Below are 72,089 nucleotides of genomic sequence, written 5' to 3' on the forward strand. Positions count from 1 at the left end.
TCAGTAATCTGAAGACTTAAGCTCTCAATGTATCATTGTTGTTATAAATGGTAGTAACTAAATGGAACAGAGTGGTAGGGGAATATTCACAGCCAGGAACTTACTGTAGTTTATTATACATTCTCCACAGCCTCTCTGCAGTCAATGTGCTGGGAATTTTCAAATGAGGCATTATCTCCCATTTATGTTTGTCTTTTATCAATACAGGATAAGAAACTTGGGGGCCAATCAGATGTCTTCATTTTCACACCTCCTCTCTCAATGTTGTTAGTTTCAGTGGATGCTTTAGTATACAATTGCTGTAAAAGCATGAACAAGGAAGGAGACTGCATAGTTACATGAATACTGCCCTTTATTAAATATCAGAATACTGTACAAAGGAGTAATAAAAATATTATTCACACTTTCTTACAAAGATCTAGATGAAAAAACATCTATGTGCAGAAGGGCAGTTGGCATACAGAACCCTTTTACACCAGATGCTTAATTAACTCTTATTTACATGATGTTCAAACACAAACTCACTAATCCCCAATGCAAATAATTCTTCAAATGGTAAATATCACAATTGATAGACTGGTATAAAATTCAAAAGGCCCAGCCTGCCATATATTTAATTTAGATTCAACCAAAATAGTTTTGGTATTCGTACCTTTTACAGCCACTATAAAAATAATGCAGGAATTTGACCCTGAATTGTTCTAAAATACATCAATTCCCACATTTACTACTTTATTTTTAGGATAGGGATATCACTGGTACTTAATCAGTACCAACCCATCACCCATTAACATTTATGATACATACTGAAAGTGGAAGGGAGTTGTGGGTGAAACAAAAGACCATACTGTTTTTCACCACAGAAGTTAGTTACTTTTTGACAATCCAGAACCCATCAAAATACTATAAAAACAGCCACGTATTTCATTACCAGCATTCAAAAATTGATAAATTCAAGGCGTTAATCATCTTGTACAAGGCATCAGATCAGCAAAGCAATATTTTAAAATGTTTAACAAATCCTGGATATAGTAGGTTAACCCTTTCACTGGCATAATCTTTCACAGAGTTTGAATAATATGACACAAACTAAGCCCTGTAAATAAAAGATTTCATTAATAGTCAAACTAAAAAGCAGAGGATTGTGCTCCTACAGAATCAAGTGTGACAGGGTTAACCTGTTGCAGTTGTTAACTATTTGATAAGTAATGTGTTTCAGTTTCAAAACTTTGAGAGATGTTAATTTGAGGGCATTTATTTTAAAGTCTGCACTCCAATTGTTTTCTTTGTTTCCTCCTTGCTGCAGGAGATCAGTATAGGCTTGTAAACATTTTAAAAAAGTGCAATTTGAATATTTCTTCTCCAACTGAGTAGTAATGCAAGAAAAAAAGATTATGATTAAATTCCCAAATTTAGAAAACACTGTAAACTTTTAATTACTGCCAATAACTGGGCACTCTGATTATGCTGGTATACTATTCCTGATAAAATACCTCAGGATACACTTCCCAATGTAAGCATAATTTTTAAAGTTTAAAAATATGGCAGATTTCTTTAAAAGATCAGGACTTTTCAACAGGTTGAAAGTCTCGTCAAAAGTAGTAACATACTTACATGCGTACCTTAGCAGGGAATGAAAGATGGGAATGGAAATGGATTTACTTCTTCCCCATTCACAGTGTTGTGTTCCCATACTCCACCAAAACTGGCAGCTTTTCCAGGTGCCTACTATTCTTACATGACCATTCAATACTTCTATTAATTACTGTTTGTAATCCTAGGTTTCATGCGTGAAGCTTTAGAGATTCAGCAGGAAGGGGAACCGAGTTCAATCACCTCTTGCCCAACATCGACACTAGCACATCTCCAGGAGATGGTTACCCATTAGTTTTTGCAAACTGATTGATTTTCCAGCTTTGTGGACTAGAGGCAATTATACCTTACCTCTGTCCCAGCTGCAGTTAGCTAATCTGACTGGAATTAAAAAATGGGACATGATCCTGGCCTCTCCCTCCTTCCCAATCTACATGGTTCAGATAGTCACCATTGGGAAAAGTAATACTTCACATCTGCTAAAGCAATCAGCACCATCAGTATTAGGTATTCCTGGATCAGGATAGAGTAACTCAGATGGTCACTGAAGTCAGAGCAATATGTCTTCACTCCAACTGCATCACTGTAGTAGCATTTCTAAAATCAGGAACCTTCACTTGTCTTGGCAGGCTTGTCAAATCATTCCAAAACATGTAGTCTTACATTCTTAGCAACTGGATGGAGATTGAGAATTTTAACGTCAGGTCTTTCCTTCCACCTAGTTCCAAAACCAGATTCTTAAGAACCAAGGTTCAGCAATCTAAATGTATATAGCAGTCAAAGCCTCACCATCTAGGCATGCCTTCAATTCCCTTGCTATGGGACGTGTTCATATGTTATTGCTTAAAACATGATTCACAGCGCTGTCATTTTGTAGTCTTAGCAGACTGCAAGGAATGCCAGCTGTACTAGTGTGCACTTCAAGTGTGCAACAGTTATATGACAGTATAAAAGAAGTCAGGTACATTGCTGCCATCCAGTAAAAACCAGATGAAATTCATACACATCTCTTCGGCCAGTTTAAATTACAATATACTCTGACAGAAAAACAGATCAGATACAACCAGCATTACATTTTGTTTTAAAAGGAATGCAAGTTAGGCAACATAGCAAACTTATAGGAAAATGCATGATCACTGATGTTTTGCAGTATTCCAACAATTAACATCCCACTCTAAGATTCCATACAAACAAACCCTGGGTAGACAGATTTAAGTATCCAGTTTCAATCACTGTTCTCATTAACACACAGAATCTATATTATTTAACACTTTACATTAAAAAACTCCAAAAACAAACACCTTTTTAAATCAAACATTCATAAGCTGTGCTTCAAAACACATCCTTACTATTGCTTATATTCTCCCAAGTAATTTTCTCTCAAACAACACTGAGTGAAACGGGGAAAAAAGAAAAAAAAAAATAAATAAAATTATCTGCAAAAGATAGTAATTAAAAATGCACAGTAAGACCAGCACTGTTTCTTCAAAGAGGCCACGAAGCCAATAGACAAAGTTTCCAAGTACCTCAATAGTGAAGGACACCTAATCAATCCTGCCATTTTGCAGCATGCATGATATTAGAATCTTCAGCAACTGCTTCTATTGTGACACTGAAAACAAATCTTTTGCAATCATCAAACTGCATACCTTCATAAATCTACCTTCATTACAGTATTTACACATTATACTTTTACATCTGCTTGGTCACAGTGGACAGCAAATTTGCATACTGCAGTAACTAAATGTTTACAATACCAAAGTCTCCTCACTTAATAATGGCAAATCAAGGTATCAAAATTATCATTTGTGAAAATAGGATCTACAGACAGTAAACGAAAAAGCAGGCTTTCTATTCCGAGCACTGCAAACATTTAATGTGATACTTGAGCAACCAACTTGAGCTGCTTCATTCACAAATATACTATTCATAATAAAAAGTCCATGATAAGAGATTATCGGGTGCAGGGTATAAGTCCTAATATCTGAACACGAAGTGTCCTTGCTGCTGACAGCTGTTCTAAAAGTGTTTTCTTTCACGTGTGTCATCATGCTGTCTTCAGTACTTGTTGATGCCAAAGATTCTGACTCCATGAAGTTGAGGCAGCTTTGGGATGAGGACGCTCATCAGCGAAACTGTATTTATAACAAAATGTAACTTGTCGTATTTTGTGTAAAAACTGGTAAGAAAATACCTGTTTTTGAAATAAAAAAGACAAAGAGCATCAAAAATTTCCTGAAGACTTGGCAGCATTGTCTTAACATCTACAATCTTTTTATAGCTTTTAGAATTCTAACGCTGGAAAGATTTTAAATGTTGACAACTTTTAAGGTTTATATTTTTAAATAACTTACGAGTGCTATTTTCAAATTTCATACAATTCATCATATCTAAACAGGTTACCAATAATGAAACCATTCTCTTGAACTACTTAATTTCCTTTCTCTCCCTGGATTATGGAGTATACTGCTGTGGATGATAAAAGGCTCACCATTTCAGACACAGGACAACATTATTTGATCTTGAAGTGTGTCACAATCTAATGATCACTGGGCAACCTCACCAAGGAATTCCAGAAATCATAGCTAACTCCCATCAAGGAGAATCCTGGTCAATCTCCTCATCACCCCTCCAGCCTGGAAACACTATCGGAAGTTGTTGGAAATCCAATGGTGCTCTGGACTTCCTACACCATTGGGGGCTTTCTGAAGTTTACAGTTTAGGATTATAGAATGTGGACTTTGTGATTTCAATCACAAAGTTAGTGAAAAAGGACAGACATTTTGCATTTTTTCTTTAAAAAGGACAGTGTATTAACAAAGCTTTTAAACTTCTCTTTCTTCTAATATAAGTGATCATTGTTCCATGGACTGATCCAGTCTTTACTAGTTACTTCTGAGACTCACAAGATAATAGGTGTGATTGTGAGGAATTTGCGCGAGGCTGTAAACTGTACGCCATAGTCCATCTGTTCCCAGTGTGTCAGCAGCCGTGCCTTTCCTTGGTCTGGAGTTTCAAATGGCGTTCCCTTCACAGTGTGCAGAAATATGTACATTCCCTAGAGGCAGAAGGGAAAATAATTACACAAAAACATACATAATAGGCTGCAAACATTCAGCCCATCAAGCCTTCTCCATCTTGATAAGAACGTAGCTGATCTGACTCATCTCAAATCATTCACATTTTTCCTTACCTTTGATAATGTTTCACTCCTTGCTGAAAAATATATTTACTTCTGACTTAAAATATTCATAGGTTCTGCCTCCACCATCTTTTCAGGAAGTCAGTGTATCGAGTACATGTTGCGGCTGTACAGGACAGAGGTTAGGCCACTTTTGGAACACTGCGCCTAATTCTGGTCTGCCTGGAATGGGAAGGATGTTGTGAAACTTGAAAGGGCTCAGAAAAGATTTACAAGGATGTTGCCAGGTTTGGAGGGCTTGAACTATCAGGAAAAGCTGAATAGGCTGGGGCTGTTTTCCTGAAGAGGATGCTGAGGGGTGACCTTATAGAGGTTTAGAAAATCATGAGGAGCATAGATAGGACGAAAAGTCAAAATCCTTGCCGCAGAGTAGGGGAATCTAAAACTAGAGGCACAGGTTTAAGGTGAGAGGGGCAAGATGTGAAAGGGACAACTTTTTCACAAAGAGGGTGGTGCATGTACGGAATGAGGTGCAAGAAAAAGTGGAGGAGGCGGGGCAATTACAACATTTAAAAAGGCATCTGGATGGGTATATAAATAGGAAAGGTTTGGAGGGATATGGGCCAAGTGCTGGCAAATGGGACAAGATTAATTTAGAATACCAGGCTGACATGAGTGAGCTGGACTGGAGGCTCTGTTTCCACGTTGTACACCTCTATGACGAAGAGTTCCAAAGATATGCAAATCTCAGATAAAATGCACCTTATTTCTATCTTAAATAGGCGAACCCCTGTTCCAGATTCTCATAAGAGGAAATATCCTCCCTACATCAGCCCTGTCAAGACTCCTCAGGATCTTACATTTCAATCAAGTCACCGGTTATTCTTCACAACCCCAGCAGATATGAGCCAAGCATTCCTCATAAGGCAACCACCCCACTCAAGGTATCATTCGAGTGAATCTTCTCCGAACTGCCTTGGAGGACTTGGTGGTGGGGTCTGTTTTATATTTCCCTCCCCTATCAGCGTTCTGGAAAGACCACTCCCTCCGCGACTCCCTCGTCAGGTCCACACCCCCCCACCAACCCAACCTCCACTCCTGGCAGCTTCCCCTGCAACTGCAAGAAATGCAAAACTTGCGCCCACACCTCCCCCCTCACTTCCCTCCAAGGTCCCAAGGGGTCCTTCCACATCCGTCAGAAATTCACCTGCACCTCTACACACATCATTTGCTGCACCCGATGTGGCCTCCTCTACATTGGGGAGACAGGTCGTCTACTTGCGGAACTTTTCAGAGAACACCTCTGCGACACCTGCACTAACCAACCCAACCGCCCCGTGGCTGAACACTAACTCCCCCTCCCTCTCCGCCAAGGACATGCAAGTCCTTGGCCTCCTCCATCGCCAGACCATGGCGACATGACGCCTGGAGAAAGAGTGCCTCATCTTCCGCCTACGAACCCTCCAACCACAAGGGATGAATATAGATTTCTCCAACTTGCTCATTTCCCCACCCCCCACCTTATCACAGTCCCAACCGTTGGACTCAGCACCGCCTTCTTGACCTGGAATCTTCTTCCTGACCTCTCCGCCCCCACCCACTTTCCAGCCTATCACCCCCACCTTAACCTCCTTCCACCTATCACATTCCCAACACCCCTCCCCCAAGTCCCTCCTCCCTACCTTTTATCTTACCCTGCTTGGCATACCTTCCTCATTCCTGAAGAAGGGCTTATGCCCGAAACGTCGATTTTCCTGCTCCTCGGATGCCGACTGACCTGCTGTGCTTTTCCAACACCACACTTTTCAACTCTGATCTCCAGGATCTGCAGTCCTCACTTTCTCCCAAGTTTAATACAACTGATCTAACAACAACTCCATGAGACTCCATTTTAGAGGACTCACTGACTAGACTTCACTGGACACATCCTATTATGCCAGGAAAATATCACCATTAAAAATCGGTCTCCTCCTCTAATCAAGAGAGAGTTGTAACGTATCCATACAAACAAGTCTCACATCGAAGTCAATTTAAATATTTTTGGAGGAACAGGTGTAATTTTTTTTCCAATTAGCTTGGCACAGCGACAAGAAGCCTTCTTTTTCCCCAGTCTATTAGCTCCTTCCTACCATCAAAATTTACAGTAGACATCTGTGCATTTCGATCACCATCGATTTTCCTGCTCTTTGGATGCTACCTGACCTGCTGCGCTTTTCCAGCACCACTCGAATCTAGAGATCATGCCTTGCAATGTCTATCTCTATATTCTCTCAGTAACCTGTTTTGCCTCCCACTTAACCCCAATTTTTCACACCAGCATTCACTATCAGGGTAACTGTGCTATACAGTGACGCTCTCCTGTTCATCCCACACTTCCGGCTTTTTTTTCTCCTCACCCCTTAATGAATTCCTCAGTGAATACCTGTCACATTCATCCCTGCACTTTCAGGAGATTATTTCTTTATCTCATAAAATCTCACTGGATAAAATTCCATCTCATCACTTCCATTTACTCAAATTAAATATGTAACTTTCCATACATATAAGCAACTTTGGGGAAATCACCTACAGCATTAAAAATCAATACGATTTCAGTGATCGTATGAACCTTCATATGCTGCTTTCCACCAAAATCTTTGGGCACCATATGGAAAATCCTAACCAAATGCCCCCATGAAGTGTTGCTCATTGCTCCCAGTAATCAAATGACAAACATGCCCATAACAAGACATGAAATTGCAATGACAAAGCAACAGTACAAAGCTGCTTGAACAGATTTCTTCCCAGAAACTCTGATTTGATATTTACAAGATAATTGGAGTCGAGTCGGGGGCTGAAAAAGCACAGCAGGTCAGGCAGCATCCGAGGAGAACTGACATTTTAGGCATAAGCCCTTCATCAAACCCTTCTGCTCTTTGGATGCTGCCTGACCTGCTGTGCTTTTCTAGCACCCCACTCTCGACTCTGATCTCCAGCATCTGCTGTCCTCATGTTCACCTGGCAAATTTCAAAATCAGTAAATAAATTGATTGGGGAAGAAAATTCAGTTTGAGAGATGTATGCAGTATAGACAGATGAGTAATGAAATAGCAAAAAAGTGTAAAATGCATATAGAGCAAAACATTGTGACCAAAACATTAAAAATTAGACCTGTGAGCACTAAACAGACAAACCAGAGCTTCTTTTAAAAATCCAAACTGGCTCTGTGCAGTGTTAGAGCTCAGAGAATGCACATTAGAGCAACATTGCAGTCTGTAAAAACTCTAACATGTGCTGACATTTCAAACAGATTTGGTCTGCAGTCTATTGTCCACTGTTGAGAGACTTCAATCAAAAGATCAAGGCCTTTTTCTTCAAAAGAATCAAATTACCACATTAGGCCTGTGTGTGTGGTAATCACACTGAGGGTTGACTGTTTTCAGGAGCAGAATACTTCCACTTTTGGCATCATGCCAGCATTAAGAACTCCCATATTCAGCATAAAAGACAAATGGAATAAATAAAACACCACTTCTCTTTCATATGCTAAACTGCTTAATCCTAACTTCACAGGAAGGTCCCCTACTGGAGATGTGTGGCACATCCAAAATAAAGCCTGAGTAAGAATTCAAATTTAGGATAGTGGATCTGTCGCCATTAAAACAAAGTTTAGATGGAACAGATTTGAGATAGATGTGATGAGCGTAATCATCACGTCAGCTGAAACTGAAATAAACGCTAATGCTGCTTGTAACGACTGCTACATCTGCTATCATGGAACGTCACACTCATCTATCTTACACATCCACTGTAACTTATCACTCTGGTGTCCACAGTCCAACTCTGCTCAAGTGAATCCCATCAGATTCCTCCCCTCCACTCTGCCCTTTGCAGATATATCTGCAGCTTTTCAGCTCTGATCAAATGAAATATTAGTCACAGAGCTGTCTAGCACAGAAACAGACCCTTCAGTCCAACAAATCTATGCTGACCAGATATCCTAAATTAATCTAGTTTCATTTGTCAACATTTGTCCCATATCCCCTAAGCTGTTCCTATTCATGTAACCACCCAGATGCATTTTAGCTGTTATGATTGTACCAGCCTCCGATTAAGTTTTTTGAAGAAGTTGCAAAGAGGATTGATGAGGACAGAGCGGTAGATGTGATCTATTACTTTAGTAAGGCGTTCGACAAGGTTCCCCATGGGAGACTGATTAGCAAGGTTAGATCTCATGGAATACAGGGAGAACTAGCCATTTGGATGCAGAACTGGCTCAAAGGTAGAAGACAGAGGGAGGTGATGGAGGGTTGCTTTTCAAACTGGAGGCCTGTGACCAGTGAAGTACCACAAAGATCAGCGCTGGGTCCACTGCTTTTCGTCATTTATATAAATGATTTGGATGCGAGCATAAGAGGTACAGTTAGTAAGTTTGCAGATGACACCAAAATTCTGAGGGACAGGATGTACATGTATTTGGAAAGGCAAGGACTCATTCAGGATTGTCAACATGGCTTTGTGCGTGGGAAATCATGTCTCACAAACTCGATTGAGTTTTTTGATGAAGTAACAAAGAATATGGATGAGGGCAGACCGGTAGATGTGATCTATATGGACTTCAGTAAAGGGTTCGACAACGTTCCCCATGGGAGACTGATTAGCAAAGTTAGATCTCATGGAATACAGGGAGAACTAGCCATTTGGATACAGAACTGGCTCAAAGGTAGAAGACAGAGGGTGGTGGTGGAAGGTTGTTTTTCAGACTAGAGGCCTGTGACCAGTGGAGTGCCACAAGGATCGGTGCTGGGCCCTCTACTTTTTGTCATTTACATAAATGATTTGGATGCGAGCATAAGATGTACAGTTAGTAAGTTTGCAGATGACACCAAAATTGGAGGTGTACTGGACAGCGAAGAGGGTTACCTCAGATTACAACAGGATCTTGACCAGATGAGCCAATGGACTGAGAAGTGGCAGATGGAGTTTAATTCAGATAAATGCGAGGTGCTGCATTTTGGAAAAGCAAATCTTAGCAGGACTTATATACTTAATGGTAAGGTCCTAGGGAGTGTTGCTGAACAAAGAGACCTTGGAGTGCAGGTTCATTGCTCCTTGAAAGTGGAATCACAGGTAGATAGCATAGTGAAGGCGGCACTTGGTATGCTTTCTGATTTGGACAGATTATGGAGTACAGGAGTTGCGAAGCCATGTTGCGGCTGTACAGGACATTGGTTAGGCCACTGTTGGAATATTGCGTGCAATTCTGGTCTCCTTCATATCGGAAAGATGTTATGAAACTTGAAAGGGTTCAGAAAAGATGTATAAGGATGTTGCCAGGGTTGGAGGATTTGAGATATAGGGAGAGGCTGAACAGGCTGGGACTGTTTTCCCTGAAGCGTCAGAGGCTGAGGGGTGACCTTGTAGAGGTTTACAAAGTTATGAGGGGCATGGATAGGGTAAATAGGCAAAAAGTCTTTCCCCTGGGGTGGGGGAGTCCAGAACAAGAGGGCATAGGTTTAGGGTGAGAGGGGAGAGATACAAAAGAGACCTAACGGGCAACGTTTTCCACACAGAGGGTGGTACTTGTATGGAATGAGCTGCCAGAGGAAGTGGTGGAAGCTGCAACATTTAAGAGGCATTTGGATGGGTACATGAATAGGAAGGGTTTGGAGGGATATGGGCCGGGTGCTGGCTGGTGGGACTAGATTGGGTTGGGATATCTGGTCGGCATGGACGGGTTGGACCAAAGGGTCTGTTTCCATGCTGTACATCTCGATGACTCTGACCTTCTCGCACAGCTCATTCCATACACATACCACCCTCTGCTTGAAACATGGCCTCTTAGGTCTCTTTTAAATCTTTCCCTTCTCACCATAAATCTATGCCCTCTAGTTTTGGACTCCCTTACCCTGGAGAAAAAAATCTTGTCTACTTACCCTATCCATGATTTTATAAACCTCTCTAAGGTCACCCCTCAGCTTCCAGGGAAAATAGCCCCACCTATTCAGCTTCTCCCTGTAGCTCAAACCCTCCAGCTCTGGCAACATCTTTCTAAATCTTTTCTGAATCCCTTCCATGTTTCACAACATCCTTCTTTTAGGAGGGAGATCAGAACTGCACGCAGTATTCCACAAGTGATCAAGCCAATGTCCTGTACTGCTGTGATATGACCTCTCAACTCCTAAACTCAATGCACTGATCAATAAAGGCAAGCATACCAAATACCTTCACCGTCCTGTACATCTTTCAAGGAACTATGAACTTGCACTCCAAGATCTTTTGTTCGACATCGCTCCCCAGGACCTTACCATTAAGTGTATAAGTCCTGCCCTGATTTGTATTTCCAAAATGCAGCACCCTACATATCACTAAATTAAACCACATTTTGGCAATATTGACATTTTCTTATCTAGATTTCCCTTCTTGGATGTATTTTTGCTCTTGCAATTTCAAGCACCTCTTCATTTTATTCATGATTTGTTCGAGGGACTTCATGTTTAGGAAGCAGGTAATGACATAACTAGCTCGCACAGGAATGGCTACTTTAATAACCTCCAGCAATAAACTATCAGTTTGTCCCTCTGCATTATTTGGTTCTCATTGGGGATTTTCTGCATTTACTGCTAGCACCAAAAGAATGCCAACAGCAACAAGCTGGATATGTCGGTGCCAATTGTGAGAGCTAGCAAGCTATGTGCTGTTCATGGATATCGACATTGAATCAGGACCACACGGGTTGGTGCCCCATTTGAGCTGATCTTGTGGAGAGAGAGCGAGAGAGAGCGAGAGAGCGAGAGCGAGAGCGAGAGCGAGAGCGAGAGCGAGAGCGAGAGAGCGAGAGAGAGAATATAGAGTTTCACTTAAATATGTTTAATTTCAGTAAAAGACTGCAGTTGTTCAAATTTTGCACTGAAGGTTAGAAATGCGAAACAGGCAACTTTGTTCGACAGAGAAAAAGAGTTGCATCTGGGCTGAAGATTCCAGCAGCAACAGCATTCAAAAGGTGCAAAATCCTCATGTTAACATGTACACAGTCCATAAATAAACAAAGATGCAAAGATTTAAAGCTCATTAACAAGGAAATAAAGTACTATACTTAGTAGCAACTTGCACAACATCACACTAAAATAAATCCTGGAGGCATAACAAAATCAGGTGGTTAGGAATATACAAACCAATGTGACCAAGCCAATGTTCTGTACTGCTGTGATGCTCCAGTAAATATTACAGGTTAGATACCCGTTATCTGCATGTCTGAAAACCAAAAAAACCTAAACACTAAAGCGGACCAGAACAGATCTAAAGGTCAAGATTTTTGCCAAAGGGCCCAAATGGATCTATCTGCAAGTGTGTCTGAGAACTGAAAATATCCTTTATCCAAAAATCCATTTGGTTCTGATGTTTTCAGACAATTTATGTAGATTGGAAATACTTTAATTGCACTGGAGCGCTCACATTTAACTCCAGGTTTTGTAAATTGAGTCTAGATAATGCACTCCCAAAATACTACCTCAGAGGGAACAGCTATTCGCATTCTGAAATGTTGTGTTGCATGTTCCATAGATTTTACAATGGTAATGACTGTCGCACTACTTGTTAGTTACCTTTAATCGGCAGACAGCTCAAAAAGACAGCTGGAATGTTTCAATGTTATTAACTCTTCCACTTTATCCTTATTTAAATTGGGGAGGGATGAGAGTTGATGGGGAAAACATACCACTGAGCAATGAAGGCAACAACTTGGTCGACACAAGTAAAATGCAACATAGGAACAGAAGTAGGTCATTCTGCTATTGCTGCTCAACAGATTAAAGCTGATTTGTATCACAGCTCCATTTACTTGGCTTGGCTTCATGTAACAAAAAAATCAATATTAATTTTAGAAGGAATTACATATTTTTTTGGAAAAGGAGTGTTCCAGATTTCCACTATTCTTCATGTGACGAGTGTTTCCTGACATCACCCCTGAATAGCATAGCTCTGTTTTGAGGTTAAGCCCTCATTCCCCTTCCAAGGGACATGGTTTCTCTCTATCCACGGAAACAAATCATTTAAGTATTCTAAAAAAAAACTCAACCAGATTACCCCTTAATCTTCTTTGCCAAGGGAATGCACGTTCAATCTTTGTAATCTGCCTTTATGAATTAACACTTTTAGTTCTGGCTTCATTCAAGAGAACAGCCTCTCTAAGGTCAATAATCATCCTAAAGCCTATTTCATAGAACTAAATGAAATACTCTTGGATGTAGGCATCCCATTTCATCACCTAATGAGAGCTCAGTAACTTGTCTAGGAAGCTGCTCCAACATGGAGTAGGAAAGGGAACAAGAAATAATCTGATCATGTAGCCAATGCAATAAGAGCTATGATACGAGTCCAGGCTGATTTTAAAGTAGTTTACTTACAAGCTTCCAAAACACATTCATGAACAGAGCTTTCTAGAAATTTTATTTTTTTTGCAACTGTCTTAAAAGAGGCAAAGTTTAGTAAAACCAATATGAAAATGAAAAAAACTAAACCAGGGAAAAAAGCATGACACAATGTTGGCTGTAGAAATAATTAAAAGCAGGAAATTAAGCTTCTACTCATCCCCAACTAAAAGAGAAAATAAATGAAGAGCTAATACTCTCAACGATTCCTACTCTTGCATACAGTGCACACGTTTCCTTTGCAGCACATCTAAGTGACAGCGTCTGAAATAGTCTGAAAAGCGTCACTGCATCTTCAATGAGTTGCGTCAACATTTCAATCAGCCTTACCATATTGTGAATAACATTAGTGAGTGTCCATACCACTGGCACACTGAAGAATGGGATGCTCAACAGAATGATGTGAAGCAAACCTATTCCCAGAATATAAGACAGCCAGATCCCACGGCTGTTCATAACCCGGGTATTCGGGTTCACTTCACTGTGAGCAGTGCCCACATTCATGGCTTGTTTCTTGTCAACCTAACCTGGGGGAAGAAAAGAAATGCAGAATTAAGTTCTGAATTTTTTTTAATTCAAGGGACACATACTTATTATTCATGGTGACTCCAGCAATAATTAAAAAACAAAGTTAAGCTAGCAAGTTTTGAGTAGATTTGTAGCTGAGGTTGGAGGTTCTGCATGTAGGTTTGCTCGCTGAGCTGGAAGGTTCATTTTCAGACGTTTTGTCACCTTTTTAGGTAACATCTTCAGTTAGCCCCTGAACAAAGCACTGCTGATTATTCCTGCTTTCTATTTATATGTTTGGGTTTCTTTGGGTTGGTGATGTCATTTCCTGTTCTTGTTCTCAGGGAGTGGTAGATCAGGTCCAAGTCAATGTGTTTTTTGATAGTGGAACTCTCAACTGTATCAACAAACACATTGACTTGGACCCGATCTACGCAGCCCCCCCCCGCCGAGAACAAGAACCGGGAATGACATCACCAACCCAAACATATAAATAGAAATTAAGAATCATCAGCAATGCTTCATCCGGAGGCACACTGAAGATATTACCTAGTATGGTGACGAAATGTCTGAAAATGAACCTTCCAGCTCAGCGAGCAAATCTACATCCAGAAAGTTAAGCTCCCACACAACCCCAAACAAATGGAGAAAACTATTCAAGTGGAAAACATAACATTTTATATTCTTGCAAGCAATATACGTGGCTGCTGTCTTAGCCATTCTAGCCTTTACTATTATTTATTGGCTAACTCAGTCGTATGAATGCAAATTAAGTCAGCTTGTGGCAGCTTCAATTTTCTTTTTATTTAACATGGAGAATTTTTATTTCATCTCCAGTATCAATAAATAAAACAGGTTATTGTGCATCGGTTTGAAAACAAGATCACTGCAGTTTGTCACATCTAAGGATTGTCACACTCTGTTATTGATTGTATGTTCCCTTTAATAATTCCACAACTGGCTTTGAGAGACTGATTCATTCATGACAATAATCTTTAAGACTTATTGAGGACATTTACAATTCAATTGTAAAACTCGCAGCAGTCACCAACAAGTTTGGAATAAACATTACGGCTAGAAAAGAAAGCAAGCAAATAAACATAGTCACAATATTGCGGCACGGTAACTCAGTGATTAGCACTACTGCCTCACAGCACCATGGACCCGGGTTCAATTCCAGCCCCGGGTGACTGTCTGTGTGGAGTTTGCACATTCTCCCCGTATCTGCGTGGGTTTCCTCCGGGTGCTCCGGTTTCCTCCCACAGTCCAAAGAAGTGCAGGTTAAGTGCATTGGCCATGCTAAATTGCCCATAGTGTTAAGTGCATTAGTCGGGGTAATGTCGGGGAATGGGTCTGCGTGGGTTAGTCTCCGGAGGGTCGGTGTGGACTTGTTGGGCCAAAGGGCCTGTTTCCACACTGTAGGGAATCTAACCTAATCTAATGTTGTATTTGTGTTGAAGTCTAGATTTCTTGAAATAGTGTTTTGAGAATCCAAGTCACAATTTCATCCTTCTTTTCTTTCTGAAAACCAGCCTGCAAGTAGCCTGACCTAAAAAAAAATCAGTCTTTTCACCTTTCTGAAACACTGATGGCATTAACAATGGCTATAAGAATTCGAAACAGTCTTTGACTGAGACACTTTATTGGGGAAAAGGAGGGAAACAAGGAAAGAAGTACGAATATATATTTATGTTATTTTCCAAAAGTCTTACAAACGAAAGTGCGATCACAACAGAAAAAAAATTTCAAATTACCCTGAACTATAACCATGGATGTTTAATCATAATCACAAGCTTCACTGTTTACCTTTCATGTTCGATTGCCTTTAGATATCCAATGGCATTACCCAATTAATTACTTATCTTCTTTTATAGATTAAACATTCCAGAGATAGAGAAAACCTTGGCCACATATTCAGAGGTACTCGGTGTCAAAGTCTGCAAATACCTTTGACAGTTGACATCATGGAAGTGAATCCAAATGGGAAATAACAACAAATTTACATGCTCACCAAGAAAGGATGATTAAAACCTGCAATACCTGAAAGGATGACTCGTGGAGATGTGTGCTGTGCAGACAAAGACAATGATTAAATCATTTTTGTCCATTAATTCAAAGTGAGCCATTTAAAAATTGACGAGCGTTCTCTCGCAACTGACAATATTTTATCCTACTTTACTTCAACATAAAATTCACAGAATATAAACATTGGCCATTTTCTCCTAAAAGTCCTGAAGCATAAAACCCTTTAATACAATGCTTCTGCATATTTAATAGCCTTCCAACAACTTTTGGAGCTACACCCAGCTTTGAAATGTGCTGCAATATCTGATGATGTCTGAGATTTTGGGAGCACGTCATCAATAGGAGGGGCTTGATCGCTTCCAAAATATAAATAAAGTAGCTACAACTATTGATGCACATCAACACATTTTTCTGAGAGGAGGTGGTGGTGGTGTTTTCAGGCAAATGCTTTTGTTTTCCCCACCCGATTTGACATCAACAACACATCACCTTTCCCTGGCACATCTGACTCAAATCATAGCAATGAAATCGCAATAGTACTTAGGTTTAAGAAGAACCCTGCCCCAGAACAGTATTCAAACCTTGATCTGAATGGCCAGTGTTCCGCACAACATTAAGAAATATCTTTATCTCCAATGGTCTTATCAACTGGGTGAGGACGTTATGCAAACACATACCAAAACTAAATTCACATGGTCCAACCGGGAAGCAAAAATATTCTGTCCAATTTTCTTCCTTCACTCTCAAGGCAGTACCTTATGAAACAGCACCCCTCCGCCTCCCCCCCCCCAACCCCGGCCAATTGACCTTTCCTGACAGTTGGAAGAACCAGAGTCTGATCAGGTACTTAACATACGCATAGGTATTGACATTGGAGTGACGAGACGCAAGTCCTTGCTGATTTTTTCACCACTCCCCACTAGCTCAGAGGCAAAAAAAGTAATCACAATTTTGGAACTCTAAATCCTTACTACAACAAACTAGTCCACAGCTGACATGTGAGGTTTCTGGCAATCTTCATATTTATAGAAGAGACATTTTTCAGTTGACCAACAGTGATTGATTAAAGAGAGATAGGTACAATTGGCAATTCAGCAGTATTAGGTTATTCTACTTGAAAATAATACTGACTTTGTGAATCACATTGATTTGTGTACAATTACAGCATTTAAAAGACATTTAGAGACATGAATAGGAAATGCTAGGAGATGTTTATGGGCCAGGAGCAGGCAGGTGGGACTAGTTTAGTTTGAGATTATGTTTGATATGGACTGAAGGGTCTGTTTTCATGCTGTATGACTCTATGACTCATTCATGTAAACAACAAATAATTCGCTTTTCCCAGGTTTTCAACCTCTAACGTTTTACCACGTTGAGGCCTTTAGTGCTTTCAGCTGAGCAGTAGTGGCTGCTCAACAATATGCCATATGCAACTCCAATAGCTCAGCTGAGATTGCGAACAAATTTACACAGTAATCTGAATAGAAGTAGCTTAACAGAGTCATAAAACATAGATTTAGGCCCTTTGGCCCATTGTGTCGTTGTCATGATCTACTCTGTTTTTGCCTCTAATAATTTTGTATACATCAATCAGATCCCCGCAGCCCCCTTTGCTCCAAGGGGAACAAACTCAGTCTATCAGGACTTTCCACCCCAGGCAACATCCTGGTGAATCTCCACTGCACCCTCTCCAGTGCAATCACATCCTTCTAATGGTGTGATAATGAGAACTACATATGTAGCCTAACCAATGCTTTATAAAGTTTAACAAGACTTCCTTGCTCCTATACTCTATTCCTATATTCCTTGATAGCATCCCATATGCATTCTTCACCACCCTGTATTTTTTAAAATTAGATTAGATTCCCTCAAATGTGGAAACAGACCCTTTGGTCCAACTAGTCCATGCCGACCCTCCGAAGAGTAACCCACCCAGATCCAACTCCCTCTGACTAATTGACCTAACACTATGGAGCAACTAAGCATGGCCAATTCACCTGACCTGTACATCTTTGGACTGTGGGAGGAAACCTCAGCACCCGGAGGAAATCCACACAGACACAGGGAGAATGTGCAAACTCCACACAGACAGTTGCCCGAGCCTGGAAACTATCCTGGGAACCTGGTGCTGTGAGGTAGCAGTGCTAACCATTGAGCCACCATGCCACCCTATACCTGAGCCGACACCTAAACTAAGGTCCTTTTGCTCCTAAATACTCCAAACAGGCCTACCAGTCATTACAAATATCCTTCCCTTATTAGGCTCCCAAAATGTATCACCTCACACTTATCAGGATTAAATTCCATCTGCCTTTGTTCTGCCCAATTTATCAGCTGACCAATAATCAGAATGTAGCCTGACACTATTCCCCTCACTAACACCACCAATTCGCGTAATCTGCAAATTTAAACCATACTTTCTGTATTCATACACAAGTCATTAACATGCAAGTCATTAATATTTCTTGGTAGTAGAATGTTAATACAAACTACATTCTTACTTAATGCAACTACATCAAAAAGTTGCACATTGATGCATTTTAAAATGTAAAGTTTGGTGATTATTTTCAGCTTTTAAAACGTGGAAGTGCTTTAGTAGACAATTCATGTTTGCTATATCTCACCAAACAGAACTGCTCTCCTAAAAACAAAAATCTAAAAGGGCTGTTAGAATACTTTCCAACAGAACTCTGCATACCGAGTGCTTGATAAAATTTGCCATTTGTATTGGGCAAAACAAAATTCTGGATATAGGTTTGCTGGCTGAGCTGGGAGATTCATTTCCAGACATTTCATCACCCTATTAGGTAACATCTTCAGTGGACCTCAGGTGACGCAATGTACATGATTCCTGCTTTCTATTTATATGTTTGGGTTTCTTTGGGTTGGTGATGACATTTCCTGCTGTGATGACATTTGCTGTTCTTTTTCTCAGGGGGTGATAGACGGGTCTAACTCGATGTATTTATTGATAGAGTTCCAGTAAATTACAAAATACCTTGCAAGAATTGTAACAAACACTACATTGGACAGACAGAAAATTAGCCACCAGGACACATGAACACCAACTAGCCACAAAATGACATGACCCTCTCTCACTAGTATCCTTACATACAGATAAGGAAGGACACCACTTCGACTGGGACAACACACCTATCCTAGGACAAGCCAAGCAGAGACATCCTAGAAGCACGGCATTCCAACCGGAACTCTATCAACAAACACATCGAGTTAGACGCCACGTACCACCCCCTGAGGAGAAAAAGAACAGGAAATTACATCATTGCAAGAAGTGACACCACCAACGCAAAGAGAACCCAAACATAAACATAGAAAGCAGGACTCATGTACACTGCTTCACCTTAGGCCCACTGAAGATGTTACCTAGCAGGTTGATGAAATGTCTGGAAATGAACCTCCCAGCTCAGTGAGCAAACCTACATCCAGAACCTCAACCTGAGCTACAAATGTTCTCAAAACTTGCTAAAAATTAAATTCCACAAAACAGGCAAATTATATTAATTTGCTGAATATAAAACACTACAATTAAGACCTCTACATGATAACAGCCTCTGTACAATCGAGATGTAGCTTCATTCAAAATATCTAAATCAGAGCTAATAAATCCATTTTATTGAACAAATGAGAATTACATCCCATAATTTTAATCCTGACAAAACTAACAGAAAAATAAATTGCAACTCTGTGGTGAAAAGCAATGACAATGTCTTTACTTGAAAATATGTAGTTCCTTAATATTTGGAGAGAACAGGCTAACCTGCCTTCTTTATCTCTGGACTAAACCTTGCTTTAATGGATAACGAATAAACTTATTACGTTTACCTGAAGGTATCTCTTTTCCCTGACAATATTTTACTTACAAAATTAAACTTCCATTGAGTAGATAATTATGTCATACAATAATGTCTGAATGTAGTAATCGACAGTTTGTTGTCACAATCACTACTACAGAAAGTGACTGATTTGCATTAACTTTCAGAATACCCAATGTAAGGCAAAAGTGTCTAAACTACGGTTGTGGCCATGTTTCTATACCTGGTCTCAAATGTCTGTTGACTCACTGACCTAAACTAATAAAACCAGAAGCAGTGATGAAACAAAACATGAAATAACTTGCACGCCTTTGTCTAGTTTGGAATCAAATAACTCAATATTCCTTTAATTCAGTTAAGTCGTTGGTGGGTAGAACCTTCACGTGAATTACATGGTCCCCAATTCAAGTCTCAGTCCAGGGCTAGTGCACAAACTTCAAGGCACTGCTGTTTAGCACTACAACTTGCACTGCCCGACCTGCTGTCTTTTGGAGGAGACATTAAAATGAGAACATGCTTCGAGATCTGGTCATTGGCGTTGGTGGGAGTTTGCATTTCCCACATTTCAACCGTACCTGTACTTCAAACATACCTCGTGGCTGTGAAGCACTTTGAGATTTCCATCAGTTAAAGAAAGTGCTCTATACTTGCAAGACATTCTGTCTTACTCATTTCAAATGATCTAATTATTCTATTTTATAAGCATTAACCTCCCTGAGGTATTATTGGCATTCCTTAATTAAAATTACAGGAAAATTCTAGTTCTTTTCAATGCATAAAATAACTTTAAATTATCAGAGAAGGGTGCAATTGAATAGCTTCCAGCAGTAAGCTTTGTGAAATACGGATTGCCCAGTTTACCATCTGCTTTTGGTGAGATAACAGTGAGTACACGAGACTGGAGAAACCATTTCATCTGAATTTCAATCCCACTGCAGGTGTCGGGTCTCCCTCTCAGTGTCTTGTCGCAGTAACGCTCTTAGAGGAAAGCTAAACCCGCTCCCTTGCGATCATTCTAACTTAATATTTTAATGGTTGACCCACATACCAAAGTATATTTAATTGCACGTGATATTTAAATGATGCATCAAAACCAGACAAACAAAATCTAATTTTTAAAACTGTAAATACTTCATCAACAAGTTCACAATATTATGTAAATCATTTGTCCTGAATTGTATCAATCTTCATAGAATGGCTCTTTTGATAAGTTACATTTGTACTTTATTCAGCTTTACAACACACTCTGGTAAAGGAGAGTTAGGCCACCTATCCAATGGACTGTCTGTCTGTCTCTGGTGTGACGTTTGCTAGGAGACACACAAAGATGGCCCAGCTCATATATCCCTTTGTCTTGAATTGCTTTCAGGCAAAGCATCTGTCCACTTCTTACCTTTCTGAAAACAGAGATCAGTGGCGAGATGAATTACAGCATAGAAAGTTTCAATCATGTCCAGGAGAGGAATACTGGAAAATCTTAAAGATTCAAAAAGATAGAGCATTTAAGCCTGTCACTTTTTAAATGCTAGCATTCCTGAAGAACTGGCCACATTCCCAAAACATACACCTCACTCAAATTTTTTTTAAAAATGGGATTTAGTTTCAGGATGGGCAGAGATAATTTAGAAAGTGAATATGACAACACCATTTCTGACCCCGAAACCTTGGAAAACTTTTTTAAAAGCACATCAGTATGAAGCCCTGTCCCCTTCAATATATGACTACAACCACAAAATCAAGGCCTCCATTCAAACTAACTTAAAAATTCCAAAGGAATCAATTTATCTTAAGTTTTCCAATAAAACATGTATTTCTTCCAGTTATCGTCATAGTCAGAACAACCTGGGTCTAATTTATCTCCTTAAAAAGGTATAATGATTTCTTAACTCTCTTGTGCTGCAGTGGTAGTGTCCCTTCCCCTGGACCAGAGGCCTAGGTTCGTGTCCCACCTACCTCAGAGGTGTGTAATGGCAACTCTGAACAGGTTGATTAGAAAAATAGGCGTAATGATTTCTTTTGGCTGGAAAGGAAATTAGATCTTGCCTTTACTCTCTATTCTCTTACTTAAAAACCATTCAAGTTACAGAAGCCTATTAATATTCATTGCATCCATCCTTTTTGAGGCTGAGAACATGTTGACCAATCCTATTTTTAAACAAACTTATTAATGCAAAAATTTATTTCATAGTCGATCTTCATACGGAGTCCAACATCAACTCAGTCAATTACTCTCTTTTTCAATCTATAAACATCTTTGAACACGACCAATTGTTCTAATGTCTAACAACTTTCCCTTTTTAGTGATGAATGTTATAGACAAGGTCAAGAACATGATGGTTGTTGAGAATGGAAGTACCTAGAATATTGAGCATTGAAATCAGCTTCATGCACTTGTCTGTTTTTCTAACACAAACATTTTGCAAATCACAACATAGTTACATAATCCACTCCTACTACATCATTTCCATTTGGCCTCAGACTCTGTTTAATGGTGATTCAGGTAATTATAACTGGACTTTCCAACACATCAAACATGATTCCTGCAGCTAGCAGGGAGGGCAAACATCTATTCCATGTAACTGAGCCAAATTCAAATAAGTCACAGCAGTCCAGTTTCTGCCAGACATTTAAGAAAAAGAATATAAATAAAAAGCATAAGGTTTCTAACAAAACTGCAACACTGGCATAAACTTTTTGGGGATGTCCTGATGTCATTAAAGGAATGTAAGATTTTCTTTGTTAATATTCTGGGTGTAGTACATGCAGTGACATATTCTGTAAGCTCATGAGTTTCAAATCAACTGTAAAGCAATAGATTCATTGGACACACATTCTACGCTAAATTACATCCAGCACAAGCACTGACATTTAGACCAAGCTAACTAAGACCACAAGGCTATAACAGTTACAAAGCATTTATTAGCTATGAATATGTTTCCTAAGATTTTATTTCTGAAGGAATTGCATTCGTGCTGTTAATGCTGAATGTCAACCAAATTGCCAAAAAGTGAAACAAATCACCATTTTGATGTTTTGAATAGGCCAATATGGAATAGCATTGGTTTTACAGCCACCATTTTAAGAACAGCCTGCCTCTCTCCAGTTTCACAGGCAGTAAAACAGCAATGTCAGACTCAATTCTTTTTTAAAAAAGGGTCAAACATAGCTTTAAGTGCTCCCTCCAACTGTATTTCACACAGTTTATTTGAACATGAAAATTTCACACCTCTTCTTTTATGCAATTTCTACTAAGAATTATGTGGTGTATGAAAAACGACAAGATATTGTCTACAGTCCATTTTTGAGTGAAATAATAACAGAGAAGCTAAATAACTCATATACAAATTATTTACAATATCTGCAGATTTCAACAGTAAAATGAAGCTCTGGTATTTTACTCTGTAAGAAAGCCTGGTTTGCTCCAGAAAGCAATGGATTAAAGCCAGACCTAGACAATGGGAATGAGCAGCCAGACATTTTTTTTTAAAAAAAACATACAGGAATCATTCTTCTGAAATTCTGTGAAATCAGCTCTATTATCGAGGTTCACAACTGACTCTCGTTTCTGTATTACCTTGGATACTCGAATTGTTGCTGCATTGTAATCAGCTTTTGGTTCCCAAATTCCTGAAGACAATGTGCCCATACAAATAGAATCAGATGGAAAAGCAAAGACATTGAGCTCTGTGCTGCATCAACCAGAGATTGGAATTGCTGAGAATGTACAAGCTTTCTGAACTGCACAGGTTGCTTTAGAAGTGCATTGATCCTGCACCGAAACACCAGACATTGAATTCTAATACACAAAATTATGATGCTAAATTGCATCCTGATGCAGTGACAACTGAAGTAGTTTATAATCTGAGATTAACCACTGTTCGCTCATCTATTCCACTCACTATTTTCCTTGAAAGCATTAAGTACAGGCTTACCACCATAATCTGTCACAGTACCCAAATCAGGTTAGAAAAGACAGGGAAAGCCAGCTACGCTTTCAAAAGTTGGATTGCAAAGGCAGATGGAAAGCAATTTCTGTTTACCCAATTTAAGTAGCTCTTTAAAGTGGGTCAATAAAGTAGCCACAGAAGATATATTGTGGTTGACAGCATTAACTTGCATTAGTTACTGATTCTGTCAAGAAAAATTGAGGTTAGTTAGCTGGTCTGTGCTTGTGAATCATTTTATGAATTAGCCCTAATAAAAGCCTGAGAGACCATATCACCTGGACAGATGTGGCAACAAGGGACAGGTGACAATAAACAAAACACCTGAGAGAATAGCCCTTCACATGTTAATGATTTCTTTCATCAATATCTTTGCTTTCTGTCTGCCAAACAGCCGGAGATTAGAAAAAACAAGAACACATCAAACTGTCACCACTGGTGCACCGAAGATGATACAAGCCTAACAGAGCTGAAGAATCCTTTTCCCAAATCTCACGCTTCAGTACCTCTTGCAACAAAGGCAGTAACTATTGTTATGCTGGCATCAGCATCTAAAGAAAGGATTAGACAAGATTCAGATACAACAGAAGTCAATTGGGGGCAACCTATTCATTGGCTAGTCAATTCCAGCAGAGATGTTGGTTATGGTGATTGGAGGCCAATCAGCTCAGTTCCAGGTCATCACTGTAAGCATTACTCAGGGGAGTGTCCTCAGACAAAGAACCAGTTACTTCATCAGTGATCCATCCTCCAATGACAAGGTCAGAATGGGAATACACACCAATGATTGCATACAATATACAGCTCATCAGATACTGAAAGAATCCAGTCACAGTCAAACGTGGACAGCATTTCAACTGAGAAAGTATATAGGATATAAGCAGGTAGAGAAAGAGTTAGGTTTTGAGAAACGAGTTTCAGCTGAGCACGACTCAGATAAGAACTTAGTGAACAATGGGGTGCTGAAGGCAAAGGGTAATGGGTTAACAAAGTGGAAAAGTATTCATTATGTAGAGCCAGTTAATAATATTGGAAGCATTCAGTATGTAAGATCAGGTTAACAAGGTGAAAAGTATTCATTATGAAGTTAAGGTTAAGAACATTTATTGTGTAACAGCAGAGGCCTAATCTTTACTGTTGATGCTCGCTGTTGCGACGGTCATCCAATCAATATGAATGCTGCCTTATCTGGATGCTCCTCCCTGTAAAATGAATTATGTATTCATTTAGAAATTGCTGTTAGAGAGAAGACTGAGAACCCTTTCCCTGTGCATATGGGTGATCATTCTCTCTCCCTCCAGGACCCAGAATGAAGTTGGAGGTGGCAAACCTACTGTGTGTCTGAGCATTTTGCTTCGACTGAGGGGAGAATGGGACTGGTAAGGGGCAAAAACCATTCATAAAGAGGCAAGCAATGACCATCGCCAACAACAAAACATCGAATCACCTCCCCGTGACACTTAATGCCCTTAGAATCATCAAATACAACACCATCAATAATCTGGGGGCCATCACTGAATAGAAGCATAACTGGGCAATCCATATAAGAGTAGGCTCGAAGCTAAATATTCTGCACTGACCAAACATGTATCTAGGAAACTTTGCTCGGTCATTCAATAAGGTCATGACTGATCTGATATGACCTCATTCCCACTTCACAGACGGCCCACATAACCCTCAACTCCCATGTTAAGCAAAAATATAATTCAGCCTCAATTAAATTTAATGACCTCGACTCCACTGCTCTCTCTGGGCGGCATGATAGCTCAGTGGTTAGCACTGCTGCTTCACAGCGCCAGAGACCCGGATTCAATTCCAGCCTCGGGCATCTGTCTGTGTGGAGTTTGCACATTCTCGCCATGTCTGCATGCGTTTCCTCTGGGTGCTCTGGTTTCCTCCCATAATCCAAAGATGTGCAGGTTAGGTGGATTGGCCCAAGTTAAATTGCCCACAGTGATAGGTGCATGAGTAGGGGAATGGGTCTGGGTGGGTTACTCTTTGGAGGGTCGGTGTGGACTTGTTGGGTCGAAAGGCCTGTTTCCACACTTTAGGGAATCTAATCTAATTCCAAAAACCTGTGTTCTTGCAAGAGAAGAAATTCCTCCACATCCAAAAGGATTTAGTCTGCTCTGGCTTCCTTATTGTGGGTCTGATGTATTTTTAGTGCATTAGTTAAAGCTACTGCACCTTTTGTAAATTTTCAGAAATTTTTACATTTTGCCAGGCTCTACATAGATTTCCTCAGATTATATGTCCTCAGAAATCTATATTTGCAGCTTGGAAGAAGTGCGGATGACTGGATTGTTAATAATATACATCAATTATTAAAACATTAATACAGCCTTCTAACTCTCAAACACTTTCCAACATCCACAAGTCAGGAATGCAAAGGAATAATACCCACTTGTTTGGACGAATGCAACTTCAGCAAGTAGTTCATCACTACCTTTGTCATTGGCCATCCACCACCTATACACTGTGGTCTGTATTATCTGCTATATCTGCACTACAAGTTTAACTTAATTTCTTAAACTAAAATTTTGAACTTCCTGTGCCTCAGAAGAGAATATTTGCCACGCTCCGACCTGCTGAATAACTCTTATGCAAAGTCTTACAGCCATGGGGAATGCTTTAAGGAAGGGATCCAGGCAGGAAATGAGGTTAGAGGTAACCACCCTGATCCAAAAAAATGCTGTGCAAGAAATTTGCTAGGATGAAAGAAAGACTGCATTTGAATCTGAATAATGGAAGGCAAGGCATGTCAAAACAACCAGTGCCTAGTTAGGGAGTTCTTTTATGCAGACAAATATCAATAGAATTCATAGGGACAAAACAAAGGCTTTTTTGAAAAGTCCTTATTTTAGCAGTTTCCATAAACATTAGTAAAAATTTTACTTTAAACATGCTCGATCCAATGCATTCTTTAAGATCAGCATGCTATGCTCCACCATACAAAAAAATGTCTCAGAATAAATATGAGCATGCTTCAGCTGTTCAAACACCCGCTGCCTGGGAAATCAGCGATTGATGCAAACAGGTCAAACTCAGAGTACAGAATTTTTCTTCGAGGTCAGGAAGGTTGTACAGCTAAACTTGAAATCTATTTTGTGTAAACAGCAAAACTTGCACATTAAACAAAATTAGGGTATAGATTCAACCATATATGGTACAAATTTGGGTATAAGTTCATCTGCAAGGCTTTTCATTAAACTTGATGAAGAATGGACACACGTATACGAATAAAATGATCACAGCAATAATTTCAGAATTCAATTGTGTCCCACTCAGTGGCTATTAAGATGCTTTATTGACTGTGAATTTACACAATTTACTTTCATTAGCAAACGGGGAGATGGGGAATAGTGTTAATTCCCCAGCTTAATGTTCTGGGAGCATGGGTTCAAATCTTACCATAGCAGATGGTGAAATTTAAAATCACTAATAAGTCAACCCAGGAGCAGCCATGAAACAACCCTCAATTGGTGTTACAAATCCATCTGGTTCACTGATGTCTTTTAAGAAAGGAAACCTGCTGTCCATACCTGGTCTGGCCTATTTGTGACTCCAGACCTATGTCGCTTCATTGAATAGAATTCCTACACTGTAGAAGCAGCCATTCAGCCCATCGAGTCCACACCAACCATCCGAACAACATCCCCTTCCAAACCCACCCTATACTTGTCACCCTGCATTTACCATGGCCAATCCACTAAACCTGCATGTCCCTGTACGCAATGGGCGATTTAGCACTAGAAAAAAAAACAAAGCGAATGATTTTGCAAAAACTGAAACATACTGCTGTAAAGAAACCATTAAAATTTAACTTAGCTGGGATAGCTTGGAAACTATACATAAATGCTTCCTGACAGATAGCACTCCTTACAACCAGTTGAAGAGAATACTTCATCAGGTTGATGGATTTCCTAAAAAATCTAAACTTTCACCCTTTTGCTTTTAAACCCCTCCTCAAAACACTGACCCCAAGTAGGGATGAGCAATAAATGCTGGCCCAGCCAACACTGTTCACATCCTATGAACAGACATACAAACCCCACAATGTCTGTATTTTCCTGCACCCACCCCAGAACAACTTAGAAATATCAAATAATAGGTCAAGAGCTGGTGTAAATGGGAAGAGCATAGAAATAAGCTGTCTAAGAGTAGGTCCTCTCCTCATTTATCTATGGCTGATGGCTTTCTGCTTTCACTTCAGTTGCTTGTGTAAAAGTTTCTTGTCACCAACACCAAAGATTAATATGACCATTATAAACAACTGCTGTCTGAAAAACTGGATTAGATCAGATTAGATACCCCTACAGTGTGGACACAGGTCCTTCTGCCCAACCAGTCCACACCAACCCTCCGAACAGCAACTCACCCAGACCCATTTCCCTCTGACTTATGCACCTAACACTAAGGGCAATTTAGCATTGTCAATTCACCTGACCTGCAAATCTTTTGGACTAGATTAGATTAGACTAGATTACTTACAGTGTGGAAACAGGCCCTTCGGCCCAACAAGTCCACACCAACCCGCCGAAGCGCAACCCACCCATACCCCTACATTTACCCCTTACCTAACACTACGGGCAATTTAGCATGGCCAATTCACATGACCCGCACATCTTTGGACTGTGGGAGGAAACCAGAGCACCCGGAGGAAACCCACACAGACACGGGGAGAACGTGCAAACTCCACACAGTCAGTCAGTCAGTCAGTCAGTCGCCTGAGTCGGGAATTGAACCCGGGTCTCAGGCGCTGTGAGGCAGCAGTGCTAACCACTGTGCCACCGTGCCGCCCACACTGTGGGAGGAAACCGGAGCAGACACAGGGAGAATGTGCAAACTCCACACAGACAGTCATCTGAGGCTGGAAATAAACCTGGGACCCTGGTGCTTTGAGGCAGCAGTGCTAACCACTGAGCCACCCAGCCACCTCTGGAGTCAGAGGTTATGACCTGAAATTATTAAAGTCAACGTTGAGTCCAGAAGGCTGTGAAGTGCTGTCTCTCGAGCTTTATTGGAATAATGTAGGACATCAGGGACAGCAATATCAGAGCAGTGAAGCAGAATTGAAATGATCAGGCAAGCAGAAGTTCAGGGTCACATTTTAGTGTGGAATAGACATGTTCCACAAAGTAGCGACCAAATTAGTGCTTGATCTCCCAAACACAGGAAAGATTGCATCATGAGCAATTTGAGTAATACAGTGTAACATCTTAAAGGTGGCATGAGTAATTTGTTGATTAATTTTCGAAAGGACTTGTGGTCCTGATTGGTGGGAAGTGGGTCAGATGCAGTGCACACTTTGTCTTTACTGCCTCCCCCTGTGATCGCATGAAAAGTGAAGGGGTGAATGAGGAGTGGACCAGGGTGTTGCCAAATAAAGGTTAAAAGGGAAAGGGAGGGATGGTGTGTTTGGCACGTAGTTTTAGAATGTTTCAACATACACTGCTAGGAACATTTTCCATTATCTACCCACACTGAACATGGACGTGACTGAACATGCCAGAATCCTGAATGTACTAGGTGCTATTTTTATACTTTACAAAATAAATAAAAATGAAGAATGTACTGTTATAATCACGACAAGTGACTTGTTGTGGCAGCTTTTAAGCGATTAAAGCATTTGACATTTCCACATGCATTAGCTTTTTATGTAAATTATTGTACTCGAACCATATGTCATTCAAAAGTGTGAATATTTGTGTCGTGTCATCCCAAGTTATTTGCGCTAGTGATGGCTTATGCGTCTAGTAATTCAAAAGACTGAAATAATTGTTAGTGATAAATCAGAATAAACCAAAAGGAAGCAGTATTAATTGAAACAAAAGTAAAGTAATTCCACAGAAATGGACACTGCAAACCCGAGAGAGAGATAGCAGATGGGAGATTCTAGAAAATTCCAGGTGACTCTAGAACGAGTCACCTGGAAATACATGCATAGTGGATGAGAACAATTTTAGTTTTCTGTAGGATAACAGCGTTGGAACCTATGAAGGGGTACGGCTGGGAAACAGTTACGTGGTAATCGTCTCGGATATCAATTCCAAAAACCAGCAATTCTCCTTGAACAACTCCTTCCTTCAGCAACTTCGGAAAATACCATTCCTAGACTGACTAACTGACTTGCTGACATGTCTAGCATTGGTGGTCTCAATTCCAAATATAGGTTAGATTAGATTACTAGATTAGATTACTTACTTATCCAACAGACTTCCAAAGAGACTGCAAACTATACGTAAACCCTGGAACTCTCAGCGTCACTTAACCTTAACTGGTCCTTGTGTCGTCACAACATACACACAATATGATTTGGAGATTGTTTCTTTCAACTGCTGCCAGTTTGCTCATGGGGAAAATGTAAAGTTTACTTTGGCCTTGCAAAGAATTGTGGAACCTCAAGGATCAGGTAACCAATCGACAATGTCTTTATCAACTCTGGTGAAGTTAAAAATTAAAAATACGTGGGCAAATCCTGTTTTTTTTTAAATAAAATCCAAATCAATAGGGTAGAAAAGGAAACTTGAACATCTGCTGAGACTGAGGCTCAGTTTTGCATTATCACCCAACAACCTTTAATGGAATGGATTACAGACAGACAGTCGCCATTGTCTCTGGCAGCACCTCTGACAGAGATAAAAAGAAATTGGTTGGCAGATTTTCCTGTTTACTCAGTTAGGTCTGCTCATCATGAAGAAAGGTGAAACTGGGAAGATTTGACGATAGGTGCCAAGTACAATATTATGACTTTGCAACCACCAAGTATTGGTTGGAAAATACCAAGGACATCTGGGGCAGTTATGGCAAAAGCTGGCGCTCTGGTGAATAAAACAGAAGCTTTATTCTTTCTTCAAAAATGTAAGCTTATAGTGAACATACCATTAACCAGCTCTGGACAACCTGACAAGCTAATGGGGAGAGAGGTTCTTACAGTAAAAACAATTTTCTGAATTGTAAGTGATTGCTAAATTGCAGCAGCACCTTTTCCTGCACACTGTATTCTTGCAAAACTACCTCCTCTGAACTTGACCAGGGCATTCTCTACTGTAAAGATGCATTTTCTAGTCAGAAAAGGTCATGTGGATTTTTCTGTAGGATTCCTCAGAGACACTTTAGCCAAATGATGAGTTTCCATAAATGTCAGTCATCCAAATAATTAAACAGAACAACCCGATGCCATCAATTGTTCAAGTCACCTGAATTCCTGCATTCATCTATCACAGGGGAAATAAAAGCTGCAAAACAGGAGCCAGTACCAGAATTTAGTGCAACTTGAATCTAAAACTCCCTGATAATTAGATAAGTAACTAAAGTAGAAAATATATGACAAATACATGTTTTAGTCAAATAAACTGACTGGTTTTAATTTTGAGTGGCTAAACAGCCACGTTAAAAAGCATGTTTATCTGTATTGCCCAAAAACCTGTACTGACCTAGTACCTTTAACAAGATAAACAGAAAATAGGAGTAGGCTATTCATACCTTCAATCTGTTCTGCCATTCATTACCATGGCTGATTATCTAACTCAGTACTCTATTCCTGTGTCTCTCCATGTCATGAGATCCCTCAGCCCAAAGGTCCATATCTAACTCCTTCTTCAAAACCTTCAATGTTTTTGCCTCAACTACTTCTGTGACAGAATTTCACAGACTCACTAGTCTGTGTGTGAAGAAATTTCTCCCAAAGTCCTACAGCCTACCCCATATCTTTAATGACAGAGTCATGGAGATGTACAGCATGGAAACAGACTCTTCGGTCCAACTCGTCCAACCAGAAATCCCAAATTAATCTAGTCCCATTTGCTAGTACCTGGCCCATATCACTCTAAACCCTTCCAATTCATATAAGACCAGAAGACCATAAGAAATAAGAATGGAAGTATACAGCCATCCAGATGCCTTTTAAATGCTGTAATTGTACCAGCCTCCACCACTTCCTCTGGCATCTCATTCCATACATACACCACCTTCAAAAGTTGCCCCTTAGGCCCCTTTTAAATTTTTCCCCTCTCATCCTAAACCAATGCCCTCTAGTTCTGGACTCCCCAACTCAAGGGAAAAGACCTTGTGTATTTACCCAAACCATGCCCCTATGATTTTATAAGCCTCTATAAGGTTACTCAACCTCTGACGCTCCAGGGAAAACAGCCCCAACCTATTCAGCCTCTCCCTATTGCTCAAATCCTCCTACCCTGGCAACATTAGTTAAATTTTTTCTGAACCCTTTCAGGTTTTACAACACCCTTCTAGTAGGAGGGAGATCAGTATTACACAAAATATTCCAAAAGTGGGCTAATCAATGTTTGACATAGCCGCAACATGACCTCCCAACACCTATTCTCAACACTCTGTCCAATAAAGGAAAGCATATCAAATGCCCTCTTCATTATCCTATCTACCTGCAATTCCACTTTCAAGGAACTCTGAACCTGCACTCCAAGGTCTCTCTGTTCAGCAACACTCCCCAGGACTTTAGCATTAATTGCACAAGTCCTGCTCTGATTTGCCTTTCCAAACTGCAGCACCTCACGTTTACCTAAATTAAACTCCACCTGCCATTGTCAGCCCATAGGCCCATCTGATCAAGATCCCGTTGTACTTTGAGGTCTTCTTGGCAGTCCAACACCTCCAATTTTGATGCCATTTGTAAACTAACTAATCATACCTCCCGTGTTCACATCCAAAATCATTTATATAAATGACAAAAAGCAACAGACCCAGCACCGATCCTTGTGACACACCATTGATCACAGGCCTCCAGTCTGAAAAGCAACCCTCCACCACTACTCTCTGTCTTCTATCTTCAAATCAGTTCTTTATCCAAATGGCTAGTTCTTCCTGTATTCCATGGGATCTAACCTTGTTAACCAGTGTTCCATGTCGAACCTTGTCGAATGCCTTACTGAAGTCCATATGGATCACATCCACTGCTCTGACCTAATCAATTCTTTTCATCACTTCTTCAAAAACACTCAATCAAGTTAGTGAGACATGATTTCCCACGCACAAAGCCATGTTGACTATCCCGAATCAGTCCTTGCCTTTGTAAATGCATATACATCCTGTCCCTCAGGATTCCCTCCAACAACTTGCCCACCACCGATGTCAGGCTCACCAGTCTATAGTTCCCTGGCTTTTCCTTACCACCTTTCTTAAATAGTGGCACCACGTTAGCCAACCTCCAGTCTTCCGGCACCTCACTTGCGAGTATCAATTATATAAGTATCTTAGCAAGGGGCCTAGCAATCACTTCCCTAGCTTCCTACAGAGTTCTAGGGCACACCTGATTAGGTTCTGGAGATTTATCCACCTTTATGCATACTAAGACATTAGACCTCCTCTGTAATGTGGGCATTTTTCAAGATGTTTCCCCACATCCCATATCTTCTAAGTCCCTCTCCACAGCAAACACTGATACAAAATACACCCACACACAGGCTGCCTTGCTGATCTTTGAGGGGTTTTATTCACTCCCTAGATACCCTTTTGTTCTTAATGCATTTGTAAAGACCCCTTGATTCTCCTTAACCGTAGCTGCCAAAGCTATCTCACGTCTCCCTTTTGCCCTTCTGATTTCCTTCTTAAGTATACTTCTACTGCCTTTATACTCTAAGGATTCACTCCATCTCTCCTGTCTAGAGCTTACATATGCTTCTTTCTTTTTCTTAACCAAAACCTCAATTTCTCTAGTCATCCAGCATTCCCTATACCTACCAGCCTTTCCTTTCACCCTAACAGGAATATACTGTCCATGGGCTCTTGTTAGCTCATTTTGGAAGGCTTCTCATTTTCCAGCCATGCCTTTACCTGCAATCAACTTTTGAAAGTTCTTGCCTAATACCATCAAAATTGGCCTTCCTTCAATTTAGAACTTCAACTTTTACATCCAGTCTATACTTTTCTATCAGTATTTTAAAACCAATAGAGTTATGGTCATGACCCAAAGTGCTCCCCCAATACACATCAGTAACCTGCCTTGCCTGATTTCCTAAGAGTAGGTCAAGTTTTGCACCTTCTCTATAGTAGGTACATCCACATACTGAAAACAGAACATTTTCTTGTACACAATTAAATTTCTCAACATCTAAACCCTTAACACTATGGTAATGCAGTCTATGTATGGAAAGTTAAAATCTCCTACTATAACACTATTATTCTTACAAATAACTGAAATCTCCTTACAAATTTGTTTCTCAATTTCCCACTCACTATTGCAGATGAGCAGGGGAAATATATAATAAAATCCCAATAAGGTGATCGCCCCTTTCTTATTTCTCAGTTCCACCCAAATATCTCCCCTGGATGTATTCCCAGGAATATCTTTCTTAAGCACAGCCAGAATGCTATCCCTTATCAAAACTACTCCACCTCCTCTCTTGCCAGTTTCTGTCCTTCCAAAAGCACTTGTATCCTGGGACATTAATCTGCCGGTCCTGCTCATCCCTGAGGCACATCTCTGTAATTGCTAGGATATCCCAGTCCCATGTTCCTAACCATGCCCCAAGTTCATCAGCCTTCCCTGTTAGGCCGTGTGCATTGAAATAAACACAGTTTGATTTATCAGTCCTACCTCGTTCTCTGCTTTGTTCCTGTCTGCCCTGATTGTTTGACTAGATCCTTTTCCCAACTGTACCAGTCTCAGATTGATCTCTTTCCTCACTCTCCTGGGTCCCATCCCCCCACTGTACTACTTTAAATCCTCCTGATCAGCTCTAGCAAATCTCACTGCCAGTATATTCGTCCCCTTCCAATGTAAGCGCAATCCGTCATTCTTGTACAGGTCACATCTGCCCCTGAAGAGAGTCCAATGATCCAAAAATGTGAATTCTTCTCCCATACAGCTCCTCAGTCATGTATTCATCAGCTCTATTCTCCTATTTCTCACCCTCACTAACTCAGTATCTGGAATACTCCCAGTGCTACTACTCGAAGACCTCCCTTTTAAATTCCTGCCTAACTTTCTACATTCTCCCTTCAGAATCTCATCCTTTTCCCTTCCTATGGCATTGGAACCAATGTTCACAATCTCCTTCTCCCCTTTGAGAACATTCTGCACCCTCTCGGAGATATCCTTGATCCTGGCACCAGGGAGGCCATTCTGATTTTTCGCTGCTGACTGCAGAAACATCTGTCTGTGCCTCTGACTAGACAGTCCCCTATCATAATCGATCGCTTGGAACATAACATATCCCTCATTACATTAGAGTCTGTCTCAGTACCAGAACCTTGTTGTTTTGCTACATTCTCCTGAATGTCCATCACCTCCTACATTTTCCAAAACAGCATACTTGTTTGAGATGGGAAAAGCCACAGAAGACTCCTGCACTACCTGCCTACCTCTCCTACCTTTCCCGGAGTTAACCCATCTAGCTGACTGTAACTGTGACTTTTCTCCCTTCCTGTAACTGCCACCCATCACACCCCTAGCTCCTGTAAATTCCTCACTGCCTCTAACTGCTGCTCCAACTTCCTGCAGACATGTGTTACTGCTGGTTTTGGATTCCCCTATCATGGGGAAACCCTTCCTGCATTGCATTTGCCAGGTTCCTGTGAAATGCACCTGAAGTTTTCTAAACTCCAGTCAATATAGTCTTAACCAATCCAGTCTTTTTTAATATATCAGTCCTGCCTTCCTGGGATCGAGTGTGGAAAACCTTTATTGGACCCTCCCTCACCACCACCATTGGCAGTTCATCCTTCCTCAGATAAGGGGACCAAAACTGCACACAACACTTCAGGAGCGGTCTCACCAAGGCCTTGTACAATTGCAGCAAGACATCCTTTCACTTGTACTCAAATTGTCTTACCATGAAAGCTGACATACCATTTGCCGCCTTCACTACTGCTGCCCCTGCTCACTTAAATCATCCTAAGACTTTTCAGGGGGAGCATTTATAGTTGGTTGGAGTTGGTGGTGATAACAACATGCTACCCTCACCGTACATATTTTCAGATGATGTCATTAAGCACACTGTACAAACGTGAAATAGCAAAAGCCAAGACTGGATCACAGGCAAGGATATAGAGGGGAAGACACTATACAACTTTAGCTACAGTTGGACAGATATGAAAGAAACTGGAAACTCATCCGGCTGGTCAACATAGTGTGAGAAACAGCATGGTGTATTCAACCTTATCGACAGCTGTAATTTAGACAGATCCAGAGGACAAAAAGGGACAGTTTACCCCCAGAGATACATAGTTTGCCATTCATGAATTTGAAAAACCCATTTCACTACTGTGGCAAAAATGGAAAAACTGACTGAAGGGATTCTAACATGCAGTTTCAGGGAAGATTGGTATTTGCGAGGTAACATTGGTTCAAATCTGGTGAAAATTGGAGATGGAGCAATAGCTTTCAAAGTCAAAGAAATCAAAAGGGCTTTTGAAAAGATGTTGGGTTGGAAAAGGACAGCATTGAGAATGAACAATAAGAAGCCTGCAGATGGAAGGAACGCAGTGTATCGGTGATTTTTGTGTTCAACTGATACGTATTGTAATTAAAGACACCCTGCAATTTTGTAATACATTGAAGAAAGGTCAACGAAAGGTTGGAGTTTTGACGACAAAATGTTTCAACTTAATTATTGCACAGAATCACTGACCATGTCAAAGCCTTCTATTGACATAGCTTCTGTATAGTAGCACATTGTTCCAAATTTCACAGTACATTTTTAGTCAATAAATCACAAGTGTTCATTGAACAGTGACTAGCAATAAGAACTCCAGAAGATTAGGATGCAGTGCAATAAGGTTCATTCACAAACACCATGACAAAACATCAAGTGTTAAAACATGAATGAAGCCTTTTTGTGTCTTCAACATTAAATCATAAAATAGCGCACTACAGTGGCGATCTAGTAGGACAGCACAGTAGCTAAGTGGTTAGCTGAATTACTTCAATTGATCCAGGTTCGATTCCAGCCTCAGGCGACTGTCTGTGTGAAGCTTGCACATTTTCCCAGTGTCTGCGTGAGATTCCCCCGGGTGCTCTGGTTTCCTCCCACAGTACAAAGATGTGCAGGTTAGGTGGATTGGCCAAGCTAAATTACCCATAGCGTCCGTGCATGTGCAGACTCGGGATGGGTCTTTGTGGGGTGCTCTCTGGCGAATTGGTGTGAACCTGCTTCTGCACTGCAGGGATTCCATGATTCTAGTCTTTCTCCCAAAGTAGTGAATTCCTGTGTTACCCCATTTATCTGGGAATTTGTGCAATGATACCATAAAAATAGGAAGAAAAGAACGTTGCTTGACTAGAATTCACACATAGGTACTAATAACTCTGGCAGACTGAAAAGTATTCGAGAGCATAAGCCATTCCTGATGAAGGAGTTATGCCTGAAACGTCGATTCTCCTGCTCCTCTGTTGCTGCCTGACTTGCTGTGCTTTTCCAGCACCACACTCTCGACTCTGATTTCCAGCATCTGCAATCCTCACTTTCTCCAAACTGAGAAGTATCAAGTATCAAGAAGTATCAAGTATCAAGTATGAGGTTCCAAGAGAAAAATAAGAGAAGATTTTTGACACAGACAGTTCTTTGTTGCAACAAATCTTAACCCCATCACTTGAGTGCACCTCTACGAGTTTTCCTGCTTCACACAGGTTCCTGTAAAACTTTGTTAACTTGCAGTAAGGTGGAAACGGTGAAAACCAGAACATCTAAACTATTCTCAGGCTAGCAGAATTTATTTTATAAAAGCAACAAATCTGACACCCTACCCATGGGGCAGATAAGATATTCAGTTCCCAGTCCAATGAATGACGCGAGTAAGATTAGGGCCAGTCAAGGACAGGAGTGGGAAATTGTGCTTGGAGTCTTCTTCCTGAAGAAGGGCTTATGCCCGAAACGTCGATTCTCCTGCTGCTGCCTGACCTGCTGCGCTTTTCCAGCAACACATTTTTCAGGTCTGGTAGTGTGTGGTGTTGGAAAGGATTATAAGAGATAGGATTTATAATCATTGAGAAAGGAATAATTTGATTAGAGATAGTCAACATAGTTTTGTGAAGGGTAGGTCATGCCTCACCAGCCTTACTAAGTTCTTTGAGAAGGTGACCAAACAGGTGGCTGAGGATAAAGCAGTTGATGTGGTGTATATGGACTTCAGTAAAGCATTTGATAAGGTTCCCCACAGTAGGCCATTGCAGAAAATACAGAGGTATGGGATTGAGCATGATTTACCAGTTTGGATCAGAAATTGGCTAGCTGAAAGAAGACAGAGATTGGTGAAAGGTGGGAAATGTTCATCCTGGAGTTCAGATACAAGCTGTGAACCACAAGGATCTGTTTTGGGGCCACTGCTGTTTGATGAGGGTGTAGCAGGATGGGTTAGTACATTTGTGGAGTTGTGGACAGTGCAGAACAATGTTGCAGGATACAGAGGGACATAGATAAGCTGCAGAGCTGGGCTGAGAGGTGTCAAATGGAGTTTAATGTGGAAAAGTGTGAGGTGATTCAGTTTGGAAGGAGTAAGAGGAATAAAGAGTACTGGGCTCATGGTAAGATTCTTGGTAGTGTGATGAGCAGAGAGATCGTGGTGTCCAGATGCATAGATCTCTGAAAGTTGCCACACAGGTTAATACAGTTGTTAAGAAAGCATACGTGGGTTAGCTTTTATTGGTAGAGGGATTGAGCTTTGGAGCCACGAGATCATGTTGCAATTGTAAAATACTCTGGTACGGCTGCATTTCAAGTATGGCGTGCAGTTCTGGTTGCCGCATTACAGGAAGGATGTGAAAGCATTGGAAAGGGTGCAGAGGAGACTTACCAGGACATTGCCTGGTACAGAGGGAAGGTCTTATGAGGAAAGGCTGAGGGACTTCAGGCTGTTTTCATTAGAGAGAAGAAGGTTGAGAGGTGACTTAATAGAGACATACAAGATGATCAGAGTACTAGATAGAGTGGACATCGATAGCCTTTTTCCTTGGATGGCGATGGCTAGCACAAGGGGATATAGCTTTAAATTGAGGAGTCAGTCACAGGACAGACGTCAGAGGTAGGTTCTTTACTCAGAGTAGTAAGGGCATGGATCACCCTGCCTGCAATAGTAGAGTCACCAAATTTAAGGGCGTTCATTTGGTTATTGAATAAATATATGGATGATAATCAAATAGTGTAGTTTAGATGGGGTTCAGATTGGGTTCACATCAAAGAGCAAAGTGCCTGCACTGCACTGTAATGTTCTATTGCAAGGTTAAACCTGAGGCAGAAAAGGACAGTATGTATGCTAATCACAGGAGAATATTCAGTCACTTTTACCAACTATTTCCAGTCACCATGTGGAGATCTCAACCAAAGGAGATCGCAACACTGATGGGTCACTGAACTGCGCCAAATGTTGCTTAATGTTAAGGGTGCTTAATACTAATAACCAGCTTGCTCAAATTCACTGCGCCACTTTGAGTATGTTCAAGTACGTGAAATGCAATCCTCCAAATAAAATTATAAAAAGCTATGAGCACAGTTTTACAAGCCATGATACTTAAACATTCAAAAGGGAATGTAATAACTTTTTACCTTTGAATATTTATTATTTTCTTTACATAATACTAAGCCTGAAAAACAAATTAATACAGGCATATCTGCTGTTCCTGTTTTTAAGGTGATCAATGAATTGACTTGCATTTATTGTTATGTGTACCTAGGCACAGTGAAAAGCTTGGTCAATGCCCAGTCTTCAATAATTTCTCAGTATTTCAAACAGTAAAATAACGATTTTCCCTGCTCCAAGCTTCTGCCCTTTCAGCCAGAAAATCTAAATTCCCCTTATTGGGGTAAGGTTACTCAGCCAACTGACCATTACTCACATTATGTTCAGCTCTCTGACACAAGATCTCATTACAGGCAACACAATAACACGCATTAAGATGCTAGCTTTCAAAGACCACTCACAAAAAAAAATACATGCACAAGGGAACAGAGTTAAATCTTTTACTGTATTTTATTTATCATACACATTTTCTTTTGTCCAGCTCTAGCGATGATATACTACTGGGCTTTTCATTTGTCTGCAGCACTGGTTTCAAAACAAAGATACATGGACTTTGGCTCGGAGGTGGGTAGCGTCCCTGCCCCCAGGCAAGGAGCTCCAAGTTCAAGTCACACCCCAGGACGTGATTGCCAAGGAAGGCGTGTTCATAATGTGGTCAAACAGGTTGTGCATCAACCTGCAAATCCCTCCAACACATGACAACAGGAAAGATTTCACTTGTCAGATCTATGAAGGAGCCTCTGGCATCACTCTCCATAGCTCCAGACAATATGTACTGAAAGGTACAGGTTGCTCCATCAGCTGCACTACCTGAGTGAATGACTGTTGTCAAATGTTTATGTTTAAAGCTATCAGCACATTACTTCTGAAACAGTATCCCAAGATTCTGTTACACCAGACTTTTTCTGCAGCCTGCTTTAAGAAGTTCATTGGTACTCAGTCAACATCTGTTTGGGTTTACTTGTATGTGTCAAAGGATCTTGGAGGAATCTCAATGTTCATAAGGACCCAAGACATTAGAGCTTGGAAACCATTAATTTAGCAAGAACACTTAACTGATCAGATTTCAGGAAAAACTTGGGCGTTCTGTGTGCAGTTCTGATCGCCCAATTGCAGGAGGGATGTGGAAGCCTTGGTGGGGGGGTAGGGGGGTTGTAGGGGAGGTTAGACGGGAAGTCGTCTGGTCTGGAGGAAAGGTCTTTGAGGAAAGGTTGAGGGATATGGGTCTGTTCTCATTGAAGAGAAGGCGGCTGGGAGGGGATTTAATAGAGACATACAAGATGATCAGGAGATTGGAAAGGGTGCACGGTGAGTCTTTTTCCTAGCATGATGATGTTGGCTTGGGGAGGGCATGGGATGTAGCTGCAAATTGTAGGGTAATAGACTTAAGACAAATGTCAGAGACAGGTTCTTTACTCAGGGAGTGCTAAGGGCGTGGAATGCCCTGTCTGCCAATGTAGTTAACTCAGCCACATTAGGGGCATTCGTTGGATATACACATGGATGATGATGAGATAATGAAGGGGGATGGGCTTAGATTAGTTCACAGGTCGGTGCAAGACCAACAGGCTTGCTCTGCGCTGTATTGTTAGATATTCTATGTTCGGAAAGTCCCAGGACAGATTTGCCTCACTCCCACCAATATCTATCCAAAGCTGGGTGATGTCAGCTGCGGCCGCTAAGTAAGGGAGGAAAAAACCACTGCAGTTCCCAGACTGGATTGAAATCAAACAATCTTCGGTTGGAACTCCAAGTATAATTGGCATGAGCAAGCTTGAATCCTGTGCTCTGAGCTACGATAATCAGTTCTAATTTTTAAGGCTCACAGATGAAGGACAATCTTTTAGCAGTATGCTGAAGCACAAGGATCTCCAGAGGAAGTAGAGTGTTCAGAAAACAGCAAATAAGACAATGGGCTGTGCTCTGACAGACCCCTTATTGACCAACCCAACACTGTTGCACCTTCATAGAATCAGAGATAGAACGCCCAAAGTGAAAAAGCAAAGATTAGTTGTGAAAAAGAGGAATATGATGGTCTGTAACTCTACTAACCAAAAAGAGGATGTAGAAAAGAAACAGTAGAACACAGAGCTTAATGCACGTGAGGAAGGTATTATCACGGAACTCTCAAAGCGAACCTATTGAATTGTAACTGTATGCCACTTCTGAAAACCCAGACTTCTTTGGCATCACAAATGCTGGTGCTGTCTCTCCCTTTTCTCCCCCTCATTTTGGAGCTCAGATAAAAGAGGCCGAAGGTGCACTGATGACTTGCCTAAGCTCACAAAACTGCGTCTTTGGTCGATGACAATAAAAGCGCACACAACAGCTGCCCGAGATTCTGCTGCACGGAACTCCTTTAACAACGGCAATAAAGATGACACAGAACTGCACAACAGGCTGAAATAGCATCCCCTCGAAGCTTTCAGCACAGTACTGAGAAATTAATGAATGACAGAAATTGCCCTGAAGGACAAACCCTTCAATAAAAGCAAATCTCCTGGCAATGAGGAACAATCATCTCTTACAGCTGCTTGGAAAAAAAATCAATTCCTGGGTACGGACAGAATTCAGACAACTCGTGTCACTAACATGAAGGGCATAATCAAATCACTAATAAGTTTCATTCTGGTATCTAAAGCCCTCAAATCAAGTTCAGTAAATAGAACAGGGCTCCATGAAACAGAATGGGATGCAAGTATCTGGTTTGGATCCAACACAGTAATGGATCACAGATTTGGAACCCCAACACTGCCAATACCCTCACTGTCAATTGTTTCTCTCACCACCCCCAGCTAGCCTTTATGCCAGCACGTTATCTGATTTGGAACAAATAAGAGCATATTGCTTAGAGTGGATGAGACATTCTGACCGGACGAACAGACAAAAATGCTGAGTGTGTAATCTAATTATCAGTGAGAAAGTGCCCAGACAAGCATAATCCAGACTCAGAGGAGTGTGTGTGACTACACTGGCATATTTCTAAAGAAAATTCACAGGATCTAAAAACCGTGGGAACTCTTACTTCCTTCAATCTCCCCTTGTTCATAAACTGCAGACACTTTGTAAGCCCTAGCCTGAATCAGAATCGGTTCTTGATTAATTTTGCTCTCTCTCCTACCCTTTTCACCTTGGGAATGCCTTGTATTACCCTCCTCTACGACATGTAACAGCTCAGATCCTATTTCAAAAAATGTCCAGGATATAGTATACAAAAACTAAACATACAGCTGAGAAAAGTATATCCAACCAGAATGCGCAAACTTACTGCACTGTTTCCAGATTTAATGCTGGAATGTGGGCAAACAGAACTTTTAATTTACAAATTTGAATTTAACTAGTGTTAGCTCAAATTTTGGAACATGCTTCATTGCAAACATGCTACAAAACATGTCCTAATTTATTTCCAATTCAGCATTTGCAGCCAATAACGCTAAGTTTAAATTACAGAGGGAGCTTGATTATCTGAAGGACACGGGAGGGAGTATTTGCTCGGTTAACCGAATGCCAGATAATCGAAGTTCCTCTGTGCACAATACTGGTGTTTGTATGCATTTCCAGCACCATGTTAGACCAGTTGAAACAGCAACAAAAAAAAAGTCTTTTTTTTTCTGGATGGACTGCATAGAGAAATGCGTAGAATAGATGGAGTCAACAAAGACTCCTCCAGTTCTCCCACCACTGTTTTTTTCCCGCTACTTTCCTGACGGCACACATTCTACCAGACTACAGCTTCACATATTCTGTTACGCTCTGAGGTCGTACACAATTTACCGTTCAGGTGAGTGCCTGACTGAGCACCTTGGTGGTTTAGCCCAAAGTAAGCATCCACAAGTCCAATCCCATTCTCATGGAAAAGTTACTGGACAGGGAAATCTCTCTTGTCGACCATTTCTTTTTCCTCAGCATCCACTTCTTCCTTTGAAAATATATTTGGAATGTTGTAAATGGAGGTTTAGCTCAGTTGGCTGGACAGCTGGTTTGCAACACAGAGTGACACCGACAGCATGGGTTCAATTCTCACACTGGCTCAGGTCACCATAAAAGGTCCTGATTTCCCAGCCTCAGCCCTTGCCTGAGGTGCGGTGACCCTCAGGTCAAACCACCACCAGTCATCTCTTCCTAATGAGAGCACAGCCCGATGGTTCTGCAGGACAATGACGACTTTACCTTTTTCTCAATAAAGACTTCTTAGCTCCACGTGCTCTAGCAGAGGCAGAGATTCAACCTTAGCATTCCAAATGCTCAAAATCCCAATCGATCGCCAGGAACTTATTACCCTGACTCATTTACTTTCATTGTGAAAAAAGACACGGTTAAATGCCAGCACTAGCCAGCTTCAAGATGGAAGACACAAAGTTGAAGAGGGCACATTTTAATTCTTAAGAATAAATGCCAGACACTTCACAACAGGGATCTAGGGAAGAAAACAAAGGCAGAGAAAAATGAATGATTGCAGAATCAGCAAAACTGCAACACAAAGGTTGAAAGAGTGAGAGATGTTGATCATCATATATTGCTTTAAACAGCGTGCATATAAGGTACCAGAAGATATCTGACAAACAGCAGCAGGATTCAATATTTGAGCAAGACTTCACTGGACATGACTGAATTAAAAATAGATGAGATTACAGCGTGCTACTTGAGGTCAGGGGAGATAATTCCACCAACAATGTCAATAGATAACAGACTGAGTAAAATATATTTCTACAGCTCCCTCGAGTTAACCGGCAACCTTTAAAGTCATTCTTCGCTACTGAGTCAAAAGTCTATTCAACTATATAAGCATCACTGCCAAGCTTAAACCTGCCCTGATAACACCCAAAAACCACAATTTCTGGTTGATTAAAATCAGGGTTTGTGCTGTGACTCGGAGGCTCTGGTCCTGAGATGATTTGCTGAGGTTGTCAGTCCTGGTCTCTAAGCAGTAGGGTCTTGATGTAAACTTAAGTTTAGAAGGAAAGGCTCTGGATTTGGTAATATTATTCATAATCAAATTTTCTGTCACCACAACCTGGTAGCACATTAAGAAAGGTATTAGAATGTAATGAGATTGGGGGAGTTCAGGGAGGAGATGATTCAGCATCTTGAAGAGAGGAAAGGAGGAGATCTGTATTCTCAGTTCTCCAGCTACAGTATTTGAGACAAATACTATTTATCACAATTTCCCATCAGCACAGAGGCAGAATTAAAACGATGAATCAATAGCCCACGACTGATTCAATTTTAAGCTCAAAATCTCTAATAAAACACCATGCCACAATTCCCCACACTGAGCCAAACAAGGACTATCACCCAAGATAAAAAAAACTCAGAAACCAAAGTGCAAGACGTGGACGTCAATTTTTGAAATGTCATCAACAGTTCAGAGTCCATATTCCTGCTCAAAACTGTTCTCCATTTAATTAGTAACGCAACCAGAGGTGATAAGAGGAGAGGTATAGAGTGACAAGGCAGAATGGACTGTTTAGAAATGCGATGTAAAGGATTCATGTGTAACATTCAAGAGGGATTTTATAAATAACAGAATGCCCTGGGCTTTCAACCTCACGCCCGGACATAAAAGCTTAACCACTTACTTATACTTTGCAAACACAAGCATAAACACCATTTCATTTCCATTCACTCAACTGAGAACACAATGCTTTTTATTTCAGGACAAAACCAAAATTCATCGTTTATCTACAATCCAGGGTTCTGACTGAGAAATTCCAGTACCAAACAAGCAGTGACTGACCTGAACGAGGGACGGTCAGATATGTAATTTGCAACACAAATGCAAAAGCAACTATTAAAAGAACACAAAAGTGTTTTTTTTAAAAACCAAGATGTAAATTAATAATTGCACCCATCAGCTAGTCTGCAAAGTTAAAAATCACAGGTTATAGTCCAACAGGTTAAAGGTCTGCAACATTTTGACATTTTTTAAAAAGGAAATCATTTATAAGACCCCACCCCCACCTTGGCTCCCCTTAAAGACAGACTCTCTCTCCTTCTTTAATCCAGGACCATTCTCTTGTAAAGCCCCTGTTGAGGTTACAGGGACCTATTGTCACCAAGTGCAGCCTCAGCCTCAGCCTCAGCACCCCATCCCCACCCCATCCCCTCATGTACCCCAACATGCCCTTCCACTTAATCCCTCCTGAAGCCTGACCCCTACACACCCCCTCCCCATTCCTTCCCCCGCGGGGCTCAGTTCCCCGGGTCCCTTACCTGGGGACTGCGGTGTGAAATGGTGTTGGGAGGGACGCCCGGAGCCCGGGGCCTCAGGAGCTCGAGCTGCTGCCGCCGCTGCTGCCGTTCTCCAGCTGCGGGCTCGCGGTGAACATCCCCCGACCCTCCGCCCCGCCCCCCACACCAACCCCTCTGTGACATCACCCTCAGCGCCACTCAGCCAGCTCACACCGCCATCCGGCGGCGGGAGGTCGCCAGCTCAAGATGATGCCAGCTCAGGATGATGCCAGCTCACACCGCCATCCGGTGGCGGGAGGTCGCCAGCTCAAGATGATGCCAGCTCACACCGCCATCCGGTGGCGGGAGGTCGCCAGCTCAGGATGATGCCAGCTCACACCGCCATCCTGTGGAGGGAGGTCACCACTCTATTCCTGATGAAAGCCTTTTGCGCGAAACGCCGATTTTCCTGCTCCTCGGATGCTGCCTGACCTGCTGTGTTTTTCCAGCACCACTTTAATCTAAACTCTGGTTTCCAGCATCTGCAGTCCTCACTTTTGCCTAGCTCAGGATGATGCCAACTTACACCGCCATCCGGTGGCGGGAGGCCGCCAGCTCAGGATGATGCTAGCTCACACCGCCATCCGGTGACGGAAGTCGCCAGCTCAGGACACTGCCAGCTCACACCGTCACCTGGTGGCGGGAGGTCGCCAGGTCAGGACACAGCCAGCGCACACCGCCACCTGGTGGTGAGATGAAACTGACGTTTGAGCCATTTTGCATTGACTTGTGGACAGTTGGGTGCATCAAGGATTGAAAGGAACCTATTGGTTCCAATAATAGGGAGTTTAAAGGCATTTATAATGTAGGAGACACGAACATTGATGATGTAAGAGTTTTCAATGGAGAAACAGATGGCAATATTTGGACAAAAGTATCACTGCCTTGTGTAATGCAGCCATAACTTTTACAAACACCTCCACCCCAGATTCATTTGATGGGAGTGATGATTCTTGACTGTTTAACGTATGAATTAGGGGGATGGATAAGTCATTCAGCCCCTCGAACCTGCTCCACCATTCAATAAGGCAATGGCCTATTTGAATGTGCCCTAGCTATCACATTCTCACCTCCTGCCCACCCTGGTACCTCTTGAGTCTCCATCGTGGGCATGCTGTTGGATTGAGCTGATTGGGTGTATCTGTGAGTAATCCCTCAACGTTAAGTTGCAGGCTGTGAATTGTGAGTCCAGTGATGTGGGAGCCACAGAGTCGAGGTTTGCTGCAACGAAGCTCAGCACAAGCTGAACGTACAGCATCTAATCTGGGGACCCTGTAGCCTTCAGGATTCAATGACGATATTGATAATTTTACAGCCTGAACAACTCTTCCATGATCTTGACCCACCCCACACCCCAGATCCTGTCATGACATGCTTTCAGCACAGTTGACTCATTTTCACCTACTCTTGGACTCCATTATCAGGTGATATTCCTCCCTGGCTTACTCTTACTATCCCTTTGTCTGTCTAACTTTGTTTTGCTCTCTCTGGGCTCCACCTCCATCTATCCACTCACTCCTATCCCCCACCCCAGCCCCTGTCATTAGACTAAATACCAACTTTTCATAGTTCCTATCAGTTCTGACGGGTCGCTGGACCCAAAACTGCTTTCTCTTCACAATCCTGCCAGACCTGTTGATTTCTCCAACAATTTCTGTTGCTTTACATTTCCAGCATTGACAGTTCTTTGTTTTACTTCAGCATTCTGTGATCTGGGGTTAATCGAGTGCAGACGTGTTGAATTTGGTTCACGAGAGAAATGATAATTCTTCCCAGTATAGGACAAGTACCGACAGATGGTGTGGAAGAGTTATATTTAACTCAAAATATTAGTGTTGTTTCTTTCTCCAGCCATGCTAAGTACTTCCAAAATTTGTGTTTCTATTTCAGATTTCTAGCTTCTGGAGTAATTACTTTATTTATGAATACTCTGATAGGTGATTTTGAACAGCAGAGTAACCACCTCATTTTCTAAACGTTTACCTCACTTCTGACATTTCCAACTTGGATTCTTGAGGAAGCATGTAAAGACCATGTTTTATTTCTCTGCATTTTAATTGTGGACTGAAATGAGAAAAGAACCATTTTAACACCAAGGATTGCTGGAGGATTGCTGAGTGTTTCGAAAGCAAGTGACCTGATACTCATTGTAAACACTGTTTGTTTAGCTGCCAATTCCAGCAGCAGTCAGACTGTAGTTTGCAGATGAGCTGTAACTAGAAGGTTGTGCACAATTGTAGCTTTGACTGTCAATTAGTAACTGATTAACTGGTCACTAGTCCACAGACCAATGATGACAAATGTCTTCTGCCTGCCAGCAATGATGTGATTGCTCCCCAGGTAGCTGAACAGCTAGGAGTGTGAACGAGATCCAGAGAAGCCTTCAGATCGCCACCAGCTCAGAAGCTTTCTGTTCTCTGCAGTAAAAGCTGCTTGAAACCTAAAGCAAACAGAGTTCTCTTTCTGTCAGCAGTTGTTGCAAACTGTGACTTTGAATTAACACATCAGAGATCTTTCACAAGTGTGGACCAGCCCCTGGATCCCTCCTGTGAACCAGTGGAAGCATCTAGAGAAGGAAGACTGAGAAGCTAGGCCTCAAAAACCGTTTTAAAAGAAATTACCATCACTACAGAATTACTTAGAAGTTATTTATTAACTTCAGGCACACAGAAAACTCACATGTTATAGTTCAGAAATCAAATGCCCAAACGTACAATAATGATAAGAAAAATGACAGAAATCATATTGTTTACATCACAACTCACATTACCACTAGGCTACCCTCACCTCCTAATTTACTGAAAGATGTACAGAAGAAGTCTTTATTTTGATGCTGACAGGTAGTCCTTACATCAACCTGACAAGGATATTAACTGTATCAACTGCTTTAGGTTAAAAGGGAGAGGATTTTGACAAGCTCGTCTTCCAAAGATAACTTGTAGATAATTTATACCGACCACTTGAGGACAAAACAGAATCGTGTCTCCTAATCTGAGGGTGACTGAGACGGGTGGTAACGCAGTTTACCATTCATGCTGGATTGTTTCTTTAAAATACAGAACCTATCACCTCCAAATTGAACCAATCTTATAATGTACCAAACAATATGCAAATATTGAGGATTGTACTTGTGTTCTTATTGTAAGAATTCGGTTTGTTCCACACAATGCTTCATTTGAAGGTTCACGTGTTGTATTGTGAACAGACATGTTTGGTTCTTTCTGTGTTTCAGGAGGATTGTAAATTGTTAAAGTTGCCAATCTCCAATGTTTTGAAATAGTGAACTTCACTTTAGTTTTTAAGATGACAGAATACATGATTCAGTTGGGTTGGCTAAACTGACAATTGAACATGCTTGTGTTGTTTAGTTCAGTTGGCTGGACGGTTGGTTTGTGATGTAGTGTGATACCGACAGTGTGGGTTTGATCCCTGACACTGCCGAAGGTCACTATGATTAGATTAGATTACAGTGTGGAAACAGGCCCTTCGGCCCAACAAGTCCACACCGACCCGTCGAAGCGTAACCCACCCATACCCCTATATTTACCCACTATGGGCAATTTAGCATGGCCAATTCACCTGAACCTGCACATCTTTGGACTGTGGGAGGAAACCGGAGCACCCGGAGGAAACTCACGCAGACACGGGGAGAACGTGCAAACTCCACACAGTCAGTCGCCTGAGGCGGGAATTGAACCCGGGTCTCTGGCGTTGTGAGGCAGCAGTGCTAACCACTGTGCCACCGTGCCGCCCACGAAGATCCCACCTGAGGAGAGATGACCTCAGGTTAAACTCATCACCGGTTGCCTGTCTGTGGTGACACTTTTAACTCACTCTGTTTAATTTGGCTATGGCCTGAATAAAATGGGCAGTTGTGAGACTATGAGGAAGCTTGTGAATTGTGCTTTAAAACATCATGCCTGTCACTTTAAGTGGAATTGCCATCGAGTCGGTCGAACACCCTTTTCCATCTCCTCTTCCTTTGAAGCATTCAAACTTCTGACAGTGGGACTAAAGGAGTGCAAGGATGTTTCCCCTGGTTTAGGGGGCTACAGCCATAGGGGCTACAGTCTCAGAATAACGGGTAGGTCCATTCCCTCTCAGATGAGGAGGGAAATTTTCACTCGGGGAATGGTGAGAATTTGTTACTCTTTACCACAGAGGTATATGGAGGTTCAATCATTGAGTAAACATGACACAGGAACTGACAGACTTGTAGCTATAAAGGTATCAAAGGATTTGTGGGACAATGGTGTCAAGGTTAATGATTAGCCTTGATCTAGATGAATGGCAGAGTGAGCTGACTCAACCCAATGGCCTTCCATGCTCCTGCCTCCTACAGTCAGTAGGCTATTCCTGATGAAGGGCTTTTACCTGAAACGTCGATTCTGCTGCTCTTCAGGTGTTACCTGACCTGCTGTGCTTTTCCAGCACCACTCTGATCTAAACTCCTCCAGTCAGTCATCCAGTCTTCTTGCAATCTCACTGGATCTAAGTCTTTCCCCCAGCAGCCTCTGTCTGGTCTTCTTCGCTTCTCTCTCCCCCCTCCTTCCTGGCCATCCCACCTCAATCATTCAGCCCAGCGTGTCCTGCCCGACATTCTCCGCAACAGGCCACCACCTCACTCCTTCCGCATTTAAACACAGCGATAGAAAATCTGGCAAAGAGAATTCTATCTGCACAGGCGTTACTTTCATTACTTATTTTTATTTAATTAAGGCATTTCACATGGAAAAAACAGCAAGGCGGCCGTTATGTATATAACAGGGAAATGGTATAAACAGCTAAACCAGGATCTAAGCAGAAAGAGAATTAATCCCCAAGACAGTACTTTCTCACCATAGTGCAGAAGTGGGAATCTTTGTCACTTGACCTTATGTAAGAGCATAAACGCATGGTAGACACTACCAGTTACTGCGTCTTGCCCGGTGAGTGTGTGTAATGCTGTTTTCAATGCAGAGCACAATGAAGGAATTGGAGCAGCTGTATGAGTGCTGCCCCAACATCTTCCCACTCACAAGTGATGCTGCAAGTCCACTCGCGCCATTCCCCCTCCTCCATTCACCACAATAATCGCCTGAAATGCGAATCCCTCTGGTGCTTGAGCCATGCCAGACCATCTTCTGAGGCCTAGTAACACAGGTAAAAACAAACGTCAAATCAGTTCGCCCTTTCACACTCGGATGCTGCCTTTATCGCGGACACCAACCACCTTCCAGGTGGGGAAGCTATGACTTTGAAGTCAGTTGACTGTGTCCCCTCAGCCAGAGAGTTTAGTCCCACTCCAGGCGCTCAGCACAGAAGTGAAGGCCAACAATCCCAGTGCAGAACTGAGGGCTGCACGGTTGGAGATGCCACCAGTCTGTCAGGTGCGATGTGAAACTGCTCAGGTGGATGTCAAAGACTCCCGTGGCACTGGATCCCTACGAGAGGCAGGGGATCCAGTGACCCTTCAGTCATCACAAATCAAAGTAGATCATCCAGTCATTATTAGACTGCTCAACACCAATTGGCTGCTGTGTTTCCTATGTTAAAGCAGTGACTTAACCTCAACTAATAGTTCAGCGCTTGGAAAGGGTGCGATATAAGTGTAAGTTTTCTTTCCTTGTGAATCTTACCAACTACTTCAGGGTATGTTCTGACAGTACCCACACTACTCAGAAAATAGGATATGGAAAAGAATAGCAGAGCAATAGGCCCTTCAGCCCATCATATCTGCACTGCTCATGGTGACATGTTAAACTAATCCCATCTTCCCGCAAGTGGTCCATATCCCTCTGTCAATAGATGGTAAGATGCAACCAAAAAGCAGATCAGACAGCAATCCGAGGAGCTAAAAGGCCTGAAACATTGACTTTCCTGCTCCTCGGATGCTGTCTGACCTGCTGTGTCCTTCCAGCTTCACACCTACTGACAGCATCTGCAGTCCTTACTGCCTCCCTCCCGGAGGACTCAACATTGAGTTCTCCAATTTCAAATAATTCCCATCCCCCGACTCCCTTCCCAGCCCCTCCCCCTCCCTTCCACTCCTTCCTGCCAACAACCGGATTCATTCCTCCCGTTGACCAATCAGGTCGTACCCTCAGCCTGTTTTCACCTATCCCCACCTCACTAACCTGCCCCCACGTTATCTGCAACTCCCCCTACACCCACCCCTAGTCCTGAAGAAAGGTAACACCCGCAATGTCGACCTGCCCACCTCCTGATGCTGCCTGTCTTGCTGTGTTCTTCCAGCCTCTTGCTTGTCAACTTTGGATTCCAGCATCTGCAATTGTTCTTGTCTCTAACCCAGGTTTGTCCCTCTATTCCCTGCCTGGTTGAGTGTGTGACTAAAAGCCTCTTAAACGTTGCTATCGTATCTGCCTTTAGCACTTGCTGTGGCAGCACGTTCCAGGCACTGACCACTCTCCGTGTTGAAAATGTGCCTCTCACATCTCTTTTAAACTTTCCCCCTCTCATCTCAAACCCTTTTCCCACTAGGATTTGATATTTCCAACTTGGGAAAATAAAGACTCTAACTAGCCACATGCCAAAGATTTAACAGTCCGGCTTCATCACAGAATCCCTACAGAGTGGAAGTAGGCCATTCAGCCCATTGAGATCACACCGACCCCTCCGAACAGCATTCCACCCCAGAACTACCTCATCCCTGTAAGCCCACATTTCCCATGGTTAGCCCTCCCAGACTGCACACCCCTGGACACCAACGGCAACGTGGCACGGCCAATCCACCTCAGCCGCACATCTTTGGATTGTGGGAGGAAACCGGAGCACCCGGAGGAAACCCACGCAGACACTGGGAGGGGGGGAGTGTGCAAGCTCCACACAGACAGTTTGAGTTGGATAGTCAGCCAAGATCACGTTGGACGGTGGAGCAGCTTGAAGGGCTGAATGGCCTCCTCCGTTACTGTGTTAGACCATTCTTCCGCAGTCTGAGAAACCATGGAGCAAGATGCCAGCTATCACTCACCATTTGAAAGGCATGGTCTACAGGGGCTTTGAAGGATTAAAATAAATTGCTTTGATGGACTGAAGGCATTGACCTGGAGCGAGTCTAAAAATGCGTTGCTGGAAAAGCGCAGCAGGTCAGGCAGCATCAAAGGAGAAGGAGAATTGACGTTTCGGGCATAAGCCCCCTGATGAAGGGCTTATGCCCGAAACGTCGATTCTCCTGCTCCTTGGATGCTGCCTGACCTGCTGTGCTTTTCCAGCAACACATTTTTAGGCTCTGATCCCTAGCATCTGCAGTCCTCACTTTCTCCTGGAGGGAGTCTACCCTGGATCAATTATTTCTGACAATGATTTCTTTGTGGTATATTCTGACTGTTATGTGGTAGTTAATTCGGCTGCTTTTTCAGGTCCATCGTTGACCAGGATGTTTTTTTTTGATCATGGAATGTGGGCATTTATGGCCCAGAGACCCGACAAGAGTCAGCTACATTACTGTGGGGTTGTGAGGGCCAGAGCAGCAAAGGTCTCCTTCTCTAAAGAAAGGAACCGTTTGTGGACCAGATGAGATTTTTATGGCAAATCAATAATGGTGACTTGGTTAGTGAGGAGGAAGGGAGGACTGCAGATGCTGCAGAGTCAGAGTCAGAAAGGGTGGCGCTGGAAAAGCACAGCAGGTCAGGCAGCATCCGAGGAGCAGGAGAATCGACGTTTTGGGCAATAGCTCTTCGTCAGGAATGGCCTTATGCCCGAAGTGTTGATTCCTGCTCCTTGGATGCTGCCTGACCTGCTGTGCTTTTCCAGCGCCACACTCTCAACTCTGACTCAGTTAGGTTTTAAAACCCAAGCTTTTAAAATTAAATTCAAAGTTCACCATCTACCATGGTGGGCTTCGAACCCACGACCCCAAAACATTAGCTTTGGGGTTCTGGATTACCAGCCCAGTGACATTGCCACTATGTCACCATGGAGGAGAAAGTGAGGTCTGCAGATGCTGGAGATCAGAGCTGAAAATGTGTCGCTGGAAAAGTGCAGCAGGTCAGGCAGCATCCAAGGAACAGGAAACTCGAAACAGGAAGCCCTTCCTGATGAAGGGCTTATGCCCGAAACGTTGAGTTTCCTGTTCCTTGGGTGCTGCCTGACCTGCTGCGCTTTTCCAGCAACACATTTTCACCACTATGTCACCATCTCCACCATACTGTACTGTATACTCTTCCTCCACATCCACCCTGTGAGCTGTCCAGTCTTCAGGGTTGTGCCCCAGACTGGATACAGGAACATAATGTTGGCCAATTGCCATGTGGGATCCTGACACTCTCTGTACTCACCACGTGGAATCAGTCATGACATTTTGACCTCGGAATGAATAAATCGGCACCTTTGGGTTAAAATGTCCCCCAGAGCCACTGAAGATGGCATCCCAGTTGTAAAACAGCATTTCACCCTGTAAAAAAAGGACAAAATCAGAATGTGGCTTCTCAACAGTTATAGGATAAAAAGCTGATGAGTGAGCTGACCCCTAATGAGAGAAGGCAGAGTGACAGCAGGATAAACAGATCCCCTTTGAGGAAAAAGAATTCAAAACCTGAAAAGAAATGAACTCTACAGTGGAATACAGTAACCCAGTGTTCATAGACTCCCTATGGTGTTGAAGTAGGCCATTCGGCCCATCAAGTCCACACTGCCTTCAATACGCTGACCGTTCATGATTCCTCAGGAACTGAAGCAGTGCATTTACAAGTGCAGCAAGACCTAGACAAATATCCTGACTGGCACTGACAATTGCCGGTTAACGTTCGTGCCACACGAATACCAGACAGTGACCCACTGTCCATTGGCACCCAATAGCCAAACCATCACTGAACCTTCCACATCCTGGGGATTGACCAGAAAACAAACTGGGCTAGTCATATCAATACAGTGGCTACAACAGCAGGTCAGAGGCTGGGAGTATTGCAGTGAGTAGATCCCGGAATTTCCTCCCTGAGGGCATTGTGGGTCTACCTACAGCCGATGGACTGCAGTGGTTCAAGAAGGCAGCTCACCACCACCACCGCGTTGTCAACGACAACAGGGGATGGGCAGTCCAAATACTGACCAGCCAGAGATACCCTCATCCCATGAGGGAATAAAACAGAAAGCACTGATGCAGACTGGTCATTTACTCTTTCTACATACAGCTGACGCAACCTGTGCCCCGCATTTTCTGTTCAAGGGGATGAATTTCATGATTTGTTTTGGTTGCCTTGTGGAGGATTCTCTCTCTCGGTGCATCTCATCAAACTTGCTTCATTAACCCCATCTCCTGGTCATACGGCACTGCCGCACCCAATCCTAGCTCCATCCTATCGCTCAACCATATCCCAGTCAGGATACTCTGGGATTGGCTAACATCCCTGGCACTGGTGCCGTGGTTAAAAGCCCTTATTGTGCACCTGGACAAGCGCTGTCAGTCTGGCAAGCACCCCTCACCCTCCACACCTACCCCCCCACACCCACCCCCACTCCCACCACCTCTTCCCCTCACGCCCAACACCTCCCCCCACCTGCACCCAAGCAGCACAGTCTCTGTCCTCTGGAGGAATGGACAGCAAGAAGGTCAATGACATGTCGGTGCCAACATCTACTCCCTGTCACCGCACACTCACTCTATCTCTGCTACTGTATCCATCTCCCAACAAGGCTCACGCTCACGGACTGCTACGTCTTTATTCATTCAATGTCCCCCGTCCCAACCCCCCAGCCCGACAACACTAATCCTGCCGTCCCTCTGCATTGCCCACTCACTCGCCCTGGCACTTGCCCACCTGCAGCAACAGCTCTCCCACCCTCTGCCAGCTCCTTTAGCACCAGCTTTTCCCACATTCCAGGAGGTAAGGAGCCCTCGATAGGTCAGGAAGCAACCTGAAAGGATTCCTGATATCCAGCTCTTGCCCCCTTTCGGTGGTCGGAGTCAGGATACTGTCCACTCTGAGCAGCTGACATGCCCTTGCCCCTGGACCGGAACCACCAACTGCCCTTGTCATATTGTGTCAGAGGCCCATTCCCGAAGGCTAATCTCCTTGCCCTGACTGACAACTGTGACAAGCTTTCTGCTTTAGTGCCTGTACTACAGCAGTGGGGTTAGCCTGGTGTCTCTGCTGAGGAGAGAAATATCACCAGGCAGGGCCAGGACGCTGTGAGTATCCAGGGCAGCTCAGAGCCAGTGAGTGTGAGTGGAGAGCCCAGAGATGCAACCTGGTGCAGTCCATGAGCAAGGAGTGTGTCCCTGGGCACACAGTGTCCTTGCTGCATCCTGACCATGAGAGTTACTGGGACACAGCACTGAAGGACAGAAACGTACTGCCAGACGGTGGGAGTACGCCATGAGAATTTTTAAAGGCTGGCACACCTCAAGCAGGGTGGTACGGTAGCTCAGTGGTTAGCACTGCTGCCTCACAGTGCCAGGGACCCTGGTTCGATTCCACCCTCAGGTGACTACTTGTGTGGAGTTGCACATTCTTCCTGCATCTGCCTGGGTTTCCTCCGGGTGTTCCGGTTTCCTCCCACAGTCCAAAGATGTGAGGTTTGGGTGGATTGGCAATTCTAAATTGCCCATAGCGTCCAGAGATGTGCTGGCTAGGTGGGTTGCCATGGGAAATGCAGGGTTACAGGGATAGAGTTGGGAGGGTGGAGCTAGGTGGGACGCTCTTTGTACGGTCGGTAATGACTCGATGGACCTAATGGCCTGGTTCTGCACTCGAGGGATACTACGATTCTATGAATGCCATGGTGACCAACATGAGGGACATTTGGGGAAATCAGCAAGCTTGTGGTCCCTGTTCTGACATCCACGGTGCGGTCTCATGACATGTTCGGTGAGATCGGAAGCTGAGTATTACTGAGGTGAGTTGGGTCATTAAAAAGCAATAATCTTGAGTTGGCAAGTCTACCCCTGATGTTGGGATAAACCTTCTCTGCTACAAACCTCACCGGAGACGAGCAGGAGGCTGGAAGAACACAGCAAGCCAGGCAGCATCAGGACTAGGTGTGGGGGTCCTGAAGGAGGGTTAATACCCAAAACGTTAAATTCTCCACCTCCTGCTGCTGTCTTGTGTTCTTCCAGCCTCCTGCTTGCCTACCTTGGATTCCAGCATCTGCAGTATTTATTTTTGTCTCCTCAAATCTCGCCGTGGCTCACATAGTTCAGGCCTCAAATGGATTCTACCCTCTGTCCCCCAGCACAGCTCCCCTGTGGGATTGCCCAGTCAAGTATAATGAGTTATCTCCCGCGGGATGGGTACTTGCCTTGAGGTTGACAATTGGCACGGACATCCTCTCAGATCTCCTCACGATGGAGATCAGGTCCTGGTTACTTGAGGTGAGGAAGGCCCGGAAAGTTCCTTGCAGCCCGGCTTCCCGAGCCTGTTGGAAACACTGCAGGTCAGCGCCCCGAATCCCAGTCATCCCGCCCGTGAGGGGAGCGTTCAGAGCCACCAGGTGAAGCTGCAGGAAGAAGAGGCGAAACAGCAAGTAACTCCGGCGCTGGGTAAGTGCAAATGTGCATTTCTGAAGCGCCTTTAACATAGTGAAGCACACCAAGTGGTGTTGCCCCAAGAACAGCGTGTGACCCCAGCTACATTCCACAACATTGAGGCTAACAAGTGTGGTGCTGGAAAAGCACAGCCAGTCAGGAAGCAACAGAGAAGCATGAGAGTCGATGTTTCCGGCATAAACTCTTCATCAGGAATGTTCTGGTGCCTTTCCTTCTCCTCGGATGCTGCCTGACCTGCTGCGCTTTTCCAGCGCCACACTCTCGACTCTGAGCTCCAGCATCTACAGTCCTCACTTTCTCCTTCCACAATGTTGGGGCGGCTAGCCAATGGGGTGTTTGGGCTTAAGGAGTGGAATTAAAGGAGGAGATACGGGCAGACAGGTGAAAACATTTAGGAGGGTATCCCAAAGCTGAATGCCCGGTCAGGAACGCCGGAGCAATTCAAATGGGAAGTGCTGAGCCGGACAAAATTACACGAATGTAGAGATTTCTATGGGCCGTGAGGCTGGAGATGATCAGAGAGAAAACATGCTAAGGAAGGGTCCTTTCCAAGCTCTGTCACTACCCTTCCACTATTGCATGTTTTTCATTAATGCTAGAACAGGTTTTAATAGAGCAAAGAAGTCAGTCCATTGACCAACTGTCCCTGTGCGAGCTGTGTAAAAGAGAATTATCCATTAGCTCCACTGCTCTCTACTTACACTACAGGCCTGCACTTTTTTTTGTTTTTAAGTAGAGATTCTGAAATCTAAGATTACATTTGCTTACATCGCACTTTCTGACAGTATATTCCAGACAATAAGCCACCAGCCTCTCCATCTCTCGATTCATTCCATGCTACAGTTGCATTCTTGTGCACTTTGCACAAGTGAAAATTCGGTTGCAGGTACACCTGGATAGTGGGCACACAGTAAGTGGGTCAGGTATGGGTACACTTGGATAGTGGGTATTCAATAAGTGGGTCAGGTACAGGTACACCTGGATAGTGGGTACACAATAAATGGATCAGGTATGTGGACACCTGGATAGTGGGTACACAGTAAGTGGGTCAGGTACAGATACACCTGGACAGTGGGTACACAGTAAGTGCGTCAGGTACAGGTACACCTGGATAGTGGGTATTAAGTAAGTCGGTCAGGTACAGGTACACCTGAATAGTGGGTACACAGTAAGTGGGTTAGGTACAGGTACACCTGGAGAGTGGGTACACAGTAAGTGGGTCAGGTATAGGTATACCTGGAGAGTGGGTACACAGTAAGTGGGTCAGGAACAGGTACACTTGAATAGTGGGTACACAGTAAGTGGGTCAGGTACAGGTACACTTGGATAGTGGGTACACAGTAAGTGGGTCAGGTACAGATACACCTGGACAGTGGGTACACAGTAAGGGGGTCAGGTACAGGTACACTTGGATAGTGGGTATTCAGTAAGTGGGTCAGGTACAGGTACACCTGGATAGTGGGTACACAGTAAGTGGCTCAGGTATAGGTACACCAGGATAGTGGGTATACAGTAAGTGGGTCAGGTACAGGTACACCTGGATAGTGGGTACACAGTAAGTGGCTCAGGTATAGGTACACCAGGATAGTGGGTATACAGTAAGTGGGTCAGGTACAGGTACACCTGGATAGTGGGTACACAGTAAGTGGATCAGGTACAGGTACACTTGGATAGTGGGTATTCAGTAAGTGGGTCAGGTACAGGTACACCTAAATAGTGGGTACACAGTAAGTGCGTCAGGTACAGGTACACCTGGATAGTGGGTATTAAATAAGTCGGTCAGGTACAGGTACACCTGAATAGTGGGTACACAGTAAGTGGGTTAGGTACAGGTACACCTGGAGAGTGGGTACACAGTAAGTGGGTCAGGTATAGGTATACCTGGAGAGTGGGTACACAGTAAGTGGGTCAGGAACAGGTACACTTGGATAGTGGGTATTCAGTAAGTGGGTCAGGTACAGGTACACCTGGATAGTGGGTACACAGTAAGTGGCTCAGGTATAGGTACACCAGGATAGTGGGTATACAGTAAGTGGGTCAGGTACAGGTACACCTGGATAGTGGGTACACAGTAAGTGGCTCAGGTATAGGTACACCAGGATAGTGGGTATACAGTAAGTGGGTCAGGTACAGGTACACCTGGATAGTGGGTACACAGTAAGTGGATCAGGTACAGGTACACTTGGATAGTGGGTATTCAGTAAGTGGGTCAGGTACAGGTACACCTAAATAGTGGGTACACAGTAAGTGCGTCAGGTACAGGTACACCTGGATAGTGGGTATTAAATAAGTCGGTCAGGTACAGGTACACCTGAATAGTGGGTACACAGTAAGTGGGTTAGGTACAGGTACACCTGGAGAGTGGGTACACAGTAAGTGGGTCAGGTATAGGTATACCTGGAGAGTGGGTACACAGTAAGTGGGTCAGGAACAGGTACACTTGGATAGTGGGTACACAGTAAGTGGGTCAGGTACAGGTACACTTGGATAGTGGGTACACAGTAAGTAGGTCATGAACAGGTACACTTGGATAGTGGGTATACAGTAAGTGGGTCAGGTACAGGTACACTTGGATAGTGGGTACACAGTAAGTGGGTCAGGTATAGGTACACCTGGATAGTGGGTACACAGTAAGTGGGTCAGGTATGTGTACACCTGGATAGTGGGCACACAGTAAGTGGGTCAGGTACGGGTACACCTGGATAGTGGGTATTCAATAAGTGGGTCAGGTACAGGTACACCTGGACAGTGGGTACACAATAAATGGATCAGGTATGTGTACACCTGGATAGTGGGTACACAGTAAGTGGGTCAGGTACAGATACACCTGGACAGTGGGTACACAGTAAGGGGGTCAGGTACAGGTACACTTGGATAGTGGGTATACAGTAAGTCGGTTAGGTATAGGTATACCTGGACAGTGGTTATTCAGTAAGTGAGTCAGGTACAGGTACACCTGGATAGTGGGTACACAGTAAGTGGATCAGGTACAGGTCCACTTGGATAGTGGGTACACAGTAAGTGGGTCAGGTACAGGTACCCCTGGATAGTGGGTACACAGTAAGTGGATCAGGTACAGGTACACTTGGATAGTGGGTACACAGTAAGTGGGTCAGGTACAGATACACCTGGATAGTGGGTACACAGTAAGTAGGTCAGGAACAGGTACACTTGGATAGTGGGTATACAGTAAGTGGGTCAGGTACAGGTACACCTGGATAGTGGGTACACAGTAAGTGCGTCAGGTACAGGTACACCTGGATAGTGGGTATTAAATAAGTCGGTCAGGTACAGGTACACTGAATAGTGGGTACACAGTAAGTGGGTTAGGTACAGGTACACCTGGAGAGTGGGTACACAGTAAGTGGGTCAGGTATAGGTATACCTGGAGAGTGGGTACACAGTAAGTGGGTCAGGAATAGGTACACTTGGATAGTGGGTACACAGTAAGTGGGTCAGGTACAGGTACACTTGGATAGTGGGTACACAGTAAGTGGGTCAGGTACAGATACACCTGGATAGTGGGTACACAGTAAGTAGGTCAGGAACAGGTACACTTGGATAGTGGGTATACAGTAAGTGGGTCAGGTACAGGTACACCTGGATAGTGGGTACACAGTAAGTGGGTTAGGTATAGGTACACCTGGATAGTGGGTACACAGTAAGTGGGTTAGGTACAGGTACACCTGGAGAGTGGGTACACAGTAAGTGGGTCAGGTATAGGTATACCTGGAGAGTGGGTACACAGTAAGTGGGTCAGGAATAGGTACACTTGGATAGTGGGTACACAGTAAGTGGGTCAGGTACAGGTACACTTGGATAGTGGGTACACAGTAAGTGGGTCAGGTACAGATACACCTGGATAGTGGGTACACAGTAAGTAGGTCAGGAACAGGTACACTTGGATAGTGGGTATACAGTAAGTGGGTCAGGTACAGGTACACCTGGATAGTGGGTACACAGTAAGTGGGTTAGGTATAGGTACACCTGGATAGTGGGTACACAGTAAGTGGGTTAGGTACAGGTACACCTGGATAGTGGGTACACAGTAAGTGGGTCAGGTACAGGTACACCTGGATGGTGGGTACACAGTTACTGGGTTAGGTACAGGTACACCTGGATAGTGGGTACACAGTAAGTGGGTCAGGTATAGGTACATCTTGACAGTGGGTTTCAGCAAATCAGTGGAGTGGTAATCCAGAGGATTAGATTACTCTTCAGAGCATGAATTCAATTCATGTTGGGAATTAGCCGCATCTTATAAATAAATCTGGGATAAAATATGAACGTCATCAAGAAGGATCATCAAACTACAGACTGGCTTTGTTTGCTAATGCCCTTTGTTTGGGCAATTTCCTGTACCTGACCCACTTACTATGTACCCACTATCCAGGTGTACCTGTACCTGACCCACTTACTGTGTACCCACTATCCAGGTGTACCTGTACCTGATGCACTTACTGTGTACCCACTATCCAGGTGTACCTGTACCTGATGCACTTACTGTGTACCCACTATCCAGGTGTACCTGTACCTAACCCACTTACTGTGTACCCACTATTCAGGTGTACCTGTACCTGACGCACTTACTGTCTACCCACTATCCTGGTGTACCCGTACCTGACCCACTTACTGTGTACCCACTATCCAGGTGTACCTGTGCCTGACCGACTTATTTAATACCCACTATCCAGGTGTACCTGTACTTAATGCACTTACTGTGTACCCACTATTCAGGTGTACCTGTACCTGATGCTCTTACTGTCTACCCACTATCCTGGTGTACCCGTACCTGACCCACTTACTGTGTACCCACTGTCCAGGTGTACCTGTACCTGACCCACTTACTGTGTACTCACTATCCTGGTGTACCCGTACCTGACCCACTTACTGTGTACCCACTATCCAGGTGTACCTGTACCGGACCCACTTACTGTGTACCCACTGTCCAGGTGTACCTGTACCTGACCCACTTACTGTGTACCCACTCTCCGGGTGTACCTGTACCTGACCCACTTACTGTGTACCCACTCTCCGGGTGTACCCGTACCTGACCCACTTACTGTGTGCCCACTATTCAGGAGATGGAAAGCTGCCAACCTTGAACTGTCTGGCATATATCTAAGACCAATCTCACAACAATGTGGCTGACTATTAACTGCCAAGTAAGCTCACAAGTAACGTTAAATCGTTCCATGAAAAATGCCTAGTGAATGTGAATCAAGGAGTAGCAATTCACCCCCTCAGCCTGCTCTGTCATCCAATAAGATTATGGCTGATCCATTGGTTGTAGCTCCATTTTCTTGCCCATCCGCAGTCTACCATTCTCTTACTGGTGAAGAAGCTATTTATTTTCACTTTATAAATATTCAGGATCTCAGCCTCAACAGCTCTCCAAGGAAGGGACTCACAACCATCTGAGAGCAAAAAAAAGTCTTAAATTGGAGACCCCTTATATTAAATTGTGCACCAAGTCTTAGTTTTTCCCAAAAGGTTCTTTCAGTACCTACCCAATCAAAGCCCTTCAGGATTGTGGAAGTTTCAATAAGATTCACCCTCCCATTCTTCTGAGTGTCATTAGATGCAGGTCCAACCTTTCCTCATCAGATAGCACCCCTCCATCCCAGATTGGCGGCACGGTGGCACAGGGGTTAGCACTGCTGCCTCACAGCGCCAGGGACCTGGGTTCAATTCCCGCCTCAGGCGACTGACTGTGTGGAGTTTGCACGTTCTCCCCGTGTCTGCGTGGGTTTCCTCCGGGTGCTCCGGTTTCCTCCCACAGTCCAAAGATGTGCGGGTCGGGTGAATTGGCCATGCTAAATTGCCCGTAGTGTTAGGTAAGGGGTATATGTATGGGTGGGTTGCGCTTCGGCGGGTCGGTGTGGACTTGTTGGGCCGAAGGGCCTGTTTCCACACTGTAAGTAATCTAATCTAAAAAAAACATCACTGGGGCGAGCCTTCGCTACACTGCTGGTAATGCTGTTATGTCCCAAGTGTTAATTAGACATTAAATATTTCTGAATAATAGGTTTGCAGCATTGCATTTTGCAGTCTCCAACCAGCCGGTCCCCATTATAATTTCACTGGGTACTTAATTAAACAATGAACGTAACATAATTAACATATGATTAATAAGGTAATATGTCCAAACAGTTACCAATCTTATGGAAACAGAGTGTTTAATTATTAAGTGGCTGTGGGAACTGCTACTCTTGCTGAATTTGGCCACTGCACTGTGGGTTAAATATTCCACTTTGAGCTTTGATAAGACACATCTATTCCTTTAGACTCGGCACATTCTGTTCACGTCTAGTGTCAGTTGCAATTAGAGATGGGTCACCAAGCAAGGAAACGGGACAGAATGTTAGCAGCACTTGTCTCTGAAGACTGGTCCCAATCAATTGCTTCTTTTCAAGGACAGTTTGATCGTGTTGCTTTTGTAATTCAGTATTAAATCTCTAAGCACAGCACAGGGATACAGATAAGTCCATCACATGTGAAAATAATGATTCTTGCTTGTGTAGCTCCAAACATAAACATGATATCTATGTTCCTTTATGTAAAAGCGCCTTTAAATGGGTTATGACCTGTCTCCTTTCCTCATCTTAGCAACTCTACAATGTTCAATGGATTTCAACACTAATTTATAAAATAAAGTATCTTTTTATTTTTGTGCTTTTTAAAATTGTGTCGAAATGGGAAAGAATTGTTATGAAACTAGAGTTATAGAGTCATAGAGATGTACAGCACAGAAACAGGCCCTTCGGTCCGACTCATCCATTCTGACCAGATATCCTAAACGTGCCAGCACCTGGCCCATATCCATCTAAACCCTTCCTATTCACATACTCATCCAGAAGCTTTTAAAATGTTGTAATTGTATCAGCCTCCACCACATCCTCTGGCAGCTCATTCAGTTTAAAAGTTTGCTGCATGTTTTGAAAAGCAAGTAACCTGACACTCATGGCAAGCATGATTTGTACAGCTGTTTGATCAAACAATAATTTAAGTGATTGTAGGTGAACTGGAGCGGAGGGGTTCTTTGTACAGATGCAGTTGGATGGTAACAAGAAGTTGATTGGTCTATGGACGAGTGACCAGTTATTAATAACAAAAGCCTTTTTGCCTGCCAATAGCTGTATGATTGGCTCTCAATGTAGTGAACACTTTGGGATGGGGAATGAGATAGGGACGAATGTTTTAACTTCAACCAGTACAGCAGCTGGGGCGCTGTTCTCTGCAGTCAAACACCATGTTAAAACTGGAGAAACCTAGTTCAACCTTCCTTCAGCTGTTGTTGTAAACTATGACTTTTATCTGTTTCGTCAGAGACCTTTCAGAGGTGAATCAGCCACCCAGTATCTGCTACAAACGAATGGGATCTCCCAGAAAAAATCATTCAGAACAACTTAGGATCATCTTAGTAACCACAGAGCTCCAAGACCTAGCTTTGCCTGCTTGTTTGTCTGCCTGTGTGTTTGTATAATGGTGAGTTTGTAAGGGAATTAGTTTTAACTTGTGGTATGTGCCGATGGTTTTTAACTGTTTAACTGAAGTGAAAGTCTAATTACTTGTAATAAAGAGTGTTCTTATAAAGTGCAGAAACCTTGTCCATGCTTTCTATAAACCTGGGCTTGAAAATCAGCTAAATTGGGAAATCTTAATAATTATTTTAAAATCCTTAATGTTTATAACAACTCTGTGAACAGCAGGGTTTATTTTCCAGCACATTATCCCAGGGAGGTGTGAAAATTGCCGTTGTGACAACATTACCATAACTTCCTGCATTAGGGATTGCACTATTAAACCTGAAAATAGCTTTATTTTTAAAAGGAAAGACTATAATTCTTTTTCTCCTTTTAGGCAGGAATTTACAAATGATCATCAATTTCCGAACTTCGCTTACTCCCAGCATTTGAAATGCATTCAATGGAGCTGTTTAAACAACAGTTGGAGAATAGCTTTATTTGTTTCGATTAGCAAACATTGGGGAAGATAGCAGACAGTTTGGGGGAAAGTAAAGGGGTACACGCAGCGGTCAGGAGGATTGTGGGATATGAACTGAGCAACACTCAGAAGGTTTGTTGATTAGCACCGATTTTTAGTTAAAGTTGGCTATTAGGTTTTAAGTTCTGAAATAATCCACTTGAAACAACCAATAGCTTACCACTGATCCTAGAACATGGGAGCCATCGGGCACTTTGACCTAGTGACAGGAAAATAAATTGCACATTAGATTCTGAACTGCACATGTTGGAAACGCAGAAGCAGTTTGTTCTTGTTCAACACCTACCTGGCATTCTGATCAAACAATCACATTAGAGTGAAACTGTGTAAAGGATAACAGTAAGGGGCGGGCGGGCGGGCGGGGGGCCGGGGGGTAGGGGAGGGTTGGATAGACAAGTTGAGTTAATGCTTTGGGGAGCGAACCAGGACTGTTTCAGAGTCTCAAAGCCACTCCCAAAGGCAACACTAACTTCCACTGGTTTGGGATTTTGACCAATTATCCAATTTGTTGCCGACTGGTCTCAGCAGGAACAACTCGACTTTGTGGCCTTTAGAGGACAGACAAGGTAAAGCTGCAGCAGAAAAACACATTGTCTCTTATCGTGTAAAATTCTCCTTTGTCCTTATTCAGCTGAGAAAACCTGGTTGAGGCCTGCTAAACATTGTTAAAAGTCACACAATGCTCAGACCCTTGGAGGTTTAGAATGGTGTAATACAACTCTGACTGGCACAGTTTTAGTCCCTGGTTGGAATCGGTTGTAGTGATGCTAAGCACAATTGGCCGCAACACACATGGACTAGAAAAAATAAAATCAAGAAGGATCTTGGTGTATATTTTCTATCTCAGCTGTATGCAGAGATGAAATTAGTTTTTCTGTATATAGTAGGTTATATTTACAAGATTTTAAAAGTCCACTCCGTGGTTCAGATTTGGCTTCCCCTCTTTCTAGGTTCACCTTTACTCTCATTCCACACCCAGTCTTGACTAATCAAGCATAGTGAGCATCGATTGTAAACAGACTCACATAATCAAACACAGAACAATTGATCACCATAACACCTGTTTCTGGGTGCTAACCTTAAAGTGAACTTTACAGAATTAAAATGAGAACATGATCAGGTTTATTTGTGATGCTCCCTATCCAGTTCAATTACAACACTCATTACACACAGATGTCAAATGATTATTCCAACCTCCATCCTGATGCTCCCAGGACACTGCAAAACAAATGGCAATTTGACGCTCTTTCCCAGACAGAGATGTGAAGCGTGAACATTTCAGACAAAGTAATTCCTTCGTCAAAATAAGATTTTCTATTGAATTCGGAGAAACACTGAGCACTGGTGTCACCCCCAAACCTCAGGGGACCAATGCTGTTTACAAATGTGCTCATCACCTCGTAATGTTTCTTGTGTCCTTCAAGTTGCAAAGATGTTATCAGATCACTGAAAAGTCAAGGCAGCACTGCAACTTTATTGTGACAAGATCTATCCTGAGCTCCCTCCCTGATCTCTTCTTTCCTTGAACATATGAATAATCCATCTCTGAATACATCTGCCTGAGCAAATATATTAATATCATCAGACAGTTAGAGAAAATCTGTTCAGGAACCAAACCGGGTCACAGGGGAGGAAATGTATTCAATGGAGCTGTTTAAGCAGATTAAAGAATTACTTTATTTGTTTCAATTAGCAAAACTCCTGTCATTGGGAAAGATATCAGACAACTCGGTGACTGACTGAGTGGAGTTTGCATGTTCTCTCCGTGTCTGCGTGGGTTTCTTCCGGGTGCTCCGGTTTCCTCCCACAGTCCAAAGATGTGCTGATCAGATGAATTGGCCATGCTAAATTGCCCATAGTGTTAGGTAAGGGGTAAATATAGGGGTATGGGTGGGTTGCGCTTCGGCGGGTCGGTGTGGACTTGTTGGGCCGAAGGGCCTGTTTCCACACTGTAAGTAATCTAATCTAATCTAAAAAAAATGAAGGTGGACATGCCATGGTCAGGAGGATTGTGGGATATGAGCTGAGCAACACTCAGAGGTTTGTCAATTAGCACCGATTTTAGTTAACTTTGGTTGTGAGGTTTTAATTTCTGAAATAATCCAGTTGAAAGAACCAACAGCTTACCACTGATCCTAGAACAGGGGAGCCATCGGGCACTTTAACCTAGTGACAGGAAAAGGAAATGCACATTAGATTCTGAACTGCACATGTTGGAAACACAGAAGCAGTTTGTTCTTGTTCAACACCTACCTGGCATTTTGATCAAACAATCACATTAGAGTGAAACTGTGTAAAATAGAACAATAAAGTTTGGGGGGGGGCGGGGAGCAGGGGGAGAGTTGCATCAATGCTTCAGGGATGGGAACCCACTGTTTCTGAGTCCCAATGCCAATCCTGGGACTTTGACCCTTCAATTGTCCAATTACTTTTGGCGGGTAAGCTTCGTAACTGGAAATCCAGTCAGACCTTCCAGCTCGAGGTAAGCAGCATTCAGCAGTAACAGGGTAAATCACAAAGTGTTGAAAGATGAACAGCCCAGCTCTCTAACATTCGAAGTAGAAAAGACTAGCTTGATTACTGCTGGGGGGGTTGAGGGGAGGGGATGTGGAGGGTGGTGTTGGTCTCTCTAGAGGGTGGCTTTCCACTGCACCCTCACCAGGCAGGCAGGCCAGGAGGGAGGGAGGGACCCATGGCCCTACCCAGAGTGTTGCCCTACGGTCTCCCAAACCTGGCACCCTGCCTCCACTCAGCCGGCAAACCACAGGCCAATTAGAAAACCCCAGCCAGACTCCTTTAACCGCCCTTATCAGGGCATCTAATGAGCGTGTAAATGGCTGGCCCCCTCACAGGGACAGGCTGCTCTGTCACACAGTGAACCGCTGCCTCCGCCAAGCAGACCAACATCAAGAATACAATCATGGGCCTGACGTGTCGGCCAATGCCAGTATGATGGTGCCCTGCTTGCCTCTGTGCCTGACCTTGATGAGGTGCAAACCTTCCTCCCATCACTGACGACGCCTCCAACATTGGTGAGAGTGTTATGAAACACAAAAAAAAGGGCAGGTGATGGCCTAGTGGTATCACCACTGGACTGTTAATCCACAGACCCAGGTAATGTTTTAGGGACCTGGGTTCGAATCCTGTCACGGCAGATGGTGGAATTTGAATTCAATAAAACATCTGGAATGAAAAGTCAAATGATGATTGTGAATCTGCTGCCAATTGTCAGAATTAACCATCTGGTTCACTGATGTCCGTTAGGGAAGGAAACTGCCACCCTAACCTGGACTGGACTCCAGAACGACAGAAATGTGGTTAACCCTTAACTGCCCTCTGGGCAATTAGGGATGGGTAATAAATGTTGCCTACATAGCGACACCCACATCCCATAAGTGATTAAAAAAAACGTGGGCCCAAGGAAGATCCAGAGGATATCTCTTCAGGCTATTGGTACCAGAAAACAAAATCTAACAACTGATGGACCAAGTGAAAGACATATTGAGTGTTGGCTATTTGTTTCACACTCCTCAGGCTAATTCACTAGCAGAAAACATTTAGGTAATAGCCTCCCAGAGACCCAGGGCCCTGCCAATCTAACCATTCAGATATATTTTGTATACCACAAAGTGGTCAGGCCAAGATAGTCCAGATTGAACATGAAATATTTCTTGTCAAAACCTGATCCTGATACCCATTTGTATGTGTTACGCATAAGGTAAAGGAAAGGAAAGGCTGATTTTTTTTTGTGTGTGTGTGACTAATCAGCTCTTTAAAATACTCCAAGCCAGGCAGCATCAGGAAGTGGAGAATTCGACATTTCAGGTGTAACCCTTCTTCAGGACTTGAGTCAACGTCTGCACCTCCTGATGCTACCTGGCTTGCTGTGTTCTTCCAGCCTCCCGCCTGTCTACTTTGGATTCCAGCATCTGCAGTTTTTTTGCCTTTACAATATTCCAGCAAGTTAGTTTTCCACAGAGAGTGGTGGATGTGTGGAATGCACTGCCAGCAGTGGTAGTACAGACAGATACATGAGGGACATTTAAGCAATTCTTGGATAGGCACATGAATGATAGCACAATGAAGGGTATGTAGTTTAGTCTGATCTTAGTGTGGGATAAAAGGCCGGCACAACATCGAGGGCCGAAGGGCCTGTACTGTTCTATGTTTAATTTGACCATGATCCACACAATAAAGAGAGAAGAAGAAAAAGAGAAAGAGAGAGGAAGAAAGAGAGGAAAAGAAAGACAAAGAAGAAAAAGAGAAAACGTGGGACAGAGAAATATGAAAAAAATAGGAAGAAAGAGAGAGAGAGAAAGAATAAAAAGAGAGCAAGTGGGATAGAGAGATAGAGAAATGGGAAGAAAGAAAGAGAAAGAACAAGATGGAAGGAGAGAGAAGGAGAAAGTAAGAGGAAGAAAGAGAGAGAGAGGGAAAGTGGGAGGAACAGAGAGGCTTTGATGCCCAGTTGAATGCTGCCACCTAGCTGCTACATTGCTACACAGATGGTAAAGAAGAGGCAGCAGCAACATCAGATTTTCCTTGTGGAAAACAGTCCACATGACTCACTCGCAGACTAAAAGTCATCATCATCTTGCTATCACATAAACAGAAACAAGGCAATAGTACACTGAGCCGGAGCACTGCGTACTTACTGATACAGCAGGATCATCAGAAGCGATGCCAGGGAAGAAGTCTTCAAGCTGTTAGGAGGATCAGACGTATGTAAGAGAACATGTTCAAAAATGGTAACAAGCTTTAGCAGCAATGTTCACATTCAGGGTGCTACATAAATGTCACAACTGTTTTTACCACTATAAAGTCTATTCAGCAAAAGATCAAATTTGAAATATAACATAAGCGAATGTGCAGTCTCTTTAAATTATTCTGTAAACAAAATAATGCCTGTTTTTCTGTCCATTATCTATTTGCTCTGTGAAGTGAGTAACTGCCATTGTCCAGATTGGCTGACTCTCCCCAGGTTCTGTTTCTATATTTATGAGCCCAGGTGGTGTCAGTGAGCTATATGGCAATGAGAGGCAGACCACTCAAACTCAACATAGGCTTCATTCAACCCTCATGTACGTGGTGTCGGAAACGGAATCAGAGTCAGATAACTTAGACTTAGACTTAGACTTAGACTTACAGTGTGGAAACAGGCCCTTCGGCCCAACAAGCCCACACCGACCCGCCGAAGCGCAACCCACCCATACCCCTACATTTACCCCTTACCTAACACTACGGGCAATTTAGCTTGACCAATTCACCTGACCCGCACATCTTTGTGACTGTGGGAGGAAACCGGAGCACCCGGAGGAAACCCACACAGACACGGGGAGAACGTGCAAACTCCACACAGTCAGTTGCCTGAGTCGGGAATCGAACCCGGGTCTACAGGCGCTGTGAGGCAGCAGTGCTAACCACCTTTCCTGTCTCACCGTATCACCTCAATGACGGTCAGGTGAAAAGCAGTTAACTCAGTGTCGATCAAGGTTTGTATCTGAGAGCTTCCTGATCGACTGCCTTGTTTAATTTAACATCGAATACTGCACTGACACACTGAGCCAGACCACACCATCTGCCCGCTCCCATGAAGAGCATTTGCTGCATAAATCACACAACGTAAATCTGAAGTGCCTCTTACTTTTGATAAATCATATCTATGTTTTATTAAATACATACTGGTCGTGTTACTGAGTTCATAATCCAGATGCCCGGGGCTAATAGTCTGGGGGCATGAGATTGGATCCCATCTGGGGGAATGTAAATTCAATCAATGAATAAGTCATGAACATAATATTGGTCTCATTAATAGTTATTTACAGAGTTACTGGATTGTCATTAAAATCCATCTGATTCATTATAACGATCATGGGAGGAAATCTGCCTTCCGTACCTGGTCTGACCCACATGTGATTGATTCTTAACTGTGCTGTGAACTGACCCTAGCAATCTGCTCAGCTCTAACAACAGAAGTCAAACGACACCAGGTTATACTCCAACAGGTTTATTTGAAAAATCAGGTGAACCTGACGAAGGACCGGCTCTCCGAAAGCTTGTGATTCCAACGAAACCTGTTGGACTATGACCTGGTGTCGTGTCACTACTGACTTTGTCCACCCCAGTCCAACACCAGCACCCCCACGTCCTACCTCATGCAGAAGAAAGCATTGTCAGGTGCACAAGACAATGTCTCTCTCCTGGTGCAATTAAGGATGGGCTATTAATGCTGGCCTACCCAGTGATGTCCATATCCTGTGAACAAATAAACTGGAAGATGAAACAAAATTGATGGCTCCTCTTTTTTCCCTCCCACCGGAAGCAGCCGCATTTAACACTGAAAATGACACAAGCCTGTGAGATTCTTTCTTAAAGTCGAACAAGTCAATTCATTGTATCACGTTCAGTCTGACAAGTTATGCTGCTCAGAGGGTCACGTTTTTGGGTCTTTTAATACAAACTGCAGGTCTCAGCACTGACTCACCTCACTCAGATGGGATGCATTTATATCAGTACTAACTATCCACTTCTTATTAAAGAAGACGATCCTAAACCTTTCTGCAGCTGCCTTGGTGAAAACCCTTTTGAATTGGAACAGGGCAACACCTGAGGTTTCCAATAAAATTATTCATTTTTTTTTGTTAAATGACAAATTAGATACAAAGTGGGCAGAAGTGGGAGTAATGATTGCAGGGGTATTCCAATACTGTCTAGTTAGGCTGGGAATGACTCTTTGTGCTTTGGAGACTGTGCAGTGTGCACATTCCCATTGGGGAGTAAGAGATGGTGAGTTAAACCTGCGATGCTCTAACCTTTCACTGACCTCCACTCTCTGCCTGCCTTCCTGCCAGTGGAAGCAATTTCCTCTGACGCTTTCGAAGAAGGAAACTTCACAACACGGGGTTTGAGCTAACCCTACGCCCCTAGGCGTGTTGGAAAGTGAGAGATTGGTAAAATCCAGTGGATGGCATTCTGTCAGCTCTCAACTTCCTGAAGGTTTTATGAGGGACTGGGGAGACCCTACATTGAAGGCGAAAAACACAGTAACACTTGGAAATGAATGCACAGGTCACACCGGAGCTCCATTTTGAAGTACACAATATGAGTCATTCCTTTTAAGCCACATTTGCCTATTTTATTAGTTTTTCCAACCAGGTGAGGCCTACAGTGTGCCTTCGTTCCTATTTAACGTTCTCATTTTGTCTCCCATGAAGGCGCCACGCCCATTGCATGAGGAGTTCATGCCGGACGTCTAGCAACGATTAGCTGCATGGACAGATGTTCAGCACGTGGGGAAGGCACTCCCTACTCGTCAAAACGTCTTTAACTTGGTTAATCGTTTGCTGTTAAGGTGCAGCCCGATGGCCCAGTGGTTAGTACTGCTGCCTCACAGCTCCAGGGACACGTATTCAATTCCAGCCTTGG

General features: G+C 43.0%; 1 protein-coding gene across 1 annotated transcript; it reads right to left on the reverse strand.

Annotated features, from left to right (window-relative positions):
* Positions 1–334: 334 nt before the first annotated feature.
* LOC132830896 (ORM1-like protein 3) lies at positions 335–45,272 on the reverse strand. Its single transcript, XM_060848824.1, has 4 exons — positions 45,158–45,272; positions 13,474–13,670; positions 4,500–4,651; positions 335–3,787 (listed from the first exon to the last, which is right to left on the reverse strand). The coding sequence occupies exons 2-4, from the start codon at positions 13,645–13,647 to the stop codon at positions 3,652–3,654; spliced, it is 462 nt and encodes a 153-aa protein (XP_060704807.1). The 5' UTR covers positions 13,648–13,670; positions 45,158–45,272; the 3' UTR covers positions 335–3,651.
* Positions 45,273–72,089: the final 26,817 nt, after the last annotated feature.

Source organism: Hemiscyllium ocellatum, chromosome 32, assembly GCF_020745735.1.
Source record: "Hemiscyllium ocellatum isolate sHemOce1 chromosome 32, sHemOce1.pat.X.cur, whole genome shotgun sequence".
Lineage (NCBI taxonomy): Eukaryota > Metazoa > Chordata > Chondrichthyes > Orectolobiformes > Hemiscylliidae > Hemiscyllium > Hemiscyllium ocellatum.

Coding starts and splice junctions, on each gene's coding strand:
- LOC132830896 (XM_060848824.1), bottom strand. CDS start 13,647: ATGAATGTGGGCACTGCTCACAGTGAAGTGAACCCGAATACCCGGGTT. Junction 4,652..13,473: donor CTAATGTTATTCACAATATG/GTAAGGCTGATT, acceptor TTCTGCCTCTAG/GGAATGTACATATTTCTGCA. Junction 3,788..4,499: donor ACAATCACACCTATTATCTT/GTGAGTCTCAGA, acceptor TTTCAAAAACAG/GTATTTTCTTACCAGTTTTT.